Source organism: Dioscorea cayenensis, chromosome 18 (genome assembly GCF_009730915.1).
Source record: "Dioscorea cayenensis subsp. rotundata cultivar TDr96_F1 chromosome 18, TDr96_F1_v2_PseudoChromosome.rev07_lg8_w22 25.fasta, whole genome shotgun sequence".
Classification (NCBI taxonomy): Eukaryota; Viridiplantae; Streptophyta; class Magnoliopsida; order Dioscoreales; family Dioscoreaceae; genus Dioscorea; species Dioscorea cayenensis.
The window spans coordinates 443,757-514,291 of NC_052488.1; the positions used below are offsets into that span (position 1 = coordinate 443,757).

The following is a 70,535-nucleotide window of genomic DNA, read 5'->3' on the forward strand; positions in this document are numbered from 1 at the left end:
GATCAAATTATAATAAAAATTAAAAATAGAAGACCAAATTGTAACTTTCTAAAATTGGGTGTCTGAAATAAAAATACATAAAAAAATTAGGGTCATTTAGATTGTTTAATATATATATATATATATTAAATGACAATATTATAGAATTTATGCATCATGTACTTAGTGGCTTTACAATCTCATATTTAAACAAAATTCAACCCACAAATTAAAATATTATGTAAAAAAAATTATTCAAGCGTGTTTTGTATTTCCAAATATTTTCCCCTTAATTTTATTTACTTTTACTTTGTTTTCAAACCCAATTAGTGTTATAAAATATATGCTCGAATAGAGCAGGGCCACAATAAAAAAAATAATAATGTAAGAGATACACATATATTAAGTGATAAAACCCCTACATAATTAGAATAAAAACTATAAATACAGATAGAAGAATTTACTAAGGAAAAAATTTTAGGAGTTACATTCTTTTTAATAATATAGAAAAAATCAGTACTATCTTTTATATTAGAAAAATATATTAACTAAAAATATTTTTTTTTCACTCCCCCACTCATTTGTTCTTTTTCTAATTTTCTCACTCTCACTCTTTTATTTTATCTCGACTATAATGAATGAGAGCTTCATCTCTCACTTATTAAGGCCATGTTTGGATTGTTTTTTTTTAAAAAAAAAAATTCAGTTTTGTTTAGTAAAAGGACTTTGAAAAAAGTGACTTTTAGAATAAGTTAAGTGTTCTATGTATTTTGTGTTTGGATATATTAATACAAAAGTGTTTTTATATTTGTGAAGTTGTCTGGATGTACATAGGTATGACTTTTCAATAGCAAATTACAAAAATGGGCATTCATTGAATTATAATAATATCCCAATGTAGACTTTATGGGGATGTAAAAAACTTGGAGAAAAACCTTTAAACCCCAAGTCATTTTTTTAATTTATAAAGGTAGTTAAGTAATTGTGTAATTTCAAAACTTCTTCGGAAAAGAGTTTTTTTTTTTCAAAAGCATCACATGACTAGTTTTTTAAAAAAAAAAATATTTTTATTTTTTTACAACTTCTGTTTTTATTCAAAAACTAATCCAAATAACTTTTTTTTAAACTCAAAAATATTTAACTTATTAAAAACACTTCTGACTTTCTAGAAGCTAATACAAAGAAAACGTAAGAGAGAATAAATAGTACTTTTCAACAACTACAGCCACCATTGTTGACTTGGTAATATGGGCGCATGTTAGAATTATGAACCATGATTTTGAGAGTTGGTTAGTTAGTGATTTTTGACTAAATAACAATTAACCCCTCAGTATTGTACATGTATATGTTCCACAACTTTTTTTCTTTTGCCTTTTTAATTAATTACTGAGGCTTTCTGATTGTTTCCACCGTAAATCCTTTAATTAATTTTTCTTTTGGTGAGTTGATGAGTTAATTTTTTAGACACTTGTCTTTTATATTTGGCTAGGAGAAAAGCATGCATAGTTAAGAGAATTAAAAAAAAAAAAAAACAAATATAGGTAGGAGAGAATTTTTTTTAGCTTATTGAAATTTAACTTAATAAAAAAAATAAAAACTATTTTTTAAAATTTTATTTTTATAAATTAATATCAATATTTTGGATTAATTATTAGATTAATTAATTTAAAACTTAATTTTTATGAAGATATCATTAGCTATTCTCGCTTGTTTCAGCTTGGAATAGGACTATGCTCATACTAATGGTGATAGTCAAGGCATTGTTTGTGAAATTTTTTTGCTTTTATTTTTATTTTTAAAATATCTTTGACCAAATCAAGTAATGAGTGAACTTTCTTCGAAGTTTCCTTCTATTTATATTTTTTTATTTATTAAACTTTGAAGTAAATTTTAAATAAAAAGCGTTGGGGGTATATAATTTTTAAAAATAAAATAGAATAGGTAAACCACTCCTTTCAACTCTGTTAAAAAGAATTAAATCCCTCCCTCAACCTCTTACTCAGAATTATAAAAGTTATCATCTTATAATTGTGAAAAGTTTCAACTCTGTTTTTTTTTTTTTCCTTTCTTTCTTTTTTTGAAAAAGTGGATAAACCACATGCATTAATAAAAAAAAAGTACAAAATAGACAAACCACTAGATGTGGTAATACAAAGCCAAAACCAACAAAACACTCAACCCCACCCAACAGAGGGAGCACGCTCCCTCCCACATCCTACTTGAACACTAGCCCGTGCTCAAATCAGGGGACTCCTCAAGAATTGCAACCCCCTCCGGATTCGCAACACGAGTTCCCAGAAACTCGAGGCTTCTGCGAATGGTCGTCATGGAGTCTTCCAACTTCTCTTGGTTGCTCGCTGAAAAAGATGAGACCCAAGAAATAAGCATGCGGTCAACTTTAAGAATAATCACATGAGCAGGCAACACATTGGCATTAAAAATACAATCATTTCTAGCAAGCCAAACATTCCACATAAGCGCTTTAACGACTAAATCACCCAAGATCCTAGAAGCAGGGGTCAACAAAGCGCGCCAAGACACCCAGAGAGCCTCCATAGAGGAAGGTTGCACAGGCAGCTGGAGGAGATTAACAAAGTAATCCCAAAGGTGAGTAGTGAAAGGACATTGCAGGAAAAGATGGTCAACAGTCTCGGTAGCCGAATGACAAAGGACACAAGTCGCCGTAGGGAGGTTGTTGCATCTCCTAATTGCCAAATTTTCCAGAGTTAGGATCCTATTTTTCCAAGCCAGCCAATTGAAAAGGTTAATTTTCCGAGGACAGAAGTTACGCCAGAAGAATTTTGCAACCGGACATCGTAAGCCCCCGTCATTAAGGAAATTATAGAAAAATTTCATAGAAAAAAGACCATTCCCTGTGAATCTCCATCTAATCGTACCCTCAGAGTTCTGGCTCACCGAATCCTCACCCAAGGTGTGAACCCTCGAAATACCTCATCTAAACGCCGGTAAGCAGCTAGATGCGCCTTTCCAGAAAAATGAAACACGGCCAGAAACATTAGAAAATAAATTCCGATGCGATACCCCATAATTAAACTTGATGACCCGCGCCCCACACCAATTATAATCCGTGACCAATTTCCACCACCATTTATTCGGGCCTTCTCGCCATCGCCAATCTCCAACAAACAAACGGCACATTCTATTATGTCTGATGAACTAAAACTAACCATAGGGGATGGTTTGGATGATGGTTTCTTCAAGTCTTGTGCTGGTTCTAAGTTCCAAGGTGGTGGCTGGTATAGCATCACCGGAGTGGCTGTTGCGGTGGAGATGGTGTCTGTTGATACCGTATAAATAAAGAAAGTAGGTGAAGGCTAATAACATGAAGAAGAAGATGACTCCGACGACTATTATCTCGGCTCCTATGACTATTCCGTTGCCTGAGTTGGTTGTCGACATTGTTGGTTACATATAAAGTGTAAGTATCTGAGAATTTCATGTATATATGGTGAGTATCGTTATATATACATACATACATTATATAAAGTTTATCCCCTTAAAAGCTCTTAAAGCACTTTCAATGCCATTTGGAGCATATATATATATATATATATATATATATAAACATTTGCCCCTTTTTAAGTTATTTTATTTTATTTCCCTAAATAAATTAATTTTTTTCTTTAATCCGGATTGTGGTACAATTTTATTTTATAATTTAAATTAATTTATAGAATAGTCCAGACTGATCATGGTTTCCTAATTAAAAACCTAAATATAAACAAACTTGTGCAACCCTATAGTACAAATAAACCAACTTAATAAAATAAATTTACAATCTATTTATATTAAAACAATTAATGATATACTCAATGAAACTATTGATATCAACATAAATGATGTGTAGTAATATTAATAGCAAATGATATAAATAAATTATGTTATCTTCATTTAATTTAAATGATAATCTTCAATTTTTTAGAGCTAAACTAACAGAAAATTAGTATAAATAAAGTTGAAAAACAAAATAATAATTTACGACGCGCTTTTTCTTCCTTCATTCTTTAAGCATTACCAATCCATTGGACCTTGAATCTACTCAATCAAAGAAATCACACAATTAACAAATAATATATATTTAATAATTGATTTATTAATGAATCTTGAGCTTCTTATTTATAAATTGTAATATTAAAAATAAGATAAAATATAATATTTATCATTATCAATTTTATAATTTGATAAATAAACAACTTTAATTTATCATCAGAAGAATTGCCTTACATTTATATTTTTAAAAAGTTATTTAAAAAATATTAATATAAAAAATTGACTTATAAATGAAAACATAAATTGGAAATAAATAAAAGACCTAAATTCATTATGAGATGAATTATAGACAAAATCTCTAATATTTGAATGAAGATAAGATAGGATATTTATTATTATTAATTTTTATAATGCATGATACCTATTTTTTTATTTTTAAAAAGTTGTTTAAAAAATATTAATCTAATATGAGATATGATATATTTTATAATTTGATAAATAAAATATTTTAATTTATCAGGTACCTCTTTGTATTTTTAAAAGTTTAACAATAGGATAATTTAATATAATATACTATATTATAAATATTTAATGGTTGATATTATTCTAATTGTTAGTATAAATTATTCTTAATTTTTAATTTTTTTTCAAAGTTACAATTTTATTTCACTTCGAAGTTATCCATCAATAGGTTATTCATACTTCTTAATTAAAAAAATTTAATTTAAACAAATTTTAAAATAATTTCATATATTTGGAATATATGGTACATATGAGTAACACGATAAATTTTAGAAGAATACAATAGAATAAGATGCTTTAATAAGGGAAAACAAACTTATTTAATAATATTTGGTTATATATGTGGTATTAGTGACTTTTTTTTTCTTCGCCTTTGTCATCTTTTTCTGATTAATATAGTTATGAACTCCTTTTTTTTCCAAGTATAATTCAAACTTTTGAATTTGTTGTTTTGATGAATTATAAACTCAGTCCGGCTCAAACCTGGGCCGGTCCAGCCCATCATCTATTCACATGTTATTACAATGACGTTATTAGCAAGTACATGTGAATTTGTTGTTTATCTTTCCTTTTTAGTTTTGTACTATATTGGTATAAGTTTGTTTTGTGTCTTGGTGAGAGTGCCAAGACCAAGTACATGTGAGAGTATTATGTATTAAATGTCCTGGTTGCTAGAATTAATTTAGCTTCTTCTTTTGTTGTTTAAACCTATTCTTCTTCTTCTTTTGAACCGCATTCTAAGTAACAAGTTTTTTCTTATGTGTGCATGCTGCTGTAGATATGCATCATGGTCCCAAGATATTGACCATATCCAGTGGCGGAACCAAGGGGAGAACGGGGGCTTCAGCCCCCCCTCGGCTCCGGTGAGGTTGCTTTCCGGCAGCCATGAAGTTAGGGTTTTTATTTATATAATATTGTTATATAATATTGTTTTTGTAACTAGTTGTCATATGATGTCAATGTGCTTGAGTGGTTAGTGGGAGTTTGGTGATTAGATCCCACCTTGGTTCAAATCCCACGGGTTGCAATGTTGTGTTTTTATACTTTCATTAAAAACAAGTTTTTTTATTTTCAAAAAATTGCTGAAATTTAAAATTTTAAAGAAATTTAACAAAAAAATTAAATTGATAATGAGACATTGAAATTTCATTTATTAATATTATTTATAAATTTCATTGAAAATTTATAAATAATATTAATAAAATTAATAATTAAAAAAATTAAGTTGATAATGGGTTGCAATGTTAGGTTTTTGATACTTTTACTAACTAAAAATAAGTTTTTTATATTTTCAAAAAGTTGCTAAAATTTTAATAAATTTAAAGAAAAAATTAAATTGATAATGTGTTGAAGTGTTAAATTTTTTATACTTTTACTGATTAACAAGTTTTCTTATTTTCAAAAAGTTACTAAAATTTTAAATTTTATAAAAATTTAAGACAAAAACTAAGTTGATAATGTGGCATTCAAACTTCAAATTTTCAATAAAAGTTTATGAATAATATTAATAAAATTTATAAAAATAATTTATTAATTTTAAAAAATTAAGTTGATAATGTGGCATGACAAGTATAAATTAGTTGTTCTAATATAATAATATACATGTTAGAGTAAATGAATGATTGTTTAGTTGTCTAGTTAAATATAGTTATTTTCTTTTATTCAGATACACCATGACAACGATAGCAGGTAAGTTCTGGTTCCGCCACTGACCATATCTCTCGTCACAACACACCACTCATCCCATTCTCCAGTCAACTCCATCAGTATTTACCACTAGTGATATATATATTATTTAATTACTTTTATTAATTATAATATAATAATTTATTATTATTACCATATTTTTATGATTTTAAATATTGATTTTAAAATATAATTTTTAAATATATTAGTTAATTATTTTATTAATTATATTTAAGATGTTATTAAATAAATATATTTTAATAAAATATATAATGTAAATAATTAAAAAGATGAATGAAATGATTGTGGGCCATATTTTATAATATAATTGTTATTGAAGATAGTTTAGTAAATATTTCTTCTTCACTTTGTGCTAATTACCAAATGACCATCATAATTACTACTAATTATTTAATATTATATTTAAAAGTTAAATTGCACATCATCATAATTAAGATAATTTTATTTTGAGATAACAAATTATAACCATCACATTGTATGAAAAACACATAAAAATTAAAAAAATTTAAAAAAAAATCTTAAGGGAGGTTAATTACCCCGGTACAATGGTTAAAAAAATAAAAAAATAAAAAAATCTAGGGAGAGGGGTTTGTGACCCGGGGATTGGAGGTTGAGGGTTGGCCCCTCTGATAATATAAAAAATATATTATTTAATTATTTTTATTAATTATGATATAAATTTATGTTTTTATTTTCATGAATTTAAATTATAATATAAATTTGTGTTTTTATTAAATTATTGATAAAATTATTATCAATGTTACAGAACCGGATCAGATATTGAATTGTCCAAGTTGTCGGGTCACCGGGTTATCGGTTCAACTAGTGGGTCAATTTGGCCAATGTCTAATCAATTTAAATATTTTAAATAATTTAATATAATTAATTAGAAAATTATATTACAATTTAAAAAAAAATAAGACAACAAATAAGAGAGAGAGAGAGAGGGCACAGGCGAGAACTATGGGCACAGGCGAGAACTATGATTATTGAATAAATCTTAGTTAGAATAAAACATGGCGTTTGGAAGGACACAAAGTCCCACAAAAAATGGACACAAAGTCCCATAAGAAATGATGTTTGCAAGAACACAAAGTCCCACAAAAAAAGACACAAAGTCCCATAAAAATGATGTTTGGAAGGGCACAAAGTCCCATAAAAATGATGTTTGCAAGGACACAAAGTCCCACAATAAAATGACACAAAGTCCCATAAAAATGATGTTTGCAAGGACATAAAGTCCCACAAAAAATGATGTCCGGGGGGTTATTTATTTATTTTCAAAAATAACTATGATTTAGTAATTTATTCTTTAAAAAAATAATACTAAAATATTTATTATTATTTATTTTGGTTTTCTAACCCCGCACGAGTGGTTACGTAACCAAGTAAACGGGGTTATTTATTTATTTTCAAAAATAATTATGATTTAGTAATTTATTTTTTTAAAAAAATAATAATAAAAGATTTATTATTATTTATTTTTGGTTTTCTAACCCCGCAAGAGTGCTTTAAATAACCACATCCTCGTGTGTTAATTAATTATAAATAAAGTAGTGATTATCAATATTGAGCTTTGTTTGCGTGATCCGGCACATATATAAGTGCAGTGTTAAAAAACCAAAATAAATAATAATAAATCTATTAGTATTATTTGTTTAAAGAATAAAATACTAAACCATAATTATTTTTGAAAATAAATAAATAACCCCACTTTCGTGGTTAGGTATATAGACCTTCGAGGTTAAAAAACCAAAATAAATAATAATAAAATTTTTAGTATTATTTTTGGTCCAATATTGTCCTATTATCCTATTATCCTAAGCAACTAAATCATCATTATTTTTGAAAATAAATTAATAGCCCCGCATAGTTGAATAGGTAATAACCAAGCCTGTGGGGTTACAAAACCAAAATAAATAATAATAAATCTTTTAGTATTATTTGGATAAAGAATAAATTATTATATTATAATTATTTTTGAAAATAAATAAATACCCCTATGTGGTTATTTAACCACGCTTGTGGGGTTAAAAAACCTATTATTTTTTTTAAAGAATAAATTATTAAATCATAATTATTTTTGAAAATAAATAAATAAAAAATAAACCCGAAGGACGTGATTAGTTAACCACGCTTGCGGGGTTAAAACACCAATGCAGAAGGAACTGAAGTAATAAATGAACTCCATGTACTTATGAGTTTGATGGAGCTTGTGGCTTGATTTAACATTGCTATCACAAATAAATGATTTTGATATGTGACTGATTTTTAATATATATTGTTATTTTTTATTCGTTTGTTTTTATGTTTTATATCCTTGATTATTTATAGTGATATAAAAATAGTTTTTATTTTATTATATATTTTTTTACAACAGCAACAAACACAGCCCCACAATAAAATATCAAAAAACAAACAGGTACAAAGATGCACCAGTTACGATGGTTTAATGATCTCCTAAAAACTTTATTAACTCGGTCAGATATCACATGGGGCAATTAGATTATTACCATGTGCACACCCATAAATAATTACAGTATTAATATGGTATTTATGATATATATAAAGTATTATAACAGTATTGTTGGCTCAAATATTAGATCATGAGTCAGCCCATTTACTATTCAAGTGACATACCACTATACTAATAATGGTGGTTGGTTTTTATCTTGGTTTCGGTATTTTTATATACTTATGATTTAAAAAAAAATAAGTTGTAATAAATATGGCTGGTAAGAGAAAGAAGAATAATTTAATATCAAAGACAATTTTTAATAGATTAATTAAAAAAAAAGTGAAATGATGTGAAAGGAAAGATGTTTTCCTGCATGACATGAGCTACTTTAGGAATGAAATTAAAAAAATATGAAATGATGTGAAAGAAGCGACGTGTCAATGTTTTGTCTTTATTGGGAAATGTGACCGGAAAAATAAAAAGATAAAATAAACTATTATTTTTAACAACTGAGTTTGAAAGTGGAGATCTCTTAATACCCAGCAGCAGTGTGTTGATCTGAGCAGCACATCAACTCCGGAGGGGTGGCAGTATACAAAACGATGAAAAACCCAGCAGTGTGTTGATCTGAGCAGCACATCAACTCCGGAGGGGTGGCAGTTTCCAAGACGATGAAAAACTCCGGAGTAGAGTGTTTGGAGGACTTTGTTTTCGGCTTTTTGTCTCATATACTTATTATAGGAACAATGGAAGACAGGAGCTTGCATCAATGCAGCCTTAAATGTCCAGAGAAATGTTCACTTTGATTCTCACTTCTCAGCTTCATTTAGGGTTTGATAGCGTGCAAGTGATCACCGGCGACGCTGACAGGGGAAGAGGTACGCAGGTTTCTTCTCTTTGTTTTCTTGTGGATTTGCTATCTGTCTCTCTTTCTATTCTTGCATTTTCCTTGAATTTCCAGTGATTGAAACTGAAAAGTTGTGATTTTTCTTAGTTTTAGATTCAATGGCATGTTAGGATGTCGAATTAGGGTAGGATTTGCGACCCAATTTATACAGTTTTCCAAGTTAGTTTTATTGGCTCTTGATAATTCATTCTCTTCCTTCTTCTACTTCTTTCTGTTTTACTTTTATTGCAACCGAGAAACTCTGAAAAACTTCAGAGTTTTAGATTCAATGCCATGTTAGCTACTGGAATTAATTAAGGCAGGATTTGCGACTGGATTTGTTATATTTTTCCAAGTTCGTTTTCTTGACTACTCTTGATAATTTTTTGTTTTTTGTTTTTTGTTTTTTTTTTTTTGTTTTTGGGTGGGTTAAGAAGAGAAAGCTCAAGTCTTGAAGGAGGGTTTTCATCTTCAGCACTGCACCATACACAAGCATGAGTGGAACTCCGAGGCCCGAGTTTTTCAAGGTTCTTCTTCGTGGTTCTAGACTTGTAAGTCTATCTTTTCTTTCCTTTTTTTCTTTTGTATATTTGGCCTTTGAAGCTTGTCTCAATAGTTTACTTGTGACATCCCTTTAAGACTTAATATAAGTTAAATATTATGTGTTTTGTTTTGTTTTTTTTTGTTTTTCCTTAAAGAGTGGTTACTGTTGTATGATATTTGGGTTTTTAATTGCATCATCCATCATTGACCATAATGTAGTTCTGAAATTTGATTCAGTTCATCAGTTGTAGACATGGCTGCAGCTTTTAGTGTTATACTGCTAACAGAGGTGGGCACAAATTATTATGCTATTACAGAAACTCCTTGTATTTTTGTATAAGAGAGAAGTTAACGAGGAGGAAACTAAGGTTTTGACTGATACTATAGTCACTCTGTTGTTATTGAAGATACTCAGAACATATACTGAGGTATTGGTTTTAAGAGAAATGCTTGGTGTATAGAATCAGATAAAATGTACATTTTTAATACGATGAAATGTTAATGAGAAGCATTTTCCTTCTCAAAGGGACAAAACAAAACATCATTTTGTCGAAGTTCCTTTTCTTTATCATTTCATTGTGTTAAAAATATACATTTTATCTAATACTATATATCAAATAGTTTTCTAAAAGCAAATACCTCGAGTATGTGTAAAGAAGATGCTCATGTTTTTGGTTTATATGACAATATGGAAAGAAGTTTTATCTATCTCTTGATATAATTTCTAACTTTGCTGTGGTGTTTTTTTTATTAGCGCATTCCACCAGCATTTGTTGGGCATGTTATCGATGACAACCATGGAAAAGCCATGATATTCTCGGCTGGTGAATTTTGGCACGTAAAAGTTCAAAAAAACCGAAAGAAGGCTTATTCTTCACAAATGGTTGGGAAGAAATTATCAAAGCCCATGGTCTCAGTGAAGGATGCATTCTTTTCTTCTGTTATGAGGGTAACATGGTTTTTACTCTAAAGATCTTTGGTCACGATGCTTGCAGAATCAACAATTTCTGTATTAATAGCAAGGGCTTCAAAAACAGAAAAGCAAATGTGGAATTTAATGGCATCTGTGAATATTCAAACAGTAGTAAGTTTGCGTCTTTCTTTCAAAGTATTTGTTGATGAAAGGCAATTTTAAACATTGATTTGAATTTATTCAGGACTTTGCCGGATTCCATCGGCCAACAACTGTGATGAAACCAATGTTGCTTCTCCATCTGAGCCGCCACCACATCCTTTATTGGGAATTAGATCGAGGGGCCGAGCAGTTGCACTAAGAACATAATCGAGTGAGAAAAGGATAAACCAAACTAACTTAGTTTCTTTGCGAGTGTAAGTATTAAGCTATGTAGCTTTGTTTACATGTATCCATCGATTTTTTAATGTCATGACTCGATTACCAATCGATTTTTATCAAAACATACATGTAAGTGGTAATCTAGTCAATTACATAGTTTTAAAATCGATTGACCGAGCATGGCTTAAAAACAAGGATTACGTGAAAAGCCACAAGCTTTAATACTTACACTCGCAAAGAAACCAGTTAGTTTGGTTTATCCCTTTCTCATACTGAATTATGTTCTTAGTGCAACTGGCTTCGTCCTCTGATTTAATTCCCAATATCGCTGGTGATCACTTGCACGCTATCAAACCCTAAATGAAGCTGAGAAGTGAGAATCAAAGTGAACATCTTCTCTGGACATTTAAGGCTGCATTGATGCAAGCTCCTGTCTTCCATTGTTCCTATAATAAGCATCTGAGACAAAAAGCCGAAAACAAAGTCCTCCAAACACTCTACTCCGGAGTTTTTCATCATCTTGGAAACTGCCACCCCTCCGGAGTTGATGTGCTGCTCAGATCAACACACTGCTGGGTATCAAGAGATCTCCACTTCCCTCTGCATTGGTGTTTTAACACCGTAAGCGTGGTTAACTAACCACGTCCTTCGGGTTTATTTATTTATTTATTTATTTTCAAAAATATTTATGATTTAATAATTTATTCTTTAAAAAAAATAATAGGTTTTTTAACCCCACAAGCGTGGTTAAATAACCACATAGCGGTATTTATTTATTTTCAAAAATAATTATAATTTAATAATTTATTCTTTATCCAAATAATACTAAAAGATTTATTATTATTTATTTTGGTTTTGTAACCCCACAGGCTTGGTTATTACCTATCCACCTATGCGGGGTTATTAATTTATTTTCAAAAATAATGATAATTTAGTTGCTTAGGATAATAGGACAATAGGATAATATTGGACCAAAAATAATACTAAAAATTTTATTATTATTTATTTTGGTTTTTTAACCTCGAAGGCGTATATACCTAACCACGAAAGTGGGGTTATTTATTTATTTTCAAAAATAATTATGGTTTAGTATTTTATTCTTTAAACAAATAGTACTAATTGATTTATTATTATTTATTTTGGTTTTTTAATACTGCACTTATATATGTGTCGGATCAAGCAAACAAAGCTCAATATTGATAATCACTACTTTATTTATAATTAATTAACACACGAGGATGTGGTTATTTAACCACTCTTGCAGGGTTAGAAAACCAAAAATAAGTAATAATAAATCTTTTATTATTATTTTTTTAAAGAATAAATTACAAAATCATAATAACTTTTGAAAATAAATAAATGACCCCGTGTACTTGGTTACGTAACCACTCGTGCGGTGTTAGAGAACAAAAATAAATAATAATAAATATTTTAGTATTATTTTTTTAAAGAATAAATTACTAAATCATAGTTATTTTTAAAATAAATAAATAACCCCGAGGACATCATTTTTTATGGGACTTTGTGTCATTTTTTTCGGGAACTTTGTGTCTTTGCAAACATCATTTTTTTGGGACTTTGTGTCACTTTGTGTCTTTCCAAACATCATTTTTTATGGGACTTTGTGTCATTTTTTTTGGACTTTGTGTCACTTTGTGTCATTGCAAACAACATTTCTTATGGGACTTTGTATTATTTTTTATAGGACTTTGTGTCCTTCCAAACGTCATGTTTTATTCTAATTGAGATTTATTGAAGCTATTGTTATTCAATAATCATAGTTCTCGCATGTGCCCTCTCTCTCTTATTTGTTGTCTTAATTTTTTTTTAAATTGTAATATAATTTTCTAATTAATTATATTAAATTATTTAAAATATTTAAATTGATTAGACATTGACCAAATTAACCCACATTTGCTTTTCTGTTTTTGAAGCCCTTGCTATTAATACAGAAATTGTTGATTCTGCAAGCATCGTGACCAAAGATCTTTAGAGTAAAAACCATGTTACCCTCATAACAGAAGAAAAGAATGCATCCTTCACTGAGACCATGGGCTTTGATAATTTCTTCCCAACCATCTGTGAAGAATAAGCCTTATTCAGTTTTTTGAACTTTTACGTGCCAAAATTCACCAGCCGAGAATATCATGGCTTTTCCATGGTTGTCATCATAACATGCCCAACAAATGCTGGTGGAATGCGCTAATAAAAAAAACACCACAGCAAAGTTAGAAATTATATCAAGAGATAGATAGAACTTCTTTCCATATTGTCATATAAACCAAAAACATGAGCATCTTCTTTACACATACTCGAGGTATTTGCTTTTAGAAAACTATTTGATATATAGTATTAGATAAAATGTATATTTTTAACACAATGAAATGATAAAGAAAAGGAACTTAGACAAAATGATGTTTTGTTTTGTCCCTTTGAGAAGGAAAATGCTTCTCATTAACATTTCATCGTATTAAAAATGTACATTTTATCTGATTCTATACACCAAGTATGTGCTTGGTTATTACCTATCCACCTATGCGGGGTTATTAATTTATTTTCAAAAATAATGATGATTTAGTTGCTTAAGATAATAGGACAATAGGACAATATTGGACCAAAAATAATACTAAAAATTTTATTATTATTTATTTTGGTTTTTTAACCTCGAAGGCGTATATAGCTAACCACGAAAGTGGGGTTATTTATTTATTTTCAAAAATAATTATGGTTTAGTATTTTATTTTTTAAACAAATAATACTAATAGATTTATTATTATTTATTTTGGTTTTTTAACACTGCACTTATATATGTGTCGGATCAAGCAAACAAAGCTCAATATTGATAATCACTACTTTATTTATAATTAATTAACACACGAGGATGTGGTTATTTAACCACTCTTGCGGGGTTACAAAACCAAAAATAAATAATAATAAATCTTTTATTATTATTTTTTTAAAGAATAAATTACTAAACATAATTATTTTTTTAAATAAATAAATTTACCCGTATACTTGGTTACATAACCACGCTAGCGGGGTTAGGAAACCAAACTAAATAATAATAAATATTTTAGTATTATTTTTTAAAAAAATAAATTACTAAATCATAGTTATTTTTGAAAATAAATAAATAACCTGCGACATCGTTTTTTATGGGACTTTGTGTCCTTGCAAACGTCATTTCTTATGGGACTTTGTGTCATTTATTATGGGACTTTGTGTCCTTGCCAACGTCCTTTTTTATTCTAACTGAGACTTACTGAAGCTATTGTTATTCAATATTCATAACAACATAAGCTTTAGAAACAGAAACCACGAGAGAAGAGAGAACATCTAGAAGCCAACGCTAGTTCTCGCCTATGCCCTCTCTCTCTCTCTTATTTGTTGTATTAATTTTTTTTAATTGTAATATTTCTAATTAATTAAATTAAATTATTAAAAATATTTAAATTGATTAGACATTGACCAAATTGACCCAATGGTTGAACCGATAACCCGGTGACCCGGCAACTTGGACAATTCAAATGTCCGTTCCAGTTCTGTAACATTGCTAATAATTTTATCAATAATTTAATAAAAACACAAATTTATATTATAATTTAAATTCATGAAAATAAAAACATAAATTTATATCATAATTAATAAAAATAATTAAATAATATATTTTTTATATTATCGGACGGGCCAACCCTCAACCTCCGATCCCCGAGTCACAAACCCCTCTCCTTAGATTTTTTTTTATTTTTTTATTTTTTTTAACCACAGTATCGGGGTAATTAACTTCTCTTAAGATTTTTTTTATTTTTAAATTTTTGTGTTTTTCATGCAATGTGATGATTATAATTGTTATCTCAAAATAATAATTAGTAGTAATTATGATGGTGATTTGGTAATTAGCACAAAGCGAAGATGAAATATTTACTAAACTATCTTAATAATAATTATATTATAAAATATGGCCCACAATCATTTCATTCATCTTTTTTAATTATTTACATTATATATTTTATTAAAATATATATTATTTAATAACATCTTAAATATAATTAATAAAATAATTAACTAATATATTTAAAAATTATATTTTAAAATCAATATTTAAAATCATAAAAATATGGTAATAATAATAAATTATTATATTATAATTAATAAAAGTAATTAAATAATATATATATATATATATATATATATATCAATAGTAGTAAATACTGATGGAATTGACTGGAGGAGAATGGGATGAGTGGTGTGTTGTCACCAGAGATATGGTCAAAATCTTGGGACCATGATATGCATATCTACAGCAGCATGCACACATAAGGAAAGCTTGTTACTTAGGATGCGGCTCAAAGGAAGAAGAAAAATAGGTTTAAACAACAAAATTAAAGAAGAAGCTAAATTAATTCTAGCAACGATGACATTTAATACATAATACTCTCACATATACTTGGTCTTGGCACTCTCACCAAGACACAAAACAAACTTATACCAATATAGTACAAAACTAAAAAGGAAAGATAAAGACAAACCATTGCCTAACTGCAGTTTTTCTAATTTGGCTTATAATAGAATTCATTTGTAAACAAAAAATTCCCAACGCTTAACGTTCAAAGATAGCGCCTCAGTTACATGGTTCTATTGGGATTATGTATTACAATTACCATAGCAGTAACTTAGTATGTATACAATGGCAGATATTTACATCAACTTTACTTAAGAGCATATTCGTAATATTCCAGAGTCAATGCAACAACCTTCACTTATGAATTATGATATAACAGTCAATCCACATACCTTGCAAAGTGCATGATATTATTTTTTTAAAAAAATAAATTACTAATTAAATCATAATCATTATTTGAAAATAATTAAACAACCCCGTGGACGTGGTTACCTTGCCACGCTTGTGGGGTTAGAAAACCAAAATAAATAATGATAAATATTTTATTATTATTATTTTTAAAGAATAAATTACTAAATCATAATTATTTTTGAAAATAAATAAATTACCCGCTGGCGTGGTTAGTTAACCACGCGTTTGTGGTTAAAAAACCAAAATAACTAATTTAGTAATTTTTTTTAAAGAATAAATTACTAAATAAAAATTAGTTTTGAAAATAATAAAAAAAAACCCGTGGATGTGGTTATTTAACCACGCTTGCGGGAATAGGAAACCAAAAATAAATAATAATAAATCTTTTATTATTATTTTTTAAAAGAATAAATTGCTACATCATAATTATTTTTGAAAATAAATAAATAAGCCTGCTTAGGTGGTTAGTTAACCACGCTTATGGGGTTAAAAATAATAATAAAATTTCTAGTATTATTTTTTTAAAGATTAATAAATGCCGGGATCTTTTAAAAAGCAAAAATCAGTTTGAAAATTAAATGGTTCCTCTCTTAAGAAAAGATTCCAATAGAAAAACTTACGTAATTACAACATAGAAATTACAAAACAAGGATAAACTCTGAAGAATACGCTTTGCGCCTGGTATAGGATGGATTCCCATTTTGAAGTAACTAGTTTCAAAGAATTCATGAACACAAATATTAGCTGCCAGAGCAAAAGCACAATTTTTGATGTATTATCATTTAAGAAGAGAAACAAAAACACACAACATCAAATTAATGTTCAATGGGCTTCATTAGAAATTTCTAACAAGGGGCAGCTGGTGGTACCTTCAGCTGGAGAACAATTCCAAATCTGTTCATCAATATTCAAACACATCAGTAAGTATAAATTTGTATGATGCATCCAGTTAAAAAGACCAAATGAAGTGCACAATACATAAATCGATGTTTAAAGACATTGCAATGAGATACCTTATAGAACTCGTAGACAAAATAGTCTGCTAATGAGTGATTCAAAGAGTAGCGATCCGCGATGAATTTGTTCACAGCTGGAAGAAAGCTCCCAAGAACTAGTTTTCAAATAAGCAGCAAAAAAAGATAATCAACAATCATAACACAATAAATGATCGTCAAAACAAGCAGTAAGTAAAGAAAATATGAATGAAACTATATAAGCAATTAATGAGGGATTGGAAATGCTACCTTCATCAACATCAACAGCAATAACTATTTCTTCAGTCAATAAGTGTTCTGAGAATACAAGAGGGCTTCTTGCACTATGCCCATTCACCAATTTCAGACTACCATTGGGCTCATGAGCCAACTGAGGCAATGGAGCCATTGTGTGAGTTTTTCCTACATCATCAATCTTCCTTCCAACATGATCCATACCATACTGCAGCATTTCAAGCTCATGGCAATGGCACCTTTGGAACCAGCCCAGAAATTAAGCAGTGGCAGTAACAAGACAAGACAGTTTATGAACTCTATATCCTTCATTAGCCTCACTAAAGTGTTTGAATCCATAGAAACCATTTGAGAACACAATTGTATTCAAAGCCGTAAAATCAAATCACCAACAATTACTCTACTCACTGCTTCAACAACACAATGTTCATATTCCACCAATCTGACAGAAATCAATCAAATTTCAACACTCGAAGAGAAGAAAAAAAGAAAAAAAGCCAACTTTTAGGAAACCATGAGAATCAACAAATGAAAATCCCTTTCAGCGTCCCTCAAAAACCCATCTTTTCATTCAAACACAAGAAACAAAACACGCAAAATAAAGTGTGCCGATGGGATTTAACCCTCCAAATTCCTTAATGCTGGACACATGTCTCAATGTTCATTTGTGCCCATGCACTCATTAAAATGTTCAAGATGACATCTATATTTAGCCTTTTTTTTTTTTCTCGTTCATTTTGGCGCTTAAACTTTCAAAATGATCAATATGTTTTTTTTTTTTTAAATGTTCAATATGTTGAACACTTGACATAATGACCTAGAACATGCTATTATCTTCTCCACTTCCTTCAACCATACCAAGCAACATCTGATTTTGCGGCATTAGAATCTTACAAGCTGTTTTCAAAACTACAATAATATTTTGAACTGAAAAACGTGGATAAAATAATCATATGTTGTCAAGTGACCACCATATTAAACACTTTGAAAGTAAAGGACAAAAATAAACATTGAGGCAAAGTACAAAACCAAAAGGCACTAAAGCTGACTGATGAAAGTAAATAAATGTCAACATCACCAACCATAAACATTAAACACTACAACGATAATGTCAACATCACCAACCATAAACATTAAGACGCTACAAAGACAAGGTAATAGTTTCTTTTACTAAAGTTTCACGACTAGCGAAATAGACAATCAAAGGAACATAATATTTTAAAACATGAATCCATATGTCTTCAGAAGATGTTCCCCTTTTCTCCATCTTTTACACTAAGGATTCATCTTCAGAAGATGAATCCATATGTCCAAAGTCTTCATCCTCATCAGAAGATGAATCTATATGTCCAAAGTCTTCATCCTCATCAGGAGGGATAGAGCCAGCGCACCAGGCTTTCATCTCCTCACCTGTTTGGTCGGCAAACTTGTTTATGCCAAGCGTATACATGTGATTCCCGGCATTAAAGTACTCAATGTACGCAACCTTAGCCTTAAATATCTCGAAGCGAAGCTGCTTCTCAGAGGCATCTTTGTAGTGCCGACCATGCTCAACAATCCACCTCTCAAATCTATCGGCCATAGATTTCTGATCATTCACCGCACGATATACATTACACGTATACATATATATATATATACACCTACTTATTTATTCTTTATCATGTCTTAATGTGCCGTGCATGCAAGCTTGGATATACACGGTTATTTCACCAATTCACTACATGAGATACATTAAACCTAATACTTTTTGAACTTATTATGCACTTAAAAAGACACTTGGGTCGCTGGAGAAACAACCATTAAAAATATTTTTGTTCTGTTTATCTTAGGGAAAATCCATAGTCTAGTAATTAAATCGGGGAAAACGCCCTCAAGCGCATACATCTGCCTAGAACTCACAAAAATCCCAACAAAAACACAACCTCATGATATAAAAAATTATCTTTTCAAGAAACCCTAAAAAAAGTCAAAAGATACCTCAATGTGCAGAAACCAAAACGAATTTAGCAAACCATTCACACATCAAGATGATAAAGAAAGCCTACAAAAATTATTAAAACTATGGAAAAAGAATCGGAGGGATAGCTGACAGTGAGAGGCAGTGGTGGTGTCAGCACCCTCGTTTTGCAGAGATGAGGACAGATCTGTGATCGAAGATGCATCATTATCCCGCTGGATCTTCGCCTCGAAGTCTCCAGTCGAGACATGAGATGCCTCTCGGCACCGACCAAAGGGCCGTGAACACCCCACGGCTCTCACCAACGCCAACATCGGAGAATCTAATCCACCAGTACTAGGGGAGTCATCGGAGAGACAAACCCTAACCTAAACACGAACAAAAACAAAACAAAGAGCGGGGCGGAAGATGAGATCATTTACCTTTCTGCCCTTTAGTATTTATTAGTATATATAATCTATATCATTCCTAATTAAGGATCTAATTAAGTTAAGATTTTTTATTATCCCTGGTAGGACAAGAAAGAAAAAATAAGTATTATAGTATAATAACAAGGATACTCCATCTAGTATTTAGAAAGAGGGCTACTTTTGAAATTAAAGTTCGGTCTACCCAAGGGACTAGATAAAGGAGTTTAATCCAAAAGCAGTTGAAGACTTTTGGATATATATTATATTATATTAGGTAAATCTCTGGGTGTTAGTGACCAGCCAGTGCTGGACCTCGTTAAGGTGTTAAAAGCAACCAATGAAATGTTAGATTGTTTTTTATCCAATGGATGTTAAGATGGTGTCTGATGGGTTGTATTAGTATATTATAAAGTCTAATAAAAGTCCTTCATTTTTATTGGCCCAGTGAAACCTTTGTCTCTTCTTTATTACTTTGACTGCATTGACTCAGTGGAGAGAACCCCAGGCATTTCATCAAACACCTGGGTTTTTACTGCGATTTTCGTCGAACACCTGAAATCGCTCTTGATCTCGAGTCCGTTGCTCATCATTAAAACCTCTATCGCCTGATCGGAGATGGAAGTTCATATGTGAGCCAATAGAAAAGGATGTGCGCCTGCTGTCCAAGAAGATCCCTATAACAAAATATCTTAATCTTCAGGTTTAAGCTCTCTCTCCCCTAATGCTTACTTTGGAGTGGTATGATTTCTCATGTATTGTTTTATTGATTTAAGGATATGATACTTTCAGCATTCAGTTGTTCATTAATATTTAGCATCGAGTATTGCAACGTGTAATTGTTATATAATGCTAGGTACTTAAAGAATTAGAAATGTTGAAATTTTTGAGTGAATCAAACATATTCTAAGCTCATTTTTCCAAGTATGTTTAAACTAGATATGAATTGGAATACTGAGTTCGCATGAAATGCATTGTAAACATCGAGTTAATAGATAGGAAGTTCAAAGTGAACCAAAAGAAAGTTGTACCTTTTTTGATCCCTTCTGATATGATAAAGTAATTTAAAGAAAATTACATAATGAAAGCCAATAGGCTGAAGTTAGATGCCAGTGCATATTTCACTTCTTATTACAATCATCGTCTCCTTCAAGATTGCTCTCCCTCCCTCTCTAAACTTATATATGTGAGGGATTTATTTATTACCAAGGTCTTCAGTATTACTTATTGTTAAAAATGAATTTGCAAGTATCAAAAGTGGGGAAAAAAAACTACATGCTATAATGTTTTTTCATTTATATCTATTGTGCATGTATCAAACTGTATGCTTTAAACAATGAACAACCAAATTACTCGTAAATGATGTACATATGTTTGTGATGCTGCAGGTCGGCATAGGGCATAATTTCCATCACAATTTGACCGGATGGCAATGGAAGATTTCAACTTGTTTGGGTGGTGATGGTATTTCCCAGTTTAGAAACAAAACATCGGTCAGTTTATTTCCAGGATTAGACTTGAGGATCGCTTACAGGGCGGAGTACATCCTTCCTGAAATTCATGGGTAAGTTCAGTTTTTAGCTTCCAAATTGTTGTCTTCACCTTTTTGAATATCAATTATGAAAGAATAAATACATTTGAGGTTTTCTTTTCTTCGCTAATGTGTGAAAGTATCTGCTGCTGACAGGGCTGTTGGGACCGGGGAACCGATCTTTAATATGAACTATGGAAAGTTGCATGCATCTATAGACAGATTTGAGGCAATTATAACTCATGGAAGCTGATCTGTTAAAACAAGTGAAAAAATGATCTTGACTTGTTCTTCGTGTTTTGGTTTCAAGAAATAATTTTTTTGTTCTGCTATTTTTGATGATTTTGTGAAATTATGATGTCGGAGATCGAAAAAAAAAATGTTTGAACAAGAACAGTTCATACATGTATAGATTATGTTCAGTTTCACATGTTAATCTTGAAACTGTTCTTTGCCAAAGCTTAATGACTTAGTTGATGTAAATGCTCAGCTTTTTAATATTCTCTCATGGATATTTTATGTTTTATTTTTAATCTGAGAAAGTTAACTCATTAATGTTGAGGTCTTTTTTTTTTTTTTAAATGTTGCCAAGAATGACATTTTTCGTCTGACTGAATGTTGCTGGGAGGTGTAAAGGTTGAAATTATGTTTGAACATATATCTTACAAATACATTATCTAGTTCTTTTAGATAATTAATATTAATATTTTAAACTTAGATAATTATTTTAAAAAAATATATATATTTTTGTAGGTTAATAAAGATTAAAAAAAACAGGGAGCATTGACCAAATAGTGCGAGATTGGAGGAACCTGTAGAGATCAGACGAAGAAAATAAATAAATCATAATTTATTGAAAATGTAATAAAACATGAACAACAAAATCCTACTGACAAGCACGAGACAAAGAACTAGATAAAGTCACAAACTAAAAAATAAAACATTTACCACAAATTGAAACAAAAAAAAAAAAACTAAAACAAGTACAAAAACACAACAAAATAATGGAAGGAAGTTGGCACAATGCACAACAAATCAAGAAACACCGAAACAGTGAAGGCTTAATCATTAGCAGAGGATCTTTTGAAATAGATACTAATGGGCCAGCTTAGTTGAGACAATGTTTAATCTATCGGCAAAATAGCTTCTTATAAGCTTGTTTTTTAGTCTCCCATGTTGCATTAATCTAAGCAGTTAGTATGTGATTTATTTTGTAAAATTTTGTACAAAAGAAAATATGATTATTTTGGTTTTATCTTCCCGTGTTAGCTTCATCTATTTTCAATTATTAATTCCACTGTTATTTTTTAATTAATTAATTAAAAAAAAATTCCCCAAATTGCAAAAGGGATAATTCAACCCGTTTCCCTCCATTTAAAAAAATGTGGACAGATTGAAGAGCGTGGGTGAAGGAGCTATATAACAGTTCACCAGTTTTTGTTGTTATAAGAGAAAAAAAAAAACTCGAGATGTGCAGAGTTGGTTATCCTTCCAACCAAATATTTTAAGTTATTTCATTCATTTATTTATATAAAATTTAATTTATTAAAAAAATATTTATTAATGAATTTATAAAAAAATAATGGAAGAAAAATAAAAAAAATAATTTTATGTTATTTACTTTTTATTAATATTTATTAAATAAAAAAATATGGTCCGTTTATCTAAAATTTTTCTCTCAAATTAATTAAAAGACTCATTAAACAAGTAGTCTAACTCAAGGATCAAAGCTAGTAATTTTATTTATTTTTTATTATAAGGTAGATAAATCATCTTCTTTATCATAATATTTTGAAAATAATAATAAATAAATATAACATTTTATTAAAAATAAATAAATAACAAGCCCAACTCCTAAAAAAACAAGGACTCAGAGAAAAAAAAACATTTAAAAAAAGGCCGAGAAAGAGAAAAACTCAAAAATAAAACATTCTCCTAAAATAGGTAGAATAGAGTTAGAGGAAGGCATAGGCCGGTTAAATGGGCCCACCGAGTTCACCAGTAATTGGCTCAACCAAAGTGTTGTTTCGGCAAGCCGGATTAGCCCGCCTACTATAGTGTGGACCAATTATAAATTTTCGGCCTGATCTGCTGGGTCGACTAACTCGACAGATTTAACCAGATCGATTTCTGGACGGATCAGACCCAATGTCGCCCCATGCCTCCCTCTTGGTAGAGATGACCAAAACACCCTACTGAGTTTGTGAGTCATACTTTGGAATACAGACAAGCCATGTTCGTGGTTCCTCACCTGAGTTTCAACTCTCAACAATTTCATCCATCATGGTTTCTTTGTATAGTACAACCCACAATTACTGATGATACTTTGTTTGAGATTGGACCTCTTTGTGACACCATAACCAGCTTTATGATAATGTATCTAGTTCTGCACTCATTCATCCAGCTAAGAAGTATATTTAAAATTTTCAAACATGCCCATGATACGTGATTTATTTATATTTATTATTAAAAAAAAATTTAATGGTTTTTTATTTTTTTTTATTTTTTTATTTTTATTATCCAGTTTTAGAAAGTTACAATTTGATATTTCACATTTAGTTTTTATTACAATTTGCTCATCTGAGAATACACGGTTAACATGAGTTAACATACTATGTGACATATCATTTGTTTAGAGCTAATATTTGAGTTGGCATATACCATGTGTAATTGTTATTAACGACGTATGTTCGAATGATCAAATTATAATAAAAATTAAAAATAGGAGATCAAATTGTAACTTTCTAAAATTGGGTGTCTGAAATAGAAATACATAAAAAGGTTAGGGTCATTTAGATTCTGAAATAGAAATACATAAAAAGGTTAGGGTCATTTAGATTGTTTAATATATATATATATATATTAAATGACAATATTATATAATTTATCCATCATGTATTTAGTGGCTTCACAATCTCATATTTAAACAAAATTCAACCCATAAATTAAAATATTATGTAAAAAAACTATTGAAGTGTGTTTTGTATTTCCAAATGTTTTCCCCTTAATTTTATTTACTTTTACTTTGTTTCCAAACCCAATTAATCTTATAAAATATAAAATTGAATAGAGCATGGTCACAGTAAAAAATATAAAAAATACACAAATATTATGTGAAAAACCTCCTAAATAATTAGAATAAAATTATAAAAAATATTGAAGAATTTACTAAGTGAAAAAATTTTAGAAGCTATTATTTTCTTAATAATAATGTGAAAATCAGCACTCTTTTTTATATTGAAAGAACATATTAGGAGTTATTAATTTTTTAATAATAATAAAAAATTAGTACTCTCTTTTATACTAGAAGAACATATTAACTCTAAAAAATATTTTTCTCACTCCTCCCACTCATTTGTTCTCTTTCTAGTTTTCTCACTCCCGCTCTTTTATTTTGTCTCAACTGTAATGAATAAGAGCTTCATCTCTCACTTATTAAAGCTTTATTTTTATTGGCTTTTAAACCAAATGTTTTTTTTTAGTTTGGTTTGGTAGGACTTCTGAAAAATAAATATTTTTCAAAGTAAGTTAAATGATTCTATGAATTTCATATTTAAATATATTAATGTAAAGATGTTCTTATATTTGTGATGTTGTTTGAATGTGCATTGATAAAAGGACTTTTTCAATAGCAAATTATTAAAATTAGCATTCATTAAATTATAATAATATCTCAATTATTATGCATTTATCACATAGAAGCATGGCCATGAGAGAACGGAAAAAAAAGGCATCTTGGAGGCAAAGAAAACTAGATGGAGATGTAAAAAACTTGGAGAAAAATTTTAAAAACTTAAATCATTTCTTTATTCATAAGAGTAGTTAAGTTTATGTAATCTCAAAAAAAGCTTTTGCAAAGTTTTTTTTAAAAAACGTCAGATGACCAGTTTCTGAAAAAAATAATATTTAATTTTTTTTTAGCTCCTTCTTCGAAAAAGTTAATCCAAATAGAAAAAAGTGTTTCTGGCTCCTCAAAAAGGAAATTCAAACCGGCCCAAAAAAAAAAATTAAATGAAAAGTACTTTTCACTGACCATAGCCCCACCATTGACTTGGTAATACGGATGCGCGTTGAATTGTGAGCCATGATTTTGAGAGCTCGTGAGTTGGAAAATAATACTTATGATATTAAGGTCTAAATATATTTATTTTTTTAAAAAATTATTTATAAAGTGATTGTAAAATATGTATCTAAAGTATGGATTGTTATGCATAGTATAAACACAATTTTTATTTGATTGGCAAGTGGCAACATAGTACTATGTGGTTGGAAAGTAACATTATTATGTCTTCTTAGCTCATAACCTTATATTATCAATTTTATTTAATCAAATACCGTAAACTAATATATGCCAATATATATATATATAAAAAAATTCATAACATTTTGGTGTAAATATAAAAATTATTCAATAATAAATATTTTCTATTATTTTTTTAAAAAGGTACATTTTTAATTTTTAAATATTTTCTTTTTATTAATATTAATAATTCAAACTTAATTATTTAAATAAATATAATTTTTCTCAAGAACTTAATATTTGGGAAAAAATATCAAATGTTTTTTTATCGCCCACCAAAGATTTCAATGGAAAGAATTAAAAAATAAAATAAAATTTTATGCTTTGTGATTTTATTAGATTTAAATGGTATAATGGGAAAACAATTTAAAATATTTTTATTTTAATTTAAAAAATAATAATTTTTATTTATATTAATGATTTTAAAATATTTATCATGTCATTATATTTTAATTTTACTTTTAGAAAAGGCTGAGATGGAACCGGGGAGGGCATATATATATATATATATATATATATATCAAAATAATAGTTTTTTAAATGTTTAAAGATTTATGTACACTTTTTAAAATAATATCAATAGTTGATCGATTGGCTTTTGATATGACAACTTTTAAATATAATTTTAAAAAAAATTCATGAAATCACAAGAAAATTTGCTAGGAAAAAACAATAAAATATTTGCCATGTCAACATATTTTAATTTTAACTTTCAAATATGCTAAGGTGGCACCAGAGGAGGGCATCGATTTTTTTTTCTTTCAAAATAACAGTTTTTTTTAACTATTTTAATTTAAATATAATTTTAAATAAAATCATGAAATTAAAAAGAAAATTTGCAATAAAAAAACACGCCTGAGGAGTGAGGAGGGCATAGATAAATTTTTTTCTTTTCAAAATAACAGTTTTTAAAATATTTAAAAATACATATTTTAAATTTTAAAAACTGTATAACTCTATGGCAGATTAGCTTTTGATATAGCAACTTTTAAATTAATTTTTTTTTTAAATCACGAAAATGACAAGAAAATTTGAAAAAAAGATAAAACGCACATTTGTGTCCATCTTGCCTCATATTGCCTTGTCATTAATTTTCATTTTTTTTTAATTTTAAGGATGTCATTGTAAATATTATTTTAAAATATAAGGTCGTCTTTTGAAATTTCTAACAGAAAAACCGCACATTAGCTTCCCATGCAACTTAAGAAACCTCTTAATATTTTCCTGGATTCAAGAAGATTGAAGAATACTATGGACTGTGGCGGAACCAAGGGGGGCGAGAGGGGGCTTCAGCCCCCCCTCGGCTCCGGTGAGGTTGCTTTCCGACAGCCATGAAGTTAGGGTTTTTATTTATATAATATTGTTATATAATATTTTGTTTGTAACTAATTGTCATATGATGTTAATGTGATTGAGTGGTTAGTGGGAGTTTGGTTATTAGATCCCACCCGGTTCAAATCCCATGGGTTGCAATGTTGAGTTTTTATACTTTCATTAAAAACAAGTTTTTTTATTTTCAAAAAATTGCTGAAATTTAAAATTTAACAAAAAAATTAAATTGATAATGAGACATTGAAATTTCATTTATTAATATTATTTATAAATTTTAATTAAAATTTATAAATAATATTAATAATAATAAATTAATAATTAAAAAGATTAAGTTGATAATGGGTTGCAATGTTAGGTTTTTGATACTTTTACTAACTAAAAATAAGTTTTTTATATTTTCAAAAAGTTGCTAAAATTTAAAATTTTAATAAATTTAAAGAAAAAATTAAATTGATAATGAGGCATTGAAATTTTTAATAAAAAATTATGAATAATATTAATAAAATTTATAAAAATAATTTAATGATTTTAAAGAAATTAAATTGATAATGTGTTGAAGTGTTAAGTTTTTTATACTTTTACTGATTAATAAGTTTTCTTATTTTCAAAAAGTTACTGAAATTTTCAATTTTATAAAAATTTAAGACAAAAATTAAGTTGATAATGTGGCATTCAAACTTCAAATTTTCAATAAAAGTTTATGAATAATATTAATAAAATTTATAAAAATAATTTATTAATTTTAAAAAATTAAGTTGATAATGTGGCATGGCAAGTATAAATTAGTTGTTCTGATATAATATTATACGTGTTAGAGTAAATGAATGATTGTTTAGTTGTCTAGTTAAATATAGTTTTTTTTTTTTTAAGTCAGATACACCATGACAACGATAACAGTTCAAATTATAGTTAATGTTTTTTTTCACTTTATGTATATTCAAATTGTAGTAATATTATTGAACTATTTTTACATAATAAATTATATTATCTTCATTCAATTTAAATGATAATCTTCAATTTTTTAGAGCTAAACTAACAGAAAATTAGCATAAATAAAGTTGAAAAACAAAATAATAATTTACGACGCGCTTTTTCTTCCTTCATTTTTTAAGCATTACCAATCCATTGGACCTTGAATCTACTCAATCAAAGAAATCACACAATTAACAAATAATATATATTTAATAATTGATTTATTAATGAAACTTGAGCTTCTTATTTATAAATTGTAATATTAAAAATAAGATAAAATATAATATTTATCATTATCAATTTTATAATTTGATAAATAAACAACTTTAATTTATCATCAGAAGAATTACCTTACATTTATATTTTTAAAAAGTTATTTAAAAAATATTAATTTAAAAAATATTAATATAAAAAATTGACTTATAAATGAAAACATAAATTGGAAATAAATAAAAGACCTAAATTCATTATGAGATGAATTATAGACAAAATCTCTAATATTTGAATGAAGATAAGATAGGATATTTATTATTATTAATTTTTATAATGTATGATACCTATTTTTTTATTTTTAAAAAGTTGTTTTTAAAAAAATATTAATCTAATATGAGATATGATATATTTTTATAATTTGATAAATAAAAATATTTTTAATTTATCGGTACCTCTTTGTATTTTTAAAAGTTTAACAATAGGATAATTTAATATAATATACTATATTATAAATATTTAATGGTTGATATTATTCTAATTGTTAGTATAAATTATTCTTAATTTTTATTTTTATTTTTCAAAGTTACAATTTTATTTCACTTTGAAGTTATCCATCAATAGGTTATTCATACTTCTTAATTAAAAAAAATTAATTTAAACAAATTTTAAAATAATTTCATATATTTGGAATATATGGTACATATGAGTAACACAATAAATTTTAGAAGAATACAATAGAATAAGATGCTTTGATAGGGGAAAACAAACTTATTTAATAATATTTGGTTATATATGTGGTATTAGTGACTTTTTTTTTTCTTCGCCTTTGTCGTCTTTTTCTGATTAATATAGTTATGAACTCCTTTTCTTTTCCAGTATAATTCAATCTTCTGAATTTGTTGTTTTTATGAATTATAAACTCAGTCCGGCTCAAACCTGGGCTGGTCCGGCCTATCATCTATTCACATGTTATTACAATGACGTTGTTAGCAAGTACATGTGAATTTGTTGTTTATCTTTCTTTTTTAGTTTTGTACTATATTGGTATAAGTTTGTTTTGTGTCTTGGTGAGAGTGCCAAGACCAAGTACATGTGACAGTATTATGTATTAAATGTCCTGGTTGCTAGAATTAATTTAGCTTCTTTTTTTGTTGTTTAAACCTATTCTTCTTCTTCTTTTGAGCCGCATCCTAAGTAACAAGCTTTTCTTATGTGTGCATGCTGCTGTAGATATGCATCATGGTCCCAAGATATTGACCATATCCAGTGGCGGAGCCAAGGGGGGGCGAGCAGGGGCTTCAGCCCCCCATTGGCTCCGGTAAGGTTGCTTTCCGGCAGCCATGAAGTTAGGGTTTTTATTTATATAATATTGTTATATAATATTTTGTTTGTAATTAATTGTCATATGATGTCAATGTGCTTGAGTGGTTAGTGGGAGTTTGGTGATTAGATCCCACCTTGGTTCAAATCCCATGGGTTGCATTGTTGAGTTTTTATACTTTCATTAAAAACAAGTTTTTTTATTTTCAAAAAATTGCTGAAATTTAAAATTTTAAAAAAATTTAACAAAAAAATTTAACAAAAAAATTAAATTGATAATGAGACATTGAAATTTCATTTATTAATATTATTTATAAATTTTAATTAAAATTTATAAATAATATTAATAAAATTAATAATAATAAATTAATAATTAAAAAAATTAAGTTGATAATGGGTTGCAATGTTAGGTTTTTGACACTTTTACTAACTAAAAATAAGTTTTTTATATTTTCAAAAAGTTGCTAAAATTTAAAATTTTAATAAATTTAAAGAAAAAATTAAATTGATAATGAGGCATTGAAATTTTTAATAAAAATTTATGAATAATATTAATAAAATTTATAAAAATAATTTAATGATTTTAAAGAAATTAAATTGATAATGTGTTGAAGTGTTAAGTTTTTTATACTTTTACTGATTAACATGTTTTCTTATTTTCAAAAAGTTACTGAAATTTTAAATTTTATAAAAATTTAAGACAAAAATTAAGTTGATAATGTGGCATTCAAACTTCAAATTTTCAATAAAAGTTTATGAATAATATTAATAAAACTTATTTTCAAAAAGTTACTGAAATTTTAAATTTTATAAAAATTTAAGACAAAAATTAAGTTGATAATGTGGCATTCAAACTTCAAATTTTCAATAAAAGTTTATGAATAATATTAATAAAATTTATAAAAACAATTTATTAATTTTTAAAAATTAAGTTGATAATGTGGCATGGCAAGTATAAATTAGTTGTTCTAATATAATAATATACATGTTAAAGTAAATGAATGATTGTTTAGTTGTCTAGTTAAATATAGTTATTTTTTTTAGTCAGATACACCATGACAACGATAACAGTTCAAATTATAGTTAATGTTTTTTTCATTATATGTATATTCAAATTGTAGTAATGTTATTGAACTATTTTACTGTAGATAATTATTTTATTTGATAATTTTTTTACACTCTAGCTTTAGCCCCCCTACCGGTAAGTTCTGGTTCCACCACTGACCATATCTCTCGTGACAACACACCACTCATCCCATTCTCCCGTCAACTCCATCAGTATTTACCACTAGTGATATATATATTATTTAATTACTTTTATTAATTATAATATAATAATTTATTATTATTACCATATTTTTATGATTTTAAATATTGATTTTAAAATATAATTTTTAAATATATTAGTTAATTATTTATTAATTATATTTAAGATGTTATTAAATAAATATATTTTAATAAAATATATAATGTAAATAATTAAAAAGATGATTGAAATAATTGTGGGCCATATAATTGTTATTGAAGATAGTTTAGTAAATATTTCTTCTTCGCTTTGTGCTAATTACCAAATCACCATAATAATTACTACTAATTATTTAATACTTTATTTAAAAGTTAAATTGCACATCACCATAATTAATATAATTTTATTTTGAGATAACAATTATAATCATCACATTGTATGAAAACACACATAAAAATTAAAAATTAAAAAAAAAAATCTTAAGGGAGGTTAATTACCCCGGTACGGTGGTTAAAAAAATAAAAAAATCTAGGGAGAGGGGTTTGTGACCCGGGGATTGGAGGTTGAGGGTTGGCCCATCTGATAATATAAAAAATATATTATTTAATTATTTTTATTAATTATGATATAAATTTATGTTTTTATTTTCATGAATTTAAATTATAATATAAATTTGTGTTTTTATTAAATTATTGATAAAATTATTATCAACGTTACAGAACCGGATCGGATATTGAATTGTTCAAGTTGTCGGGTCACCAGGTTATCGGTTCAACCAGTGGGTCAATTTGGTCAATGTCTAATCAATTTAAATATTTTAAATAATTTAATATAATTAATTAGAAAATTATATTACAATTTAAAAAAAATTAAGACAACAAATAAGAGAGAGAGAGAGAGAGGGCACAGGCGAGAACTATGATTATTGAATAACAACGACTTTCGATGAAGTCTCGCTAGAATAAAACATGACGCTTTGGAAGGACACTAAAAATCCCATAAAAAAATGATACAAAGTCCATAAGAAATGTTGTTTGCAAGGACACAAAGTGACACAAAGTCCCAAAAAATGACACAAAGTCCCATAAAAAAAATGTTTGGAAGGACACAAAGTGACACAAAGTCCCAAAAAAAATGACCTAAAAAGTTCCCATAAGAAATGATGTTTAGTAAGGACACAGAGTGACTAAAGTCCCCAAAAATGATACTGATTGGAAGGACACAAAGTGACACAAAGTCCCAAAAAAATGACACAAAGTCCCATAAAAAATGATGTTTGGAAGGACACAAAGTGACACAAAGTCCCAAAAAAATGACACAAAGTCCCATAAAAATGATGTTTCTGCAGGACACAAAGTGACACTAAAATCCCCAAAAATGACACAAAGTCCCATAAAAAATGATGTTTGCAAGGACACAAAGTGACACAAAGTTCCATAAGAAATTATGTTTGGAAGTGACACAAAGTCTCAAAGAAATGACACAAAGTCTCATATAAATTGATGTTCGGAAGGACACAAAGTGACACAAAGTCCCATAAAAAATGATGTTTGCAAGGACACAGTGACACAAAGTCCCAAAAAAATGACACAAAGTCCCATAAAAAATGATGTCCGCGCGATTAATTATTAATTTTCAAAAATAACTATGATTTTTTTTATTTTCAAAAAATGACACCAATGCAGAGGGAAGTGGAGACCTCTTAATACCCAGCAGTGTGTTGATCTGAGAAGCACATCAACATACCCAGCAGTGTGTTGATCTGAGCAGCACATCAACTCCGGAGGGGTGACAGTTTCCAAGATGATGAAAAACTCCGGAGTAGAGTGTTTGGAGGACTTTGTTTTCGGCTTTTTGTCTCAGATGCTTATTATAGTAACAATGGAAGACAGGAGCTTGCATCAATGCAGCCTTAAATGTCCAAAGAAGATGTTCACTTTGATTCTCACTTCTCAGCTTCATTTAGTGTTTGATAGCGTGCAAGTGATCACCGGCGACACTGACAGGGGAAGAGGTACGCAGGTTTCTTCTCTTTGTTTTCTTGTGGATTGCTATCTGTCTCTATTTCTGTTCTTGCATTTTCCTTAAATTTCCAGTGATTGAAACTGAAAAGTTGTGATTTTTCTTAGTTTTAGATTCAATGGCATGTTAGGATGTCGGTAGGATTTGCGACCCAGTTTATACAGTTTTCCAAGTTAGTTTTATTGGCTCTTGATAAATCATTCTCTTCCTTCTTCTTCTTCTTTCTGTTTTACTTTTATTGCAACCGACAAACTCTGAAAAACTTCAGAGTTTTAGATTCAATGCCATGTTAGCTACTGGAATTAATTAAGGCAGGATTTGCGACTGGATTTGTTATATTTTTCCAAGTTCGTTTTCTTGACTACTCTTGATAATTTTTTGTTTTTTGTTTTTTTTTTTTTGTTTTGTTTTTGGGTGGGTTAAGAAGAGAAAGCTCAAGTCTTGAAGGAGGGTTTTCATCTTCAGCACTGCACCATACACAAGCATGAGTGGAACTCCGAGGCCCGAGTTCTTCAAGGTTTTTCTTTATGATTCTAGACTTGTAAGTCTATCTTTTCTTTCTTTTTTTCTTTTGTATATTTGGCCTTTGAAGCTTGTCTCAATAGTTTACTTGACACATCCCTTTAAAACTGAATATAAGTTAAATATTATGTGTTTTTTTTTTCTTAGAGAGTGGTTACTGTTGTATGATATTTGGGTTTTTAATTGCATCATCCATCATTGACCATAATGTAGTTCTGAAATTTGATTCAGTTCATCAGTTGTAGACATGGCTGCAGCTTTTAGTGTTATACTGCTAACAGAGGTGGGCACAAATTATTATGCTATTACAGAAACTCCTTGTATTTTTGTATAAGAGAGAAGTTAATGAGGAGGAAACTAAGGTTTTGACTGATACTATAATCACTCTGTTGTTATTGAAGATACTCAGAACATATACTGAGGTATTGGTTTTAAGAGAAATGCTTGATGTATAGAATCAGATAAAATGTACATTTTTAATACGATGAAATGTTAATGAGAAGCATTTTCCTTCTCAAAGGGACAAAACAAAACATCATTTTGGCGAAGTTCCTTTTCTTTATCATTTCATTGTGTTAAAAATATACATTTTATCTAATACTATATATCAAATAGTTTTCTAAAAGCAAATACCTCGAGTATGTGTAAAGAAGATGCTCATGTTTTTGGTTTATATGACAATATGGAAAGAAGTTCTATCTATCTCTTGATATAATTTCTAACTTTGCTGTGGTGTTTTTTTTATTAGCACATTCCACCACATTTGTTGGGCATGTTATCGATGACAACCATGGAAAAGCCATGATATTCTCGGCTGGTGAATTTTGGCACGTAAAAGTTCAAAAAACCGAATAAGGCTTATTCTTCACAGATGGTTGGGAAGAAATTATCAAAGCCCATGGTCTCAGTGAAGGATGCATTCTTTTCTTCTGTTATGAGGGTAACATGGTTTTTACTCTAAAGATCTTTGGTCACAATGCTTGCAGAATCAACAATTTCTGTATTAATAGCAAGGGCTTCAAAAACAGAAAAGCAAATGTGGAATTTAATGTCATCGGTGAAGATTCAAACAGTAATAAGTTTGCGTCTTTCTTTCAAAGTATTTGTTGATGAAAGGAAATTTTAAACATTGATTTGAATTTATTCAGGACTTTGCCGGATTCCATCGGCCAACAACTGTGATGAAACCAATGTTGCTTCTCCATCTGAGCCGCCATCACATCCTTTATTGGGAATTAAATCAGAGGACGAAGCCAGTTGCACTAAGAACATAATTCAGTATGAGAAAAGGATAAACCAAACTAACTTGGTTTACTGCAGAATTGTAAGTATTCGTTTGTGGCTTTTCTGTAATCCTTGTTTTAAGCCATGCTCAGTCCAATCGATTTTAAAACTATGTAATTGACTAGATTACCAATAATGTTGCTCTTGGATAAAACATTACAAAGAAGTGGCATCCAGTTAAAAAGACCAAATGAAGTGCACAATACATGAATCAATGTTTAAAGACATTGCAATGAGATACCTTATAGAACTTGTAGACAAAATAGTCTGCTAATGAGTGATTCAAAGAGTAGCAATCCGCAATGAATTTGTTCACAGCTGGAAGAAAGCTCCCAAGAACTAGTTTTCAAATAAGCAGCAAAAAAAGATAATCAACAATCATAACACAATAAATGATCGTCAAAACAAGCAGTAAGTAAAGAAAATATGAATGAAACTATATAAGCAATTAATGAGGGATTGGAAATGCTACCTTCATCAACATCAACAGCAATAACTATTTTTTTAGTCAATAAGTGTTCTGAGAATACAAGAGGGCTTCTTGCACTATGCCCATTCACCAATTTCAGACTACCATTGGGCTCATGAGCCAACTGAGGCAATGGAGCCATTGTGTGAGTTTTTCCTACATCATCAATCTTCCTTCCAACATGATCCATACCATACTGCAGCATTTCAAGCTCATGGCAATGGCACCTTTGGAACCAGCCCAGAAATTAAGCAGTGGCAGTAACAAGACAAGACAGTTTATGAACTCTATATCCTTCATTAGCCTCACTAAAGTGTTTGAATCCATAGAAACCATTTGAGAACACAATTGTATTCAAAGCCGTAAAATCAAATCACCAACAATTACTCTACTCACTGCTTCAACAACACAATGTTCATATTCCACCAATCTGACAGAAATCAATCAAATTTCAACACTCGAAGAGAAGAAAAAAAGAAAAACGCCAACTTTTAGGAAAGCATGAGAATCAACAAATGAAAATCCCTTTCAGCGTCCCTCAAAAACCCATCTTTTCATTCAAACACAAGAAACAAAACACGCAAAATAAAGTGTGCCGATGGGATTTAACCCTCCAAATTCCTTAATGCTGGGCACATGTCTCAATGTTCATTTGTGCCCATGCACTCATTAAAATGTTCAAGATGACATCTATATTTAGCCCTTTTTTTTTCTCGTTCATTTTGGCGCTTAAACTTTCAAAATGTTCAATATGTTGAACACTTGACATAATGACCTAGAGCATGCTATTATCTTCTCCACTTCCTCCAACCATACCAAGCAACATCTGATTTTGCGGCATTAGCATCTAACAAGCTGTTTTGAAAACTACAATAATATTTTGAACTGAAAAACGTGGATAAAATAATCATATGTTGTCAAGTGACCACCATATTAAACACTTTGAAAGTAAAGGACAAAAATAAACATTGAGGCAAAGTACAAAAGCCAAAAGGCACTAAAACTGACTGATGAAAGTAAATAAATGTCAACATCACCAACCATAAACATTAAACACTACAATGATAATGTCAACATCACCAACCATAAACATTAAGACGCTACAAAGACAAGGTAATAGTTTCTTTTACTAAAGTTTCACGACTAGCGAAATAGACAATCTAAGGAACGTAATATTTTAAAACATGAATCCATATGTCTTCAGAAGATGTTTCCCTTTTCTCCACCTTTTACACTAAGGATTCATCTTCAGAAGATGAATCTTCAGAAGATGAATCTATATGTCCAAAGTCTTCATCCTCATCAGGAGGGATAAAGCCAGTGTACTGAGCTGTCACCTCCTCCTTTGTTAGGTCGGCAAACTTGTTTATGGCAAGTGTATACATGTGATTCCCGGCATTAAAGTACTCAATGTACGCAACCTTAGCCTTAAATATCTCGAAGCGAAGCTGCTTCTCAGATTCATCTTTGTAGTGCCGACCATGCTCAACAATCCACCTCTCAAATCTATCGGCCATAGATTTCTGATCATTCAGCGCACGATATACATTCACGAAAGGATTTGTAGTCACTGAAACATAAAAACTAAGCACTATCAAAGCCAATCATAATAAAGCACTTGTTAAGTGTCATGAATGTCAGTGGCTTCGTATGACTCGAGCGGTAATGGCTTATAACAGAATTAAAAGGATATAAGCAACAAATGCACAAACACTAGGGTTTATGTATAATCACTAATTAGATATATATTTTCAAATGGCGCTCTAACTACAATACCATTGTTAAAAGGAACCTTTAGTGTGTCGGGTAGTGAAATTTGGATTGATGTTTTCAATGAAGACAGAGAGAATCGTGTTCGTAAGTTATGAACTTACATTACACGTATACATATATATATACACCTACTTATTTATTCTTTATCATGTCTTAATGTGCCGTGCATGCAAGCTTGGATATACACGGTTATTTCACCAATTCACTACATGAGATACATTAAACCTAATACTTTTGAACTTATTATGCACTTAAAAGACACTTGGGTCGCTGGAGAAACAACCATTAAAATATTTTGTTCTGTTTATCTTAGGGAAAATCCATAGTCTAGTAATTAAATCGGGGAAAACGCCTCAAGCGCATACATCTGCCTAGAACTCACAAAATCCCAACAAGAAAAAAACACACACACAACCACATGATATAAAAAATTATCTTTTCAAGAAACCCTAAAAAAAGTCAAAAGATACCTCAATGTACAGAAACCAAAAACAGATTTAGCAAACCATTCACACATCAAGATGATAAAGAAAGCCTACAAAATTATTACTATGGAAAAAGAATCGGAGGGATAGCTGACAGTGAGAGGCAGTGGTGGTGTCAGCACCCTCGTTTTGCAGAGATGAGGACAGATCTGTGATCGAAGACGCATCATTATCCCGCTGGATCTTCGCCTCGAAGTCTCCAGTCGAGACATGAGATGCCTCTCGGCACCGACCAAAGGGCCGTGAACGCCCCAGGGCTCTCACCAACGCCAACATCGGAGAATCTAATCCACCAGTACTAGGAGAGTCATCGGAGAGACAAACCCTAAACACGAACAAAAACAAAACAAAGAGCGGAGCGGAAGATGAGATCATTTACCTTTCTGCCCTTTAGTATTTATTAGTATATATAATCTATATCATTCCTAATTAAGGATCTAATTAAGTTAAGATTTTTTATTATCCCTGGTAGGACAAGAAAGAAAAAATAAGTATTAAAAAAAATAGTATAATAACAAGGATACTCCATCTAGTATTTAGAAAGAGGGCTACTTTTGAAATTAAAAGTTCGGTCTACCCAGGGACTAGATTTTTAAAGGAGTTTAATCCAAAAAGCGAGAGAGAGAGAGAGAGAGAGAGAGAGAGAGAGATGATATTAGTATTTGAGGTTAATTATATCTTAATGCTTATTTGATCGAGATTAAATTTTAGTGCAGGAAGGAAACATTGAAATTGGTATATTCGAAGTGTAATCTCTTGTATAGCATGTTTTATATCTTAATGCTTTTCGAACATGTATCATGCAGAATTGAGGATTTGTGATTATCGAGGATTTTATTTGTTTAAGTTGGTATTTTTACTCATTTTGGGAACTTATATCCAGGCATTTGTTTTATACATGTTGATGTTTTGTCTATACTCATGAGAACCTATGTTTTGGTTTTAAATACCAAGGTTTCATATCTTGCACTTTCATTGTGTTGTAAATGTGAAACGTTCCGGTTCATTTATGTTATTGTAAAACGTGTTTATTGGAATTCATCGATTTGTTTTGATATTCTTTTAGATTTGTGCTGACCCATTCACTGAGTGACTATTGTTACTCATCCCCCTCCTCCCTTCCAGGTTTTAGTGGTTTGGGTCGTCATAACGAGGCGAAGTGCTTGGCAATTTGCATCCCAAGTCAGGTTGTTTATTTACTGTTAAACAGGTTGCATTGTGTTATTGCAGTGGATCCACTAGTGTTCTTAACTCTGTGTCTGTGACTTGTATGTCTTTTACTACACGGTTGACTTTTTGAGTGAAATTCTTGCTTTTGGTATCTTTGTTGATGTGGTGTGGTATCTTTGTTGTTATGGTGTTGTTTAGCAGGAGTTTGTGAGCCTTACGATGTCTCGAGGGTTGAGTGGTGTGTGTCCCTCCTCGGGATCGTCGCAGCGGTTATCACGTGGCGGGCCCGCAGGTCAGGACGTGACAAAATCAACCATTGTGATAGTGTTACTGTGCACGGGTAAAACCAGTTTAAATTAATATATGATAATAAATTTTTAAAAATAAATTAAAATATCAAATACAAATTATTAATTAAAAATAAAATTTATATTAGTTAATATTAATGGAATAAATCTTCACGATCTCCAGAAACATATTATTTATTTAGTTATTAATAAAAAGTTGAATTTTTATTTAACTTTTTTTAATTTTATTTGAAAAATATTTTTAAGAAAATATTTTCTATTTATCCCCTTTATGTCAACCATTGGATAGTCTGATGGTATACACAAGAGTGTAAAAGAGAAAGCAAAGTTTCAAATATTTCCACCACAGTACTGTTATTGTATTGTTCATGCACTGTATACTTGGGAGAAACAGTGGTTCCACCCTTTCAAGGTTACAGGACAGAAGAATTTTTCTAGGAAATCTATAAACAACCGTAATGGTTGACCTGTACTTTTTTTTTTTGTCCTTTTGACAATCCCTAAATGAAAAGGCATTTCTCGCCTATTAGTCAAAGAAACAAAAAAAAAAAAGAATTATCTCATCATAGTAAAGTATATAATGGAACTCCACAACTTCCTCCCTACTAAACTTCTTCAGTTACAATCATATAATAATTTAATTCATGATATTCAATATAATTTACACCCAAATAATGACTTCGAAACTCCTAACATATCTCTAGCCATTTTATTACCCTGTAAGTTAACCGCTAAATCAAATTTAATATATAAAAAGATTAACGATTATTTTAAAATAATATATGTTACTAAAAACAAAATAATATCAACGCCAACAAAGGAACCGAATCCTAACCTTCTAAACAAAATATTATCTCATGCAAACCCTAATTAACTTGTCTCATTTCATTCTATTTTTGGAATCATTGAGAACTTAAAACAGTGGGTGAGAGGGAGACGGTGGAGGAAACAAGGTTGAGGTTTCTTCTTCTTCTTCTTCCTCCTCCTCCTCCTTTTTGTTGATTGTTTTCATTGTGATTAATGCCATTGATTTCATAGTATTATTGCATGTTGATTGGTTCTAGTTGTAGTTCTTGTTTCTATTTTCTCTTTTTTTTATTTTTGGGGTTTTGTTTTAATTTTATTTGGATTAACGTTTTAATGATATTAATTTAAATTTTGATTAATACAAATTTTGTGAAATGCTAGATTTGTGCATTTCATTGTGTGTGCTTAAAACAGATGTCGATAGGCTTGTATTAGGATAAGTCCTTGATTGGGAAGAATAATACTTTCACTTCAATCCCAAAAGCGGAAGATGTAAAATGTCAATTCCTTCCTGTATTTTACATCCATAGTTAACTTATTTGGCCATTATAAGTGCTGAATGTTTTATCTCGGAAACATCTTTATTATGATGCTTTGTTTGGATCGGGAACAATCAAATATACTGTATCTAAATTGAACTCTTTTAAAATGGTAATTTTCTCCTATTAACTTAAAAGAAATTATGTTCATTGCACAAAAAATCCATCCATCGAGTTCAAAAACAAAGTATCCTTTGCCCATGTATAATTATTTGAAAGAGTGATGGTTTGATTGGCACATGCTAATCTTCCCCTGCATCAAATATATTACCTTTCTTAGTAAATGGAAGCATTTCTTGATTGAATTAGCATCTTTTATAAGATTCATATAAATCAACATTTTGGAGCCTATGCTTATTTCATCTATCTATTAACTTCAACTCATGCCAACGCCTAACCGTTCTTGCATTCTTTTGCTTCAGTTTTATAACTTCCAAAGTAATGATTTTCAAGCAAAATTGGTTTTAAATGTTGGGAAAATGATCGAAGATGGCGAACAGATGGATGCGTGTACGCATGAAGATGATGATCATGGCCTTACTGGGATGGTGGAAGGGCATGGTGTGAAGAAGGGCAGAGGCATGGGTGCCGGGATGGCACTGTTCCGGTCCAAGATGGCTCTCTGAAGAAGCAAGGATAAAAGCATGGAGCTTTGACCAAGTGGGTGTTAAAGCAGTTGAAGACTTTTGGATATATATTATATTATATTAGGTAAATCTCTGGGTGTTAGTGACCAGCCAGTGCTGGACCTCGTTAAGGTGTTAAAAGCAACCAATGAAATGTTAGATTGTTTTTTATCCAATGGATGTTAAGATGGTGTCTGATGGGTTGTATTAGTATATTATAAAGTCTAATGAAAGTGCTTCATTTTTATTGGCCCAGTGAAACCTTTGTCTCTTCTTTATTACTTTGACTGCATTGACTCAGTGGAGAGAACCCCAGGCATTTCATCAAACACCTGGGTTTTTACTGCAATTTTTGTCGAACACCTGAAATCGCTCTTGATCTCGCGTCCGTTGCTCATCATTAAAACCTCTATCGCCTGATCGGAGATGGAAGTTCATATGTGAGCCAATAGAAAAGGATGTGCGCCTGCTGTCCAAGAAGATCCCTATAACAAAATATCTTAATTTTCAGGTTTAAGCTCTCTCTCCTCTAATGCTTACTTTGGAGTGGTATGATTTCTCATGTATTGTTTTATTGATTTAAGGATATGATACTTTCAGCATTCAGTTGTTCATTAATATTTAGCATAGAGTATTGCAACGTGTAATTGTTATATAATGCTAGGTACTTAAAGAATTAGAAATGTTGAAATTTTTGAGTGAATCAAACATATTCTAAGCTCATTTTTCCAAGTATGTTTAAACTAGATATGAATTGGAATACTGCGTTCGCATGAAATGCATTGTAAACATCGAGTTAATAGATAGGAAGCTCAAAGTGAACCAAAAGAAAGTTGTACCTTTTTTTTATCCCTTCTGATATGATAAATTAATTTAAAGAAAATTACATAATGAAAGCCAATAGGCTGAAGTTAGATGCCAGTGGATATTTCACTTCTTATTACAATCATCGTCTCCTTCAAGATTGTTCCCCCTCCCTTTCTAAACTTATATATGTGAGGGATTTATTTCTTACCAAGGTCTTCAGTATTACTTGTTGTTAAAAATGAATTTGCAAGTATCAAAAGGGGGCAAAAACTACATGTTATAATGTTCTCATTTATATCTATTGTGCATGTATCAAACTGTATGATTTAAACAATGAACAACCAAATTACTTGTGAATGATGTACATATGTTTGTGATGCTGCAGGTCGGCATAGGGCATAATTTCCATCACAATTTGACCGGATGGCAATGGAAGATTTCAACTTGTTTGGGTGGTGACGGTATTTCCCAGTTTAGAAACAAAACATCGGTCAGTTTATTTCCAGGATTTGACTTGAGGATTGGTTACAGGGCGGAGTACATCCTTCCTGAAATTCATGGGTAAGTTAAGTTGTTTATTCTTAACTGTCATATATGCACCAAAAAGGAAGGAAATTCAGTAGATGTTTGGTTTGAAAATACGATATTTACGTGTCTTAATCTAACTATCATTCAGCTTTTAGCTTCCAAATTGTTGTCTTCACCTTTTTGAATATCAATTATGAAAGAATAAATACATTTGAGGTTTTCTTTTCTTCGCTAATGTGTGAAAGTATCTGCTGCTGACAGGGCTGTCGGGACCGGGGAACCGATCCTTAATATGAACTATGGAAAGTTGCATGCATCTATAGACAGATTTGAGGCAATTATAACTCATGGAAGCTGATCTGTTAAAACAAGTGAAAAAATGATCTTGACTTGTTCTTCGTGTTTTGGTTTCAAGTAAAATAATTTTTTTGTTCTGCTATTTTTGATGATTTTGTGAAATTATGATGTCGGAGATCGAAAAAAAAATGTTTGAACAAGAACAGTTCATACATGTATAGATTATGTTCAGTTTCACATGTTAATCTTGAAACTGTTCTTTGCCAAAGCTTAATGACTTAGTTGATGTAAATGCTCAGCTTTTTAATATTCTCTCATGGATATTTTATGTTTTATTTTTAATCTGAGAAAGTTAACTCATTAATGTTGAGGTCTTTTTTTTTTTTAATGTTGCCAAGAATGAATTTTACTTATGCTCTAAAAAGAACAAAATTAATAAAATGAGCTCCTATACTCCTTAGTAGTTTTGTAAATTATGTAGAGTAATTATAGAAGAAAAATGGAATTAAAAATATTAATTATATTAATTTAATGTAAAATAATTGGGATGATACATACTTTGAATTTATTTTAACATTATTCAGATATTTTATATTAAATTAATATTATTAATATTTTTCTTTTTTTCATTTAAAATTAATAGGAAGGAAGCATATTGATTATTGATACAAATACAAAAAATAAAAACTTTCTCACTCTTTATTCCAATCCATCATTCAATTCAATGTAACTCAATTCACTTTCACAACCCTTCCGTTATTGTTTAAGTTCCCTTTTACCCCCTACCGTTCACTTCAAATGGGTCAATGTTATGAAATTTCATTTTTGCCCTTGAAAATGGTGGGAAAAAACCGCCCAATCACATCATGTGTTTGCTTTTTGTCAAATCTTCTTCTTCTTCTTATTTGGTTTGTTCGATTTGAATTCTGCCGGTTTCCTGATAAGGTGAAAATTTCTTCGATTCGAGTGCTAATGTTGACGGCGCTGACTTCTTGGAAATCGGTGTTAGCTCAGATGAGATATGTTAGTGATGGGGTCTCGATGTTTCCCGTGTCAAGGTGAAATTTATCACACCCGATGGATATAAAACGTTTTGTCCAACAGAAAACGATGTCGACTTCCAGCGGATGTGTCACGTGTTCTCCATCTTCAAATGCGTTATAGTCGATTTTGTCGAGACAAATGATGTGTCATTGTCGAATCCTACTGAAAACGAGTTTTTCTCATTGTAAGATTCTTTTCTTTATGTTTACCTAGTTGTATAAGTTCATTACTGTTTAACTGTGCCATTCTCTGTTTAAATATATTACGTTTCCATTTAAACATTGACTTCTTCGTTTAATATAATTGTCAGTATGTAACTATTTGAATTAACGTTTAAATTTATAATTTATCATTTAAGAACTTTATGTCTTTGCTTAAAATATTTATCTTCTCCGTTTAAACTGAAGTGTTGGCATGTGACAGATGGCAAGTTTATGGTATTCCGTGCACAAGAATTAATGACGCCATTAAATGTTCTTAAATTTAACATAAATATCGAAAAACCCCTTCCTCGTTAATAAGAAAAGCTCGGTCCCCCGTGCGTTTCCTTTTTTTTTCTCGGATCTGAAGCGTTAACCGGCTTGTGGACTTTACATCATAAATGAGAAGGAAGACCCCTTCCCCTGGACACCCCCTCCTCCTCCTCCTCCTCCTCCTTCTCCTCCTCCTCTGTTTCTTCTCGGATGAGTTTCTTCTTCATGTGTCCAGGATTTTCGCTTCAGCCAGACCACATTTTTGAGATCAACAAGTTGAACTATCTTTTCTTGCCCGGGTCGAAATGCCCGCATAATTGCCTGAATGCGGAGGATGACGGGGAAGCAATTAAGCGGGCGTTTTGATTTAGGCAAGATAAGAAAGTTTTCACTTATTGCTTGATTGTGGAGGATTCTTCAGAGGAGGATGACCGTGATACATCCTTTAAGACGGAGTTGATATTTATCACTTGAGAATTATTCTTATCCTTTAAAATCGTTTCCATACTGTGCAAACATCATTGTCTGCGTTTAAATATCTCGCACTTCGTTTAAATATAATTTTGTCTATTTAATTATCAGTGTCTTTGTTTAAGTGTTTGTGTTCTACGTTGTACAGATTCAAGCTGATGCGCATGTTATGCAACCGCCGTGTGCATTCGAAGGTAGAGATACTTGTTAAGGAAAGCAGAAATCTTCATGCTGGACGTCGTGTCGATGATCTTAATAGACGAAAGAGGATTGAGTAGCAAGTGTCCGAAGTCTGACTAGGCATTGTAAATGTTTAAATATTTAAATGAAACACGCTTATTTGAGTGTCAACTTTTGATATTTAAACAGAGGGCATTGTAAATGAGTAAATTATTTGAAATAAAACAAACTTATTTGAGTATCAACTTTTGATATTTAAACAGAGACATTTTCTCTTAACGTTTTACTTAAGCATTTTGTTTAAACAGAGACAATGATTTCAACAGATAAACTTAGAAATCAAACAATGAAAATGATATTTAAACAACGTCGGGGGCGCATTCAATTTAAACAATAACGTTAAACAGTCAAATGATATATATGGTGAGAATCGTTATATATACATACATGCATTATATAAAGTTTATCCCCTTAAAAGCTCTTAAAGCACTTCAATGCCATTTGGAGCATATATATATATATAAGCATTTGCCCGTTTTTAAGTTATTTTATTTTATTTCCCTAAATGAATTAATTTTCTTCTTTAATCGGGATTGTGGTACAATTTTATTTTATAATTTAAATTAATTTATAGAATAGTCCAGTGATCATGGTTTCTTAATTAAAAAACTAAATATAAACAAACTTGTGCAACCCCATAGTACAAATAAACCAAATTAATAAAATAAATTTACAATCTATTTATATTAAAACAATTAATGATATACTCAATGAAACTATTGATATCAACATAAATGATGTGTAGTAATATTAATAACAAATGATATAAATAAATTATGTTATCTTCATTCAATTTAAATGATAATCTTCAATTTTTTTAGAGCTAAACTAACAGAAAATTAGCATAAATAAAATTGAAAAACAAAATAATAATTTAAGACGCGCTTTTTCTTCCTTCATTTTTAAGCATTACCAATCCATTGGACCTTGAATCTACTCAATCAAAAGAAATCACACAATTAACAAATAATATATATTTAATAATTGATTTATTAATGAAACTTGAGCTTCTTATTTATAAATTGTAATATTAAAAAAATAAGATAAAAATATAATATTTATCATTATCAATTTTATAATTTGATAAATAAACAACTTTAATTTATCATCGGAAAGAATTACCTTTACATTTATATTTTTTTAAAAAGTTATTTAAAAATATTAATATAAAAAAATTGACTTATAAATGAAAACATAAATTGGAAATAAATAAAAGACCTAAATTCATTATGAGATGAATTATAGACAAAATCTCTAATATTTGAATGAAGATAAGATAGGATATTTATTATTATTAATTTTTATAATGTATGATATCTATTTTTTTTAAAAAAAAGTTGTTTTAAAAATATTAATCTAATATGAGATATGATATATTTTATAATTTGATAAATAAAATATTTTAATTTATCAGGTACCTCTTTGTATTTTTAAAAGTTTAACAATAAGATAATTTAATATAATATACTATATTATAAATATTTAATGGTTGATATTATTCTAATTGTTAGTATAAATTATTCTTAATTTTTAATTTTTTTTTCAAAGTTACAATTTTATTTCACTTGGAAGTTATCCATTACTTCTTAATTAAAAAAAATTAATTTAAACAAATTTTAAAATAATTTCATATATTTGGAATATATGGTACAAACACAATAAATTTTAGAAGAATACAATAAATAAAATAAGATGCTTTAGGGGAAGACAAACTTATTTTGAAAACATTTTCCCAACGAATGGTAAAATTTTGAAAACATTTTCCCTCGGAACAATAGCGGCCGGAGAACGAAGAGGACCCAAGTAGAAAGCCCCCATCGAAGATGATGATCCCTCTCTCTCTCTCTCCTCCTTCGGTTCGTTCTCTCCTTTTCCTCTTCTTAACTAGATCTTTGTTTGATTAGATCGGGTGCTTTTTTTTTTTTTCTAAGATTTTTGTTGGATGGCACGGATGGATTTGGCAGATCAAAGATGTTATTTGGGATTTTTTTTTGATGGTTTGCTCTGTTTCAGTTGGTTTTGAGATGGCCTAGGGTTTAATTTTTATGAGCTTGGTCGGTTTGATACTTGTAAATTATGGAGATGTATAAAATTAGTGTTTTTTGTGGTGGTTGTGCTATTTTATTAGGTCTTGGGTCGCTTGTACTAGTTTGGAATTGAAGAACTAATTTTATTAGATTAAGTGTGGAAAGTTGTGATATTTATGGATGGTGTTGATAAGATGAGAATGTTGTAACTCATGTGATGTTGCTGTAAGTTGTAAGGTTCCACTGTTGGAGACTGAAATGTTAAATATCATATAAGTCATGACTCATGTGATGTTTTTCATTGGTTTCTCAACTTGCGGGTCCACTGAAAATGTAGTGTGTGCATGTCTACTCTACTCATATGTATTTTTCCAACCGTGAAAATGACCAAACTTCTTCTAATGAAGGCTTTCTTGTGGTTGGTTTGAATTTGAGTGTTGTTATGTTTGTAGTTTTGATGTAAAGCAAGATATTATATTTTTCATTAGAGATACTGTAAGTCAAGTATTAGAAATCCGTCCAGCTGTAAGATTTGGACATTAATTTTCATCTGTTCTTATTTTTCTAGAACTAGAAAGTTTGCTAACTCATGATAAAGCTTCCAAATAAATATAGTTATATATGTGGTATTAGTGATCTTCGCCTTTGTCGTCTTTTTCTGATTAATATAGTTATGAACTCCTTTTCTTTTCCAGTATAATTCAATCTTCTGAATTTGAAGCACATCGCTTCAAGTTTTGCACTCACCGTTGGAGCTTCTCGCCGGAGGCCCTCTCGGACGCGTGTTTCTAGGGTTAGGGTTTTGTATCGACCACCAAAGCCACTCAGGTATTGCCTTGTTCTAATCCTCTTTCGATTCTTTGCATTCAATTCGGTATGATTAGGGATTTTATTTGTATATCTTGAATTATTGGCTAAAAATCCATTTTTCTAGTGCGCATCTAGGGTTTTGCCTGCTTGTTTTTATTTGGTTATTGGTTTGGTGAAGGGATGTGCCTGATTTCATATGCCGAAGTAAAGCTTTTTCCTTTCTTTATGGTATTGGTTTTCAAGGATTTTTGCCCCTTTATTTGTGGAAGATTGATTTGGTGTCTTTTCAATATGAAAATTTATGTAGCAGTATAGTCCATGGGTTTGGATTTACTCTATGTTGCTAGTATTTATCATCAAGCTGCTAATGCTGGAGACTACCTTTGGTTGTAATGTATGATAAAAAATACTTGCAGTTTTTTCTTGGTATTGTTATTGGGTGTCCTTGATTTAAAGACCCGGTGGCAATATTAGTTTCGTTTAGAATTTCCAAGAGGTCTTGTTTTGATTGTTGGTTTACTTAGAGGATGTAAATACACAACTTGGCTGTGATCCCTATGAGCTTCATATGATCTACCTTCTGTGAAAGGTGTGTTTGGTTCCTGGTAGTGGATACATGGAAGTTGGGATTGGCCACTTCTAAGTAACTCTAGACGATTGGTTGACTGTTGTTGAGGATCGAATTGGTGGAGGGAACTTTAACTTCTAAACCCCTCCATTTTGTTGTTTTAACTTCCGAAGAAACGACAACTTTGATGGATACACAGTTGTATTACTTCCTACAACTAAGCGTTAAAAGTGATTGGCTTCGAGGCCTTTTCCTCAACCAACCAAACATCATGAATTGCAGATTCCACGTTAACTATGGCTTACTTCAATCCCATCACTTTTGAGGATTATTGAAAACCAAACATGCCTGAAGTCATTGTGAGAGTTACATGTCCTGGCTGGTGACCCATATGGAGAGAATTGCATAGGTGGATTTCTGCTAGAGAATCATTGCCTTCATTTTTTATCACCTCTTTTGTCATGTGCGCTGGGCGAAATGATCTGCCAATCTTTTCCTGTCCGAATAGCTTTCTCTTCATGAATTTGTGTGAAACTCTTGGTTTATGAAGTCATTATTTTTTCTTATTTTGTATTAGGTATTGATGTTATTTTTAGAAATATTTCTATGTTTCTCCATAAACCATATTAAAACATGCTATATACTTAGTGTATTAGCAAAACAATTTGATATTTGTTATTTTAAACATGAAACTTGTGCTTGTAATGCCCACGCCCACACCCACATGCACACACACAGAGTAGAACGCACTTGAACTTAAATGTTAGATACTCTCCAATCTACACTTTGCTACTTGATACCTCTATTCCATGACCCGCATTAATTTAAAAACTGAAGACAATGCCTAAGAGAATTGCGTGTGATAATGAATGACTGATAGTCTCCAACACTAGGATACTTTATACCTTTATCCATGTCCAACTAGAACTTGAAAAGCAAAAACCCTAAGAGAGTTACATGTGAAAAAATGATACATATATACATCCATCAATAGCTAAAATTAAATGTGGGTGCAATTTGGTTTTACTTCGCAAGTTGTAGGAAATTGGAGAGACACATAATTCCTCCCTCTTATAACCACTGTGCGAGCTGAGCGAGTGTGAATCAAAACATTCCCTTGTTAAGGGAGTGCATATATTTGTAAGAAGGCATATATTTGTTGGAAGCAAACTGCTTTTAGCACGCAGCAAAATTTTGTGTACTTACTATTCATGTATGTCCTGACTTATTTCATCAGGCACTAGGTGTGAACATAGAAACAGGAATTTATAGGGAGTCTAGGGATTTCATATCAAAATCATTAGAAAACACCATGCATCATGGTTTCTCACTGTGTAGATGAATAGAAACTAGAGTCCAGAATAGTAATTTTCATCAAAACAAAGATAACGTAGAATAAATAATTGAGACTATCATCTATGCAACGTGAAGAAATACTCACCTTCAAGTTCAATGTCGTTTTCATGAGCAGCTTCTAACATTGACATTCCAATTGGGACCTTGATAAGATTTTCCTCACCATCCTTGTCAACAAATGTCACAGATATCCTGTAAGATCAACCATGTTTAATTAAGATTTTTTTGGCATACAAGTGCACTATCTTACAGCAGGAAGAAAGCCTAGTACCTTAAAAACGTGAAAACCTATTACAATTGGCGTAAAATGGAAATTCTGAACTCACAAAGACTTTAGTAGGTATTACTGCTAAAGTTGAAGAAGGCAGCATCAAATGAAAATATTAAACATACACTTTTTCTCATACGCTTGAAGAAACATCGGCCAATAATCAACTTTGATCAACAAGAGTTCCAGAAGGTCAGAAAATCCAATTATGATGGTGTAACCGAATAAAAGATTAAATTGTGATGCAAGATAGCATTGGTAATAGCAAGGTAAATTTTTCCAGTGAGTACCTAAGTTTGGCCTTATATTAGTTTGAATACTAACTTTCAATTTGTATCAAAATCAGCACCAAATTTTAATTTCATTTCTCTAGCTGGGTAATTATAGATTTCTAGTGGATTTTTGGTGATGTGGATGCCGGAAAGCTTGCGTGGATGCCCTGGGTCCACGTCACCGACTCACCAACTTAGCCTCTTAACCAATTTGGCTTTTTTTGTTTCCTCTCTCTCCAGAATACTGTAGCCCTGGTGATGTGGACCCAGGGCATCCACGAAAGCTTTCTGACGTCAACATCACCAAAAATCCATTGGAAATCCCCAATTACCCTGCCGAAGAAATGAAATTAAAATTTGATGCTCATTTTGATACAAATTGAAAATTGGTGCTCAAACTGATATAAGGCCAAACTTAGGTACTCACTGGAAAAATTTACCCGGTAATAGCACCTAGGGTTTTTGGGCAATCACGCGTAGAAGTTCTAAGATATCACACTTAGACAAACAAGACAATCACACCTACAAAGTAGTGCAAACTAAAAAAAAAAAATGCACTCATTCTCTGATTTCTTAGAATATATCCATCTTTTATAGAGATCAGAAACTTGTTCAAGTAAAGTTTGAATAACTTAACTTAAAACAACCCGACATTTAAATTAATGACCACAACTTTACACCTTTTAAACCTAAACCTTGTCAAATAATAGTGCTAGATCATAATTGCATGAAATTAATTATGGACTTGCCAGTTTGTATTAAAAGATATATTGTATTGAAAATTAAAATTTATATATTTTGCTTGTATACCTTATTTGTAGTATTAATTTTTTTTGTTGTAATTATAAAATAATTTTCCAAGTGATTATGTTAAGTTAAATTATTTAAAATATTTAAATTGACCAGATATTGACCTTATTTACCCAATGGTTGAACCGATAACCCGATGACCCAGCACCTTGACCGGTTCAATGTCCGGTCCAATAATATTGGTACTAATTTTATGAATAATTTAATACCTCAATTAAATTAATTTACAAAAATATAAATAATCAAGACCATTAAAAAAATATGTTTTCCACTAAAAATAATAAAGAATTTTTTTTTTCATCGTCATAAACATTTTCTAATAACAAATTTTAAACCACACGTGCGGGGTTATGTTACCCACCCCTTTTGAAATAATTGTGGGTGTTCCTGTGTTTTTGATTACCTGTTTTTTAACCCGCAAGTGTGGTTAGTTAACCACGTCTGCCACGTCTGCGGGGTTATGCCCTAAACTCTTACACACGATTTTCTTGCCCTTTTTCAAAACCCTTTTTCAAACGATTTTCTTGCCCTTATGAAAAGCTAAACCCTTTCAAATAATCTTTCTAATTTCTCTCTTCCAAACCACACAGGCGTGGGTACTAGGTCTCTCTCTTCGTAATCACGCAAGCGTGGATACTGGCTCTCATCAGGTACTTATTCTTGTATGTTAAAATGTCAGTTTCATAGAAAATTGCTCATCTGATTTTTTTTCTTCTTCTTTACCAGCATTTTCGGTTTTTGCTCAACAAACAAGAACTTCGGTGTTCGTGGGTTTTGGTGGTGATCAGGTTTGTTTTTTATTCAGTTATGCATGTTTCTCTTTCATATGTTAAATTGCATTGTCTTTGATTCATTGATTTGTTCTTGTTAGAGTAGTTAATTTTGCATCATGTTCTACAATTTTAGGAATCTAATTTTTTTCAATTAAATTCAATTGAATTGTATCTCTTAGAATTTGTAGCTTTCTATCATGTTGAAGTAGCTTGATTTGTTGATGTGTTTGATCCTAGAAAAAGAAAAGCAAATTAAAATTCAATTGAATTGTAGTTGTTGATTAATATAGTTATGAACTCTTTTTCTTTTCCCGTATTATGCAATCTCCTGAATTTTCTGTTTTCTCTGATGTTAAAAGCAACTTAATCATTAATCTTTTTGACTCTGGGAGATTAGTAACTTGATCATATTCTCTTATTCAATACCTGTTGGGCATTTAATGATTGAATTTGTATTATATGGGAATTGACAGCAATGACTACTATGATTACTTATGCTCATATGCCGGCATTGTAATTTGCTGATTTAAGCATTTAATCGACTGCATTTGAAGTAAATTGCTTGCAAATATTATCCGGTTAAAAGTATCTTTATATGGTTGCTTCTTTTGCTTGATATTTTGATGTGTTTTCTCTGTAATCTACAAATGTGTTGTTCTCTGTAATTAGCTACCTTTCAAAATGGGTATCATGTTACCAAATTAATGTCTTGCAACACAATGTCATGACATGGAACACTCTTGCTACATTCAAAATATATAGCAATTTTTGATGCACTTGTTGCTTTGATTTTCTTAAACACAATGTCCACTGCAGATTTCTGCAACAAGTTTCTTGTGTTCTATCAGCACGCTAGAATGGGTCGCACAATTAAGCAAAAAGAGTAAGTATAGATTGTTGTAGCACAGCATTTGCTGAAACATTAACACACACTTGACCAAATTCTCTCTAATTATTTTTGCAGGTTAGCTTGCAGATTTGTGGCTAACGGAAAAAGCCTAGAAGGGCTAATTATTAATGATCGTGCGAAACAAAAGCTTAAGGGAACGGGATTTGATAGTTTGTTACTACTCTCCTCCCAATTCAATATTCCAACAAATCTCCTAACAGCAGTAGTGGATGCATACAATATTGAAAGGAGATGTTTCAGACTAGGAGACACTAATATATTTTTTGGATTGGGTGATGTCTTGAGAATAATGGCAATACCAATAGATGGTAGGCCCATTATTGAAACAGATGAGGATCCCAGTGAATTATGTAAGGAATATTTTGGTGAGGACATATCTATAAATCCAGATGACCGTAAGGGTGGGATTACTCTTAAATCGCTAAGAAAATATTGTAATGATCGTAAAGACCACGCTCTAGAAGGACAAGACCTTGATTGCTACATCCGGGCGCTAGTTCTTTACTTAATAGGGTCGTTTATAATCCCTACAGGATCACATATTGTTGCTCCAGTTTATCTTTTATTTTTGAAGAATATAGAGGAGATTGGAAGTTATGCTTGGGGTGCGGCCTTATTAGCGAATTTGCACCGCCACCTTGAAAACCACATCAAATATAGAGGCTTTATATATGCCAACGTTCATTTTCTGACGGTGAGGATAACCTTAATATTTATAGTTTCATTTGTTTAGTAGTAGTTTTTCACCTTATATAAAATGGATTAACATTTTTTCCCCTTTACTTGTAGGTGTTTCTGTTGGAGCATATTCCCAAGGTTGCATATTATATACTCCATCCTGAGGAAAGAAATGGTCCTCCTATCGAATTTCCACTGATGGTTGGCTGGAACAAGAAGCTTAAAAAATCAATGAAGAAGCAAGATCGGAAAAGCATCGAGTTTTTTAGAAATTGTTTTAATGAATTACAAGAAGATGATGTAAGTCAAGGGTTGCCTCATTATTTTCTTAAAATGACTTTCTCTTTTTTCTAATTGTTCATGTTTAGATGTTTTAATGCAGATTGAATGGAAACCTTATGATAGGTTGCCCAAAGATTTTTTATTTGGGTCATATGCTATACAACTTCCCTTGGAGCTTGCTTTCACATCATTGTTGTGTTTGGAAAGGGCTATCCTTCATGATCCAGGAGTGTCAAGTGGAAGACAACTCTTTTTTTCTGATAAGCTATTCAAGCTTCAGCTGTGTGACGCTCATACGAAGCATGATGTTGGAACTAAAAGCAAAAGTAGGCAGGGAAAAAAACAAACATGGGCTGTTGTACATGGTGAGTTTGTCAACGCATGGAATGATCGTTGGCAAAACTTGTACATTGACACGAATGATGCAGGTAATCCACGAGTGATGCAACATGTATGCTTGCTCAAATTACATTCGAATAATTATTGATTTATTTTATTTAAATGTCAGGTGAAGAAAAAGAAATAGAGACTGCAGAGCCAGCTGCACAATGGGCATCTGCTTGTCCAGCTGATGATATGCCTGAGGAGGCTTTTACTGAGCCAGCTGCACAAGGAATATCTTTTTCTCTAGCTGATGATATGCCTGAGAAGGTTTTTCTCGGGGTTGTTGCACGAGAGGTAAATGATTGGGTGAACTATTCAATTAGTCACCCACCTTTCAAGTAATTCCTATTTTAGTCACCATACTTTAAAAAATTTTAATTGGCTACCTATACTTTAAATTCACACCTATTTAAGTCACCGGGCCTAACTCCGTCAACGGCGTTCCTACGTGTCTTGCCACGTCTCACCCAAAAGAATTTGCTCATGCCACCTGGAATGACACGTGGAGAAGTTTATTTTCTCCGCGCCAAAAAGCAAACATCCCATCTCCTTTCACCCTCGTGAAGATCAACACCATGACATTAGGGTTCTTCTAAGATGTTCCCCTTTTGAGAAGATCGACACTGAGAACGTTAGGGTTCTTCTGAGATTTTCCCTTTTGAGAAGATCGACACCCAGAATATTAGAGTTTTTTCTGAGATTTTTCCCATTTTGAGAACCCTTAGCCCTCGAAAAACATTGTTTTAGTGAGCTACATCATCGTTCGATGCTATGGCAACAAATGAGCAAGATCATGTTGATTTTCACTTTCATTCCTTGACATTTGCTTTTCCCTCACATGTATTAGTTATATATTACCATGTTTTCATTTCTGAAGTTTTGTTCCTTAATTTGTGGTTGATTTTAGGATTTACAGTTTTTTGGGTACAAAGATGTGGGTTTAGAATTCTTTCAGGTACAAATATAGATAAGGGTTAGGGATTTTTTATTTAATTTGTAGTTGATGAACACTAAAACTGTCCTGGAAAGGAAGCGGATGAACCAACTCCAAGTCCATCTAAGGTTGGGAGGAAAGGAGTACAAATGACTTGTCACAAATGTGGGAAATCAGGGCACAACATTAGAATATGTAGGGAGAATGTGGGGGGTAACAAAAGGCTACCCAAATTAAGTGTGAGTAATTTAAAATTATTTGCAAGGTTAGTTCGGATTTTGACAATATTATTTCTATTTCAGGTTAGAAGATCTGTAGGAGTAACTCCAAGGGAAAATTTAGCAGCAAGGAGGCAACATTCAGTACCGATGGTATGGATATTTATGCTTCTTTAATGAATGAAAATTTTGGGATGAAAACTGAAAATGTGTGTGTGTATCCAAACATCAGGGACAAACTAATGAGGAAAATGCTGATGGGCAACAGATAGTTGAACTGGGTGCATTTAGTGAGGTGGAAAAAAATATTACAATCCTTCATCTATACAATAAATGACTTATAATCAAAGATTTTCATTCTAGGTGAGAAGGGTTAGGGGGAGAAACCATAGACAACTTCCAACACCACCGCAGAGAATGAGGACCCAGGGGCAACCTCCAACATCACAAGTATGCATGATGTTTAATGTGTTTTTCTCTTAATGCTTCCTAAATTAGTTGTGGTTTGAGTAATCGAAAAATATAATTTTTTTGATTCATATGAGTCTATCCAAAGCATAACCAAAAATGAAATTGCAAGTCAAGGACAAAGAGAGGGCACAAGCACATTTGGAATGGTAAAACTATGCCTAACCTCTGCTTTGTTATATTTTATAAATGCACTAAATTATTCCTACACAGGGATTTAATCAAACTTCTACAAATGTGACAACAACCAATCAACCTAGAATTACACTTAGGTGGATGCCTGATGTGAGTCAGTTATCTTTGAAACCTAAATATATCTCTATTAAAGAGTTTCTGACATTATTTGTGAATATTATGTAGGGTTCTAGTCAAGTTACTCCCTCACAGCAGAATTTTGTCACAAGAGCTGTCAATATAAACACACATGAAGTGGCAAAGAGACCTCCCAATAGGCAAGTGCCATCAAGGTACATGGCAGGAAGACCACAAGCTGCAAAAAGAAGAAATATTCAGGATGAAGGCAATTCTCAGAACAGTTACAGGAGATGTGAGGGAAAGGGAGGAAAGTGTTACTGGGGAGGTTGCTTATATTGTGTGAACTTGCACTCTTGATGATAACAAAGGAATCCATCAAAGTGAAGCAAACTGAAGACTCTGGTTCTATGCAAATTGACAGCTCACTGGATGGAACTTCACTTTACATGAAATTTTGGTTTATAGCCCCTGTGAATTAACATATTGTGCTGGGATCTTTCATTGTGATAATGAAATATATGAAGATCTACTGGTTTTTCACATCCTACTGTAATGCCCTTCTATTGGATGTGGCAGTTTCACTTCTGCCAGGTCTGGGCAATGAAGAGATCAGTCTATTGTTAATTGCAATTAAGCCTGCATTCCAGGTTTATTTTGTTTTCAACTATTCATTATTGTCTGCATGCTTCCTTAGAGTTTCATGGCAACTGAAAGCAAGAATTCATTAAATTGCAGGAAGAAGAAGGATTGATTTAAAAAAAGGCCTACAAAGTTCCTTCTAGCATTCTCAGAGTATGTCTTTGTTCTCATTGTCAGGAACTGTGGATATGGGAAATGGAATGCTTATTTTTTAATCACTATCAACAGGAAGAGCATTCAACTGAGAACAGCATGAATGATAATGGTCAAGAAGCCAAAGACTTTCTCTCGGGCAACCTGTATTCTCTGCTTGAATTGCTGATTGCAGCACTACCCTCCTGTCATTTTTCAGCAAAACACCATAGATTTGAGGCTCTTTATATTTTTCAATCATATGCATATGCAAGGTGGGTGACAAGATCGATGCTGTGCGTGAATTTTAATCAAACAGATTATTATTGTTGTTTTAACTTGAAATTGAGTGTGAATGTCATTAGCATATACCTACTCAAGCAGTTATATTGTGTCACAGGATTCATCTGAACAAAGGAAGATAGATGTGATCAGTGCCTTTCTTACTGAAATAATACTTGCTTTGAAAGAGTTATTCCTTTAATCTTGGACTTATATTGCTTCCTGTATGGGGCACCATGCATTTGCTTTGGATTTTGTTGAAAGAGATCCTGTTTTGTTATTATCATTGTAGAATCACATGCATTTTTAATGATTACTTGCTCAAAGTTCAGTGCCATGAATGCATTTTTGGGTTTGGACTGTATTTTTAGAGAATGTCCTCACAACTTATGGTTAACTCTGTTGTGCAAGCTTGTAATTGACCATCTGTTTTATACAAAGTTAAGGGTGATCATATAGGAATCTATAGATCCATGTAGTACTTGTTGTCCTTTCCATCTTGTTTATGATGTTTGTTGCTTCTAGTTGTGCATCTATCTCAATTATTTTGAATCTTCTCCCTAATGCTATATCAGTTGTTTTCAGTGTCTCGTTACACTCATCACTAGGAATATTTTTGGAAGTGTTACGATTTCTGGCATATAGTAGCAACTTAGACTAGTACACAAAAGTTGCAAAGTAATTTATTTGTTTGGACTGTTTTTTGAAGAATAATAAGAAAACAAGAAACAGGACGTATGATTTGCTCGTCGAAATTGGTCATGCATGTGGGAGATGAAGAAAAAGGTGGCAAACAGGAAAATCTACACTCCTTTCTTAATATGGTATTCACTAATACTGTTTGCTTCTCAATTTCAATTATCATGGGTGGCACAAGAGTTGATGCAGATATTAGAGAGCTGGTGGTAGAAACCTTACTGATAGTTTTTGCATGGAACATATAGATTGCTGGAGGCCTGGCAGGTGAAACACCACATATGATCTGTGCTGCCGTGCCGTCAAAGTCTTAGCCTGCTTGGTGCAGCTTACAACTTCCATCTGCATTTCTTCTCCTGCAAAGGATAAACCGTTAAGTAATCAAAGTATTGTCTTGCACTCCATTTTGTTCTAGTTGTAATTTGTTTAACTTTTGCATGATGGTTTGGTTTGGCTCTGCTCTCTCTCTCTCTCTCTCTTTATATATATATATATATATATATATATATATATTTGCAGGCCAATTTAGGTTTGATTTAGGTACTTGTGTTTGTGTCATTTCCCTTTATCATCAGTGGAAAGGGTTTATTTTATTTTATTTTATTTTTTCTTCCTGCAGGCCAATTTAGGTTTAGTTAAGGTACTTGTTGCTAAATCTGGGGCTGATAAGTTGGAAATGAATTTGAAAGGGATAGTTGAAGGATTGTTTAAATGGCAGGATGACTCAAAGAAGCATTTTAAAGCCAAGGTAAATTTCGAATTACTCATTATGTGTAGTTTGTTGATGTCTGTGAGAATCTTGATGTAAATTATGTTTTTTTGTTGAATTTCCAGAAGGGTGAAGAAATTTTAAAGATCACCTGTGATGCACCTAACTTTTTTTTCCCTGTTTTAAAGTTAGGAATGCCAAGAAATTACATATATGCTTATGATTAATTTAATCAATTTCCTACAATCTCTCTACAAATTATTGCATTCAATCACTCCAAAAAATTTGTTGAGAAAAGTAAAAAAAAAAAAAAATACTTAGTATAAATGGGTGGTTCAAAGATTAGGGAACTAAAAAGGAGAAGAAAAAAAAAGCAGATAAGAGATACCATTTCCAACATATGTATTACTAGCCATATTTACAGGAAAAAAAAAAATCAGTATAATTTAATGTAGCAAAATAGAGCAACTATACAAGGATAAATCTTCAAGCATATATCTGCCCAATCAGAAATTGAAAGACTAATAACCTGCTTTTCCGTCTGCTGCTCTGCTCACTCCTTTCTTGAGCATATTATCAGAAGATGTGGTTGAGAGAGTGCGGTTCCTCTACAAAAGAAACATTATAACAAATTATAAGACATCAACATGTTTACATTTATAATCTACAGCAGCTCAAAGAAAAATAATGAATAAAATAACAGTGCTATTTCTTAATAAAGAAACCTGTTTCATACCAATTACAAGGAGCATTGTATGTTAGAGCAAGGAAATGTGAAGTAGCTTTCATTGTGAAAAATATCACACGGTATGGAGGACACCAATGCATTTTGTAGAATAACACACAAAACAATGGTTGAGCAGTTCCTCATGGATGTACATAATATAAAGGTTAGGAAAAAAAAAAAAATTAGTAGATGGCATTGCTTGACATGCTTGGCTATGGTGTCCCAAGGCACCAAAAAGAGAAAAGACTACAAACATTTAACCTCCTAGACACAGGGTTATAGAGTCAGCAAGAACCTCGTGCATTAAACTGCTCTTTACAACCTCTGACAATAATGTCAAGGTCTTATCCCAAACCTGAACGGTAGTCTTCCTCCTCCTTCTTCCTAGAGCTGCCTCTGTCCTCTTCTTCCTCCCCCTCTTGCTATGGCAAGCAGGGGGTCTAATCCCCCAACCCCTTCCCCGTCCGCCCCTGCTCGCTCATCCCCCCTTTCTTGGGCCCAGATTGCTTCTAAACTCTCCTCTACTCAGGATAATTCTCCACTTCATAATCCCACAGTTCTCAACAAACTCAAAGAGAATACTTCTGATTTCGTAAAGCTTGATAGTGATACCCTGGATCGAGCTCGTCTTCGATTTCAGTACTCTCTATTCGGCAAGTTCTTCGGAAAGCCTCCAGCCTTTGAACAAGTCAAGAACATTCTACTGAAGAAATGGGAAGATATTGGTGAAATCCTCATCTCTGATCTTCCCAATGGATTCATCCTTCTCAGATGCCCGAATCAGACTGTGTTACAGCGCCTTCTCTCCGAAGGTCCTTGGACCATTAATGGATTAATTCTCCAACTGTCTCCCTGGAGGTCGTATTTTGAGCCCACTTTCACTAAACTCACAACGGCTGCGATCTGGATCCAACTTCACAATCTACCCATCGAATTCTGGAGCGGTGATACCCTTGAAACCATCACTGGCCATCTGGGCAAACTACTGAAGGTTGATGAGCTTACCCTGTCCTTAACTAGAACCAAGTACGCCAGAGTTTGCATAGAATTGGACCTTTCCAAACCTCTAAGCAAGGGCTTCTGGCTTGGAGACGATCTCCATCGTGTGTTCATAGTTGTTCAATACGAGCGCCTTCCTACCTTCTGTTATACCTGTGGAGTGATTGGACATGGTTCCAACTCTTGCAGCCGCGCGTCAGCAATCGGAAATGCTAATGCCTCGCAGCCCTCTCGTTCTCAACGAGGGAAGGAGGTTAGGCAGGAGCATTCTCCTTTGGTTGCTGAAGCCGGAGCAGGTGGTATTGGTGTCTCTTCTCTCCCAGCTAATGTTTCCGAGGCTCCGGTGAATTCTTCGACTCCTGTGGTCGATTCGGACTTTGGGCCTTGGTTAATTGTCTCTCGCCGGCGAGGCCCTTCCCGGCCCCGCGGCGGTGGTGCTCGCGCCCCCGCTGTGGCTGAGGGTTCGGCAGCCTCGACGAGACAGGACACTCTGCCTTCCCGAGGCGCTTCTGTTCATAGCCTACGTGGCGGTTTACGCGGGGGTGCTAGTGGGCGGCGTCATAATTCCAATGCCACTTCGCACGATTCCCCGGGCATTGTCGCTTCTGTTCGCCTGGCCAGATCTGATTTTGACTCCATACCCGTTACTCTACCACAGGCTTCTGGGGACTTTGAATCGCACTCTCCCAATGTGCATCGGGACTCCCCTCCCCATCCTGTCACTTCCCATTCCCTTTCAGAGAAGACATCTGAGCCGTTGGATCGTAGACATAGGTCTCCTCCTCCTGTTCTCTTGTCTTCCATTACTGAAAACTCTACTCTCAACGGCGCAAACCCTATCCCTGAGCACTCCATGATCGTTGATCGGGTCTCTGCGGCCCTGGATGATGGTACAATGGAAGAAGACAGTGGTTTTGAGGATGAAGATTCTGAGGGTTCCGATGATCAAATGTCACAAGAAGAAGAAGAACCTGATGACCATATGACCCTTGACCAATATCAGGAGGAAGCCCGACGAGTTGCTCTCATTCGCAAGGGTGCTATCATGGAAGTTGAATCCCAAAAGAAGGGACGATTGGAGATGGGGGAACCCAGCAATCTTTGACTCCCTCTTCACTGATTTATCCTCTTTTGGGAGTTACTTTTTTTCTATATTGACTGTTTTTATGACTGCTAAAAAAATTTATTGCTGGAATTGCAGGGGCTTCTCGTCCCGAGACACCCTTGCTCGCATCCATCGTCTTCTTCGTCAGAAGGATATAGCTATTTTGTGCCTCGTTGAAACCAGAGCTAATTCTGATCGACTTGGTAAGTTTTGCTCTAAACAATCTAGGTCGTGGGATTGGGCTTCCATCCTTGCGGAAGGCTTCTCTGGTGGTATCTTTGTTTGTTGGAAGAAGGGTTTGGGTTTGGTCACCCCTATTGCTTTTTCTCGCCGCGTTCTTCATTTGGTTATTTCTTCAAACTATTTCTCCACTTCTATTATTTCTATTGTTTATAATTCTACTCGTTTTTCTTCTCAATGTATGGTCTGGGATGAGCTCTCCAAAATTTCGTCTTTTCACATCCCTCGGTTAATTATCGGTGATTTTAATTCTATTTTGTATCCGAATGAACACAAGGGTGGCCGATTTTACTATTATTCTCGCAAAGCCTCTTTTTTCCGGAATTTTGTGGATTCTAACAACCTTCTTGATCTTAATTTTTCTGGTTCTCCTTTCACTTGGTGCAATAACCAACGTGGTTTAGCTCGTCGCTGGGCTCGTTTGGATCGTTGCATTGTTAATATTGATTGGAGCTCTCGCTTTAAAAATTTCTCTCTTACTCATCTTTCCCGCAGTTTCTCGGATCATTCCCCTCTTGTTTTATCGATCTCGCTTCATGATTCTACTAAACGTTCCTTATTTCGTTTCGAGAATTATTGGTTGGATTTTGCTGATTGCCATGATACAGTTTTGAAGGCTCTCCTGTCTCCTTCTCACGGTAATCCCTCTTCATATTGTTCTCGCGATTTACTCCTCATGTATCAGATTCAAGCTTATTGCTTGGAAACATTCAGTGTTAATTCCTTAGATCAAGCCATTGTTCGGGACCGAATCTGATATTTCTCTTCTAGAAAGCATGGATGATACTACCTCTTCTCAATCTAATCTGTCTACTCAGTATGCTAGACTTGCAGCGCTTCAACGCCAGAATTCTATCAGATGGGCCCAGCGAGCGCGTCTCCTTTGGGTTTGTGATGGTGATAAGAATACTTCTTTTTTCCACAACTCTGCCCGTATCCGAGCTCATCATAATTACATCTCTCATATCATGGATTCTTCAGGTATTTGTTTTAATAATCCGAATAGCATTGAGCATGCTTTTATGGCTTACTATTCTAATCTTTGGTCTGATCCTGATACCAATTCTCATACGGTTCTGGATGACATTATTAATGAGCTGCCTGATGACCTTCCTTTTATCTCGTCTGATACTGGTAATTTACTTGTTCGGGAAGTTACCAAGGATGAAATTTTTCTCGCTCTTCTTGATCTTCCCACTGGTAAATCTCCCGGTCCTGATGGTTTCAATGTTGAGTTTTATCGGTTCTTCTGGGAGAATTTTGGTGATCTTTTATTTAATGCCATTAGATATTTTTTTCCAAAACCTCTCATCTTCCCAATTCACGAGTAGAACCTATATTACTCTTATCCCTAAAAAAATGCTAATCCCCGGTTTGTTTCGGATTACCGCCCTATTTCGTTATGCAATGTCTGCTATAAACTTATATCAAAAATTCTCGCGAATCGAATCGAGCCCTGTTCTCCCCTATGTTGATAGGTCGAGAACAAGTGGATTCATTTCGGATCGAGGAGCTTTTGATAATGTTATAGCTATTCAGAAGTGGCCCATTCTCTGGAATTTGATCGCAGTTGCCCCCTAGGGATGATGATTAAACTAGATATAGAGAAAGCTTATGATACCATTAAATGGAGTGCAATTCTTGCTACTCTCACCAAAATGAAATTCCGTCCATCCGGATTTCCTCGGATCGCTGCTACTCTTCGATCTTCCTCCTTTGCTATTCTCGTTAATGGAGTTCCCACCAATTGGTTTACTTCCTCTCGAGGCATCCGACAAGGAGATCCCCTTTCTTCTTATTTATTCATCTTAGTAGCGCAAAACCTCACAACTATTTTAAATTATGTTATGACTTCCAATTTGATCCCTGGTTTTGACTGTAATCTGCGTTTCAATTTTAATCATTTAATGTTTGCGGATGACATCATGTTGATTACCCGAGCCTCTCGATCTGCTGCTCGCAACATTAATTCTTGCTTTGCTTTTTACTCCCGATTAACTGGGCAATATCCTAATCTTACTAAAACCCATATCTACCTCCCTTCATGGTTCAATAAAAGAGTAGCTCATAGTATCTGCTCCATTTCTGGTTTTTCTCAAGCACACTTTCCTCTGACTTATTTAGGAATCCTTGTTTCTCCCAGAAAACTCAGTGTTCTCTCCTTCAAACCAATGCTTGATAAGATTAAAAATATGTGTGCCCGTTGGAAAACTTGTAAACTTTCTTCAGCTGCAAAATCGATTCTCATTAACTCTTCTATCCTTTCAATCCCAATTTATTACCTCTCTGCCTACCCTGTCCCTGACTCGGTTCTCCAGGAAATCACTCGTATGGTTCGGGATTTCTTTTGGTACAAGGGGGGCAATGGAAAGGGCATCCATGCTGTGAATTGGAGAAGTATTACTGATTGTAAATCTGAGGGGGGCTTGGGTCACCGGAATCTATCTTTTGCTAAGTCTTCTCTTATGTCTAAGAACGTTTTCAAGTATCTGAATTCAGACAATATTTTTTGGGTTAATATTGTTCGCCAGAAATATGGTCATTTTAACTTCTGGGTTAGTTTTATTCCCGCTAATTGCTCTTGGTTCTTTCGGGGTATTTGCAGAACAGCTTCTAAATTAAAACATAATCTTTGGATCAAATCTTTTAATCCTGCCCAGACCTCTTTTCTTTTTGATCCTTGGTTATTTGAGATTCCTATTGCATTCAAACCCATCTATCTAAATGTCAATACTGATCTCAGTGGTAGTCGCTTGCTTGATTTTTTTGTGAATGGTCAGTGGAATGCTGATAAGCTCAATGACACATTTGGTGACTTCCTTGGTCCTTTAATCCCAAATATCTGCAGTTTTGATCATGCGACTGCTAATTTTTTTGGGTTTGGAAGCCTCATTCTTCAAATTTAAATATTTCCTCTCGCTGTCTACAATCACTTAAATCACAACCATGATTTGGCATTGGAGTGGCCGTGGTGGAAACCGCTTTGGAAACTCCATGTTGCTCCCTCAGTATTAAGCATTTTATTTGGCTCATGCTTCATGGTAGAGTTTCTACTACTGATTACCTCAACAACATCAACATTGGCCCCAGATCCTTATGTGTTTTTTGCCACATTGATTGTGAATCTTCTGAGCACTTATTTCTTGAATGTCGTTGTGCTCGGATGGTCCGGAACTCTTTGATTCATAGGTTGGGTATTATGATCTCTTTCCCCTGATCTTATCTCCGCCGGCTTCGGATCATCGACTATAATTATTCAATTCACACTATTTCGACCATTGCAGACTTTGTATTTGGCACTGTGGAAGGCTCGTAGGATGCCATCTTTAGCAATACCATTCCCAATTTCACTAACATTTCGCTTAAAGCCATTGCACATGTCAAGGATTTTTATGCGTGAAAATGCAACTCCTGGTTGGACGGAAGTTACTCCTCAACAATTTTTTTCAAGTTCATCCGGCCCATTTCTTTTCTTTGCCCACGATGGATTGGCGTGAATAACATTGGTAAGTTGGGATTCTTTATCTCCTCCTCATTCTGCTGTAGTTTATTATGCAGGTTGCTGCTCTTTCTCTGCGGATTCGCTCTCTCATGCTGGTCTCAAAGCTATATGTATTGCTATTCAATCTTCTTTGGATGGGCATCTGGGAGTTCGAAGCATACTTCATTGCAGCTATGATTTACCTCAAGCCTTGACGTGTGATCATAACCCGCTCGCTATGGCTCGATCGGGACATCTCCACCGCTGAATCTTCTTCTCCAACTTGTCGGCAATCCCAAGCTTGTTGCCATTCCCCTGTCACTGAACAGCCCCTCGCTTCGCCTCGCTTCACATGGCGAACAATCATACACTCGACCCTCTTCCTCTGCGGGTCGCGATCCGCCCCTGGATGGCTCATGGATCTCTTCTCCGATTTTTGGTTTCACTTTTTAGTCTAGTTTTTCTTGACTTCTTTGTATTTGCTTTAGTTTGGTTCTTGCTTGTAGTTATTTAAGTTCGCTTTTGTAATCCCGATGCTTTTGTAAACCTTCTTTTTATTTTCAATAAATTTAGCTCTATGAGCTCTTTCCCTCATAATGTCAAGGTCTTAAGGATTTTTTTTTTTTAATGTTGCCATGAATGATATTTTCTTTGTCTCTGATTAATGTTGCAAGGAGGTAAAAAAATGCTGAAGTTATGTTCAAACATATCAAATTAGAAATGCATTCACATTAATTAGATATTCAAATGTAATTGCAAACTTCACAAAAAAAATGTTTAAGTTTATTCTAATTTCGGTTTTACTAACCTGATAAAATTAATTATTTTGCATTAGTAAAATATAAAATTTGTGTTAACTGAAACCATGATTATATAACATAGTATCAATATGTTTTATTTAATGCGAGAACCACAAGGTAACCTAAGGAATTCTCACCTCAAAAGTGAGCGAGCATGCCCAAAATTGAAAATTTGGGCCACCGGCATTGTAAAATATATAGTTCATTAAGCATTGATATTATAAAACACTATTCATTCATTCCATGTATATAGGGTTCTGGTTCAAATCCTCTATAGGAGATTTCATATTCTCCATCAGTCTAGAGTTACATGACAAATGTAATTTATTATTGTAAAGCTATAATTCTTGATATATCATTTTGAGTGCACATATATGACATGTATAAATTATACTGTATGTTAGTCAACCCCCATATGATAAATTCTTAATGGACCTTAAACCAATGCACTTCCATACTTTTATGTTCTTTAGACTGTGTTTGTCGCCTTTGTGAAATATATATATATATATGATCAATTCTCTGTGAACGTACATAAATTGTTAATTTATGAACATTGGTTTGGACCGTTGGATTGAGATCCAACGATTTTTTATTATGAATAAACAGTAATTATTATGCTGTCAAAAGTGGGATGAACAGTATGTAGATTACTGTGCTTATAAATAGTGTACAGTAAAACAAGTGAGATTCATAGTATTTTAATGTTAACCGTTGAATCAATTATTTACACAATAACCAAACAAATCACAATCATTGAACCCTATTCTACCGAACACGCCAGTTAAACACAATAAAAATAAAATAACTGTATTGAATTAAATAACAACCGTTGAACCCTATTCCTATTAACATATATAGTTAAAAACAATAAAAACAAAACAATCATATTACTATCTGTGGACGTCTCTATGTTCACCGAAACCCTTTTCTCGTGTGTATCGACTTCAAGGAATCTTTCAAAAATGAAAATAACACTGTTCATAAATAAATAAATAAATAGAATATTCACGAGGAGAGTTACATAAAAAATAATAAATAATAAAATAAAAATAAAAAACCAAGGAAAGAGGCGAAATTTACTTTAGGCCCACTTTTTGGGTACAATCATGGACTGATGTTGAGTGTGGCCCAGTCACATCCATTTGCTCAGACTTGATAAAGATACACTGAAATTATTATCATGACCCTGATACCGACCTCACTCCGATGGGTCCCACCTCATTTCTCTTCATTTTCGATGATTTTTTTTATATTTATTATATATCACTATTTTACAAAGCTTTATCTATTTGAGGAGTAATAATAAAAATAATATAAAACTAGTTCAGAAAAATTACATATAGACTATCTTATATTATTTTCCATCAAAGTAAATAATGGACATTATTTTTATTAGATATTGACATAACTGGGGGTTCATATGCAAAAGAAACTAATTTTCTAATATTAGTTACATTTTCTAAAAAACTATAACTTTGAAAAAAAAAGATAAAAAATATATATATAAGTAGTTTTTATAAATTTTAATTAAAAAGTTTTGCTTTCTTTATTGAAAATTTCATATAGTCAGGTAATTATAAAAAAAAATCAAGGTATCATATGAGAATAAATAAGATTTACAACACTTGTTTAGTCAAATAATAAAGACATTTGGCGGGGCATAGACATGAGTGGGTTCGAAACTCTACTAATGTAATTTTGTTTATAATATTATTCATGCATTGTTCTCGAGTTCAAATATTATTTATGATAATACTATCAAAATTGTATAATAAAAAACATTCATTAGCTCGATATAATTTTTGCAAATAATTTGGGCTTGCATATAACAGAGTTTTATTTCCCTATACGGCCTCTGATTATGTTGATAAATTTCTAAGATAAATCAATATACTGTTGGTAAAAAAAAGAGCCGCACTTGTAGCCTATTGTCAAGGAAAAAAATAGTATAAATGCTATTTACATATAAGATTTATTTGGTTATTTTTTAATATTCATAAAAAATTTTCATTTATATGAGGAACGTGGGGATTCTATTGGAAACTATATAAATAAGATTGATAGGGAAACGTGGCGCCAAATAATATTTAATCATAACTGCCAAGCTTGCACTGGTATATATATATATATATATATATAACGGCTATTTTAGTATTCCAAAACACCCACCAAAGTTTGCAACTCTTGAACACTAAAATTTACAAGTACCAACACTGAAACATCTCACTCCAATTCATATCCCAAAAGAAGACACAAATCCATGACAAGAACAACAAACCATTAGTCTGTGTTCTGTGAAATCACCTCCCCAAATTTGAGAAACAACTGAGCATCCGATGAACTTAACGACGCCGTGCACGTTAACGCGGTCGGGTTCTTCAGGTTCGCATACTCGTTCATGTAGCTTGGTAAGGCGGAGTCCGTCGTCGGTAAGGGCAGTAAGGCAAGTTGTTGTGCTTGTTTTGGTGGCGGGAGTGGTTGGACAAGGCTACCGAGCACACGGGTAACTTCATGCATTGTAGGACGATCGGAAGATTGTTTCTTTGTGCAGAGGAGTGCTAATTGAAAGACTTTTTTTACCGCGCCGAGGTCCTTGCAAGTTGCAGAAATGTCAGGATCAACGGTCTCCATTACTGCATTGGTTGCAGCCTTTGAAAGTATCTGCAAGACATGTTGGCAAGATAAGCGTGATCACAGAGAAAGAAAGAAATAATGGTGTACTGCAACTACATTGGCACAGCAATGAAAGCATTGATGAAAATGTGGGGCAATTTCATCACATGATGAGTCTCAGAGATGGTCCCTGGCTTATTTTGGTTTTATTTGATTTTATTGTATCAATTAATTTGAAAAGATCGAAAGAAGCTTTTACCAAGTGTTGGAGGTTGGATTCATTATCCACTGCTTTTTTCCCGGTAAGTAGCTCGAGGAGAACAATGCCGTAGCTATAAACATCGGACTTCTCGTTTAGGCGAGAGGTTCGAGCATACTCGGGGTCAATGTAGCCGATGGTGCCCATAACGTAGGTGGATGTGTGAGTCTTAGATACACACAAACTCTTAGCAATGCCGAAGTCGGTGAGATGAGCCTCGAAATCTTTGTCCAAGAGTATGTTCGACGATTTCACATCGCGGTGGATTATCCTTGGGCTGCAGTCATGATGCAGATAAGCCAGACCTTGTGCTGCTCCGAGTGCGATATTTAATCGGGTCTCCCAATCTAGCTTTTTCTTCTTAGAAGGACCTGAAATAGAAACAAATTAAAACTAATAACTTGCTTAATAATGTAAATTTACAGCTTAAGCATATACCATGTAGAAGGTCCCAAAGACTGCCATTCTCCATGTAATCATAGAAGAGTAAATTGCCGGATGGAGATAACGAATACCCTTGAAGACTAACTAAATTTCGGTGTTTGATGCTCCCAACTGTTTCAAGCTCGGTCTCGAATTCTTTCAGGCTATGCGGATAGTGCATGTAGAGCTTCTTAATGGCTACCGGTTTGCAATTCTTTAGCACGCATTTGTAGACGGTGCTTGATGCGCCGTAACCAATGATGTACTTCTCACTCAAGTTCTCCGTCATCCTCATGATGTCTTCATATACATGAAGGGCCATGTTCATATGAAGAATAACAAGTTTTGGTGACACCGGTCGAACTGCTGTATAAAAGGTATACGATGTGATTGAAGCAGAAATTGGACAAAAAATAATCAAAGGCAGAGACTGGGGAATATATACCTGGTTTGTTCAGAGTGGTATCGATGAAAGGAGGTGGATTGTGTGGTCTACACGCGGCAACTAGAATCATTAGAAGGATAACAAGAGCACCAAGGGCAATTCCAAGAATGGCAGCCTTCGAGATTGTAGCTGAGAAAAGAAACATTACACATGAAGTGCTTTTCAGTTCGACACAGGCCAATATGATTTACTAATATTGAGAACGAACAAGGCTCGTCAACAGAGAAATAGAAGTCAGGTTACCTCTCGGGGGAGGATGAGAAGAGCGGCATGGTGAGCCCAGCCAATATCCACAAAGGCCGGGATTTCCAATGAAGCTGCATTTGAGTGCAAAAAGGAAATGATTGCAAAGCACAGTCAAGCACTCACAAACCATTTTAACGTTTGTGTTGTATATACCTTTCTGGTGAAAACCGAGAGAAGTTATTGAGAGTAGGAATATCACCGGCGAGGTTGTTGTACGAGACATTCCTGCCGACCAGAAACAAGAAGAATTATCAACACCACACAAGTACAAACAAATCAAGCAATACAATATTTATTATTTAACAACGAAACGAACTTACAATACATTGAGACTGAAGCAGTTGGTTAGAGACATTATATCGCCTGATAAATTATTCCTATCAATATTCCTGCAGAAATGCATAAATCAAATGAAAAATCAGAACCTGAAAGCATTTATTCAAACCGAGCAAGCGCAAAGAGAAAAACTCACAGTAGGTTCAGATTCTGCAGCAATCCAAGTTCTTGTGGGATTACACCTGAAAGGTGATTGTTTGATAAATCTCTGAAACCACAGCATGCAATGATCCAAAAGTTAGCTGGCTAATAATTCCAGAGGTGTGATGATAGCTTAATCGATTGTAATAGCTTTCGTAATGCTTACATTTCCATTACACTCCTCAAATTTCCAAACTCCACTGGAATACAACCAACGATACCGTTATTGCTTAAATTTCTGGAATATAACAATTAAGGTTATTAGGGAGGATGACAAGGAGAAAGAAATTGGAAAACATTAGCAACAATCCTCACAGCTTCAGTAGATGCTCAAGGTCACCAATTGAAGAAGGAATGGGGCCACTAATCTTGTTACATGAGAGATCCCTGCCATAAAAAAATTCCAAAATGGAACATTATTCAAGTAATAAACATTTCAGAAGCATGAAAAGAAATCTGTCAGAACAAGCCTCTTACAGAGTATCCAAATTGCTTATTTTCGATAATTCAATTGGAATCGGGCCTTTCAGATTGTTTGATGACAGATTCCTGAAGAAGTAGCATGAATTGTTATTACTGAAGAGTGAGCAACCAACAAGTCGATCAATTAAATTTACCATCACAACTCACAAGTATGTCATGCTTTCAAGATTTTCCA

General features: G+C 32.2%; 7 protein-coding genes and 2 long non-coding RNA genes across 15 annotated transcripts in view; 5 read left to right on the forward strand and 4 right to left on the reverse strand.

Moving 5' to 3' along the window:
- Window positions 1–9,259: 9,259 nt before the first annotated feature.
- Window positions 9,260–11,353, forward strand: LOC120282235. The gene is made up of 4 exons (XR_005542914.1): window positions 9,260–9,555; window positions 9,998–10,114; window positions 10,861–11,190; window positions 11,264–11,353. It is a non-coding gene; the product is annotated as an uncharacterized LOC120282235 (long non-coding RNA).
- A 5,484-nt stretch (window positions 11,354–16,837) lies between these two features.
- LOC120282150 lies at window positions 16,838–17,747 on the reverse strand. The gene is made up of 4 exons (XM_039288903.1): window positions 17,458–17,747; window positions 17,227–17,324; window positions 17,083–17,107; window positions 16,838–16,923 (listed from the first exon to the last, which is right to left on the reverse strand). The coding sequence occupies exons 1-4, from the start codon at window positions 17,657–17,659 to the stop codon at window positions 16,838–16,840; spliced, it is 411 nt and encodes a 136-aa protein (XP_039144837.1). The 5' UTR covers window positions 17,660–17,747.
- Window positions 17,748–20,198: 2,451 nt separating this feature from the next.
- Window positions 20,199–21,809, forward strand: LOC120282151. Its single transcript, XM_039288904.1, has 4 exons — window positions 20,199–20,202; window positions 20,388–20,512; window positions 21,198–21,373; window positions 21,497–21,809. The coding sequence occupies exons 1-4, from the start codon at window positions 20,199–20,201 to the stop codon at window positions 21,591–21,593; spliced, it is 402 nt and encodes a 133-aa protein (XP_039144838.1). The 3' UTR covers window positions 21,594–21,809.
- A 10,854-nt stretch (window positions 21,810–32,663) lies between these two features.
- Window positions 32,664–34,242, forward strand: LOC120282236. The gene is made up of 3 exons (XR_005542915.1): window positions 32,664–32,737; window positions 33,170–33,286; window positions 34,016–34,242. It is a non-coding gene; the product is annotated as an uncharacterized LOC120282236 (long non-coding RNA).
- A 1,757-nt stretch (window positions 34,243–35,999) lies between these two features.
- Window positions 36,000–37,661, reverse strand: LOC120282234 (oryzain gamma chain-like). 2 transcript variants are annotated; one of them, XM_039288996.1, is made up of 2 exons: window positions 37,401–37,661; window positions 36,000–36,590 (listed from the first exon to the last, which is right to left on the reverse strand). In XM_039288996.1, the coding sequence occupies exons 1-2, from the start codon at window positions 37,651–37,653 to the stop codon at window positions 36,250–36,252; spliced, it is 594 nt and encodes a 197-aa protein (XP_039144930.1). In that variant the 5' UTR covers window positions 37,654–37,661; the 3' UTR covers window positions 36,000–36,249. The 2 variants fall into 2 exon arrangements, with proteins under 2 accessions (XP_039144930.1, XP_039144929.1); XM_039288995.1 differs by having other exon boundaries at window positions 37,374–37,659.
- A 3,446-nt stretch (window positions 37,662–41,107) lies between these two features.
- Window positions 41,108–42,641, forward strand: LOC120282152 (the record flags this gene model as incomplete). Its single annotated transcript, XM_039288905.1, has 3 exons — window positions 41,108–41,239; window positions 41,921–42,096; window positions 42,325–42,641. Coding segments are annotated over 3 exons (405 nt in total), but the record flags the coding sequence as incomplete, so codon positions are not given.
- A 3,653-nt stretch (window positions 42,642–46,294) lies between these two features.
- On the forward strand, window positions 46,295–56,141 carry LOC120282339 (protein MAIN-LIKE 2-like). 4 transcript variants are annotated; one of them, XM_039289135.1, is made up of 15 exons: window positions 46,295–46,444; window positions 47,311–47,443; window positions 51,290–51,349; window positions 51,426–51,487; window positions 52,289–52,355; window positions 52,437–53,076; window positions 53,172–53,360; window positions 53,443–53,770; window positions 53,851–54,020; window positions 54,963–55,031; window positions 55,111–55,173; window positions 55,242–55,328; window positions 55,435–55,495; window positions 55,560–55,631; window positions 55,707–56,141. In XM_039289135.1, the coding sequence occupies exons 5-13, from the start codon at window positions 52,330–52,332 to the stop codon at window positions 55,447–55,449; spliced, it is 1,587 nt and encodes a 528-aa protein (XP_039145069.1). In that variant the 5' UTR covers window positions 46,295–46,444; window positions 47,311–47,443; window positions 51,290–51,349; window positions 51,426–51,487; window positions 52,289–52,329; the 3' UTR covers window positions 55,450–55,495; window positions 55,560–55,631; window positions 55,707–56,141. The 4 variants fall into 4 exon arrangements, with proteins under 4 accessions (XP_039145069.1, XP_039145070.1, XP_039145072.1 ...); XM_039289136.1 differs by lacking the exon at window positions 46,295–46,444 and adding an exon at window positions 47,057–47,140; XM_039289138.1 differs by lacking the exon at window positions 46,295–46,444 and adding an exon at window positions 47,092–47,110.
- Window positions 56,142–56,338: 197 nt separating this feature from the next.
- Window positions 56,339–59,052, reverse strand: LOC120282341. Of its 2 annotated transcripts, none has more exons than XM_039289140.1 (4): window positions 58,796–59,052; window positions 58,589–58,667; window positions 57,573–57,706; window positions 56,339–56,578 (listed from the first exon to the last, which is right to left on the reverse strand). In XM_039289140.1, the coding sequence occupies exons 2-4, from the start codon at window positions 58,629–58,631 to the stop codon at window positions 56,507–56,509; spliced, it is 249 nt and encodes an 82-aa protein (XP_039145074.1). In that variant the 5' UTR covers window positions 58,632–58,667; window positions 58,796–59,052; the 3' UTR covers window positions 56,339–56,506. The 2 variants fall into 2 exon arrangements, with proteins under 2 accessions (XP_039145074.1, XP_039145073.1); XM_039289139.1 differs by having other exon boundaries at window positions 57,568–57,706.
- An 8,493-nt stretch (window positions 59,053–67,545) lies between these two features.
- LOC120282335 (LRR receptor-like serine/threonine-protein kinase ER1) overlaps window positions 67,546–70,535 on the reverse strand; it is a 6,213-nt gene continuing 3,223 nt past the window's right edge. Inside the window, exons 16-27 of one of the 2 annotated variants that reach the window (XM_039289131.1) lie at window positions 70,508–70,535; window positions 70,355–70,426; window positions 70,193–70,264; window positions 70,044–70,115; window positions 69,873–69,944; window positions 69,721–69,789; window positions 69,554–69,625; window positions 69,398–69,471; window positions 69,155–69,283; window positions 68,725–69,072; window positions 68,287–68,657; window positions 67,546–68,075 (exon numbers count right to left, since the gene is read on the reverse strand). The exon at window positions 70,508–70,535 is cut by the window's right edge and continues 44 nt beyond it. In XM_039289131.1, the coding sequence (XP_039145065.1) occupies window positions 67,695–68,075; window positions 68,287–68,657; window positions 68,725–69,072; window positions 69,155–69,283; window positions 69,398–69,471; window positions 69,554–69,625; window positions 69,721–69,789; window positions 69,873–69,944; window positions 70,044–70,115; window positions 70,193–70,264; window positions 70,355–70,426; window positions 70,508–70,535 (1,760 nt within the window). In that variant the 3' untranslated portion in view covers window positions 67,546–67,694. Of the gene's footprint in view, window positions 68,076–68,286; window positions 68,658–68,724; window positions 69,076–69,154; window positions 69,284–69,397; window positions 69,472–69,553; window positions 69,626–69,720; window positions 69,790–69,872; window positions 69,945–70,043; window positions 70,116–70,192; window positions 70,265–70,354; window positions 70,427–70,507 lie in introns of both variants that reach the window. The other variant, XM_039289129.1, reaches the window with a different exon arrangement.

What these genes read in the sequence shown, in the direction of transcription:
- LOC120282150 (XM_039288903.1), bottom strand. Translation starts at nt 17,659, where the DNA reads ATGCTGCAGTATGGTATGGATCATGTTGGAAGGAAGATTGATGATGTA. An exon ending in TGCTGTTGATGTTGATGAAG is followed by an intron (nt 17,325 to 17,457) that starts GTAGCATTTCCA and finishes TTTGAAAACTAG; the next exon opens with TTCTTGGGAGCTTTCTTCCA. An exon ending in TTGTCTACGAGTTCTATAAG is followed by an intron (nt 17,108 to 17,226) that starts GTATCTCATTGC and finishes ATTGATGAACAG; the next exon opens with ATTTGGAATTGTTCTCCAGC.
- LOC120282151 (XM_039288904.1), top strand. An exon ending in CAAAATATCTTAATCTTCAG is followed by an intron (nt 20,513 to 21,197) that starts GTTTAAGCTCTC and finishes GTGATGCTGCAG; the next exon opens with GTCGGCATAGGGCATAATTT. An exon ending in ATCCTTCCTGAAATTCATGG is followed by an intron (nt 21,374 to 21,496) that starts GTAAGTTCAGTT and finishes TGCTGCTGACAG; the next exon opens with GGCTGTTGGGACCGGGGAAC.
- LOC120282234 (XM_039288995.1), bottom strand. Translation starts at nt 37,653, where the DNA reads ATGATCTCATCTTCCGCTCCGCTCTTTGTTTTGTTTTTGTTCGTGTTT. An exon ending in CACCACCACTGCCTCTCACT is followed by an intron (nt 36,591 to 37,373) that starts GTCAGCTATCCC and finishes TTTATGTTTCAG; the next exon opens with TGACTACAAATCCTTTCGTG.
- LOC120282339 (XM_039289135.1), top strand. Translation starts at nt 52,330, where the DNA reads ATGGGTCGCACAATTAAGCAAAAAGA. An exon ending in CATTGACACGAATGATGCAG is followed by an intron (nt 53,771 to 53,850) that starts GTAATCCACGAG and finishes TTTAAATGTCAG; the next exon opens with GTGAAGAAAAAGAAATAGAG. An exon ending in AACTGGGTGCATTTAGTGAG is followed by an intron (nt 55,174 to 55,241) that starts GTGGAAAAAAAT and finishes TTTTCATTCTAG; the next exon opens with GTGAGAAGGGTTAGGGGGAG.
- LOC120282341 (XM_039289139.1), bottom strand. Translation starts at nt 58,631, where the DNA reads ATGCTCAAGAAAGGAGTGAGCAGAGCAGCAGACGGAAAAGCAG. An exon ending in AGCAGCAGACGGAAAAGCAG is followed by an intron (nt 57,707 to 58,588) that starts GTTATTAGTCTT and finishes TATCCTTTGCAG; the next exon opens with GAGAAGAAATGCAGATGGAA. An exon ending in ATGCAAAAACTATCAGTAAG is followed by an intron (nt 56,579 to 57,567) that starts GTTTCTACCACC and finishes GAAAAATGACAG; the next exon opens with GAGGGTAGTGCTGCAATCAG.